We start from the raw sequence: 72,089 nt of genomic DNA on the forward strand, positions 1-72,089 counted from the left end.
TCCTCCCATGTCTTGAAGCTGTCCTGCAAGATAGTAGAGTCCAAAGTGAGGGAGGCACAGCCCTCCCTCTGCATATTCCCTACATAAGACGTTCAGAGCTACCCTTCTTCTGCCACCTTCCCATATGAAGCTGCCTATCAACGAGGTCAGGTCCTTAAAGAAGGCCCTGGGTATGAGGTATGGGATGTTTATAAAGTAGTACAGCAGGCGGGGAGGGCCACCATTTCTAAAAGTGCTATTCTGCCCATCACTGAGAGGGGCAGTTTTCCCCAGATTTCACCTTCAGTGTATTATATGTATGTGTGTCTCATGTGTTGTTGTAAATATCCACTCCTAGGTATCTGAAGGTGTGGACCTCCCACTATAACCCCAGGCATGGGAGTTGCATCTCCTCCACTCCCATCCATCCCACTTGTGGAAATAGGTAGGGATTTTATCTTGTAGATCTTGATCGCTGACAGTGCAGCAAAATTCTCCATCACCTTTAGATACAACATGAGGTTTTCCTCTGGGTGTTTTATGTATGACAACATATCGTCTGCGTATAGGGATATCACATGATGTACCCTATCTACATAGAGCCTAGTTTCTTTCAAAGTTTTCCTCATAAATATTGCTAGGGGTTCTAGTGCCAGAATATACAGCAAGGGAGATAAGGGACAACCCTATTTAGTGCCTCTGTGTATTGGGAACTATTTCAGAATAGGTATCTGCTAGTGGGTACTCTCGCCGTCGAGCTGCAATAGAGCGTTTGGACTCACTTCGTGAAGTTGTTCCCCATGCCAAAGGTTCATGGGGATGCAAAGAGTCATTCCCAGCTGACTGGGTCAAATGCCTTGGTGGCATCTAGTGCCACCACTGCACAGCCCTCTGGCCATTTCCATGTTCTATCTATAACAGCATGTAACCTCCTTAGCTTTTCCTTTGTTGCTCTGCCTGTGACATAACCCATTTGGTCCGGGTGTATCAGTGTTGTAATCACTCTTTTCAATCTCTCAGCTAGCACTGCTGCAAGGATTTTGATGTCTTGATTAATCAGTTATATCGGCCTGTAGGATTCGCAGAATTTCCCTTCTTTGTCGGGTTTCAAAATTGGAAGTATTACAGATTCTTCCATGCTATAAGGTAGTTTCCCTGTTTTACATGCCTCTTCCAAGGTCAGAAGTAATTTTGGGGCCACTATATCTGCAAATACTATATAAAACACTGCTGGCAGGCCATCTCCCCCTGGAGATTTGCCAGTTGGGAGCATGGTTATTATCTCCCTTAACTCCTCTGCTGTGAGTGGCGCATTCCAGCATTTCCCTTTGCTCTGTGTTCAATGTGGGCAGACCGATATCTGTCAGGGTCTCTGTTGATTCCCTGCCTTTGGTGTCTCCCGAATACCCATAGAGGTTTCAGTAAAAGGATCGAAAGTTCTCATTTATTTCTTTTTGTGACCTCCAGTTTTACCCACATTCATCTGTTATCTCAACGATCCCCTCTCAAGGTCCTGTGTCTCTGGTTAGCCATGCCAGCATCCTACCTGGTTAATCACCCTAACTGTGCAATTTTAAAGTGTACTTTGTGTAGCTGAATCCCCCCAGTCTTTCCCAGTGATCTAGGCATTCCTGTCTAAGTTCAATAAGTCTACTCTCTGATTCCGTCGTCTTGTTATTTGAACCTTCTAACTTTTTAATCTTTGCCTCTGTATCTGCTAGTTGTTGTTCCAGCTCTTTCCGGACCCCCCCCCGCCCCTATCTCGGTTATGGCTGTGCCCCTTATCATTACCTTGAAGGCGTCCCATACGATCCACATTCCCTTAACGCTGTCTATATTGAAGCTGAAGTATTTGTCTATCTGCGGACCTGGTTCTTCCCTGAAGGGGCTGTCTTTTAGGATTTCTGCTCTGAATTTCCACATGGGTATTCGGGCAGGATGGTTGCTTAACCCACTTAACCACTAGGGGTGAGTAATCTGAGGGAGTTCTTCCCTCATAGGAAGCATCAACAAAGTCAGACCAGCTGGTCTTCCCCTGTGAGAATGTAATCTATTCTCGTATATATTTTATGCACACTCAAATAGAATGAGAATTCTTTTTTGATCCATGTACCCATCTCCAGATCTCCTGCAGCTCTAGTTCTTCTGGAAGCGTTCTCAGAGCTCTGTTCGAGGTCGACAGGGATAGAGCCTTGTTATCTGAACTGTCTAGTTCAGGATCCAATGTGCAATTGAAGACCCCTCCCCGATTCATGTCATACCTCTAAAGGGAGCTAGTCTAACATATAGGGATTGAAAAAAGGTGACTGCGCTATGGTTGGGTCCATAAGTATTAATCAAACACACTTCCTTTCTGTCAGGGAACCTGTGTACCAGTACTATTCTCCCCTCAGTATCAGTTTAAACTCCTATCAGTTAGAAAGGTACATTGGGGGCCACCCCATGAGGACTCTCCTTGCATAATTAGAATACATCAATCTGTACCATTTCCCTCCCAATTTACTCAACACTTGTGATTGTTTCACTGGTGTAAAATGCATCTCTTGCAATAGGGCGATCTGAATCCCCTTACAACGCAGCTACGTATCCATCCTTATCCTCTTGACATAGTTGCTTAGCCCTCTTACATTCCAGGAGGAGATTTTAAGTGTCTCTTCCATCGACTGTCACCACATCCCCCACCACACGCTCCTCCTCACTGTAGAGCTCCCACCTGCTCTCCCCATACAACAAACATATGCGTTTCTGCCTTGTTTCCACCTATGTGAGTAATGATGCAGTGTTGTAAATTGAACAAAATTTCCTCAACATAAACTTTAACATACCATCCACCGGGTTTCCCAGTACAGACCCAGCTAACCTTTGTCCCCAGCACCCCTCGGGTTTGGTGATCGGGTAGTTAACTACTTCTTGGCAGAGGAGTACAACAGAACTCCCGAACCCATTGGGTGAGGGAACAAGACATGGAGTTGGAAATTCCAGTAACTGTACTTTTCCCAATGGTTCTCGCCTGGGTTTTATCTGCCTGGATAAAGTCTTGTGTCTCTAGTTCCTGAGTCCTCCACTATTGTCTACATAGCCGGGTCATGCATCCAATGTCAAGTATTTATCCTAATATTACCTTTCAACTGTTTGCAGCTCTGAGGTCTTCTTTTCTCTCCAGCATCTGTACCATGCGATGTTCGTCCATCCAGGCGTTCACTTCTTCCAGGGTTTCGAAAAAGAGGGATTTTCCTTTGTGAATTATTTTTAACTTTGCAAGGTACAGGAGCTTGTACTGTATGTCCTGGTGCCGGAGACTTTCTTTTGTTGGAACAAATTGGCCTCTTCTCCTCTGAACCTGAATGGTATAGTCTGGGTAGATCGCCAATAATGCTGATTTCCGGCGGATCTCTCCCCCAGCCCTGGAAAAGGCCAGGATCTTCTCCTTGTCCTGGTAATTTCGAATTTTTGATGTGATGGGCCATGGGGCTGCTCCTGGGTGGGGTCTCATTAGTGCTCTGTGGGCTCTTTCCACTGTGAACCCTTCTGACAGAGCCCCCAACCTATTTCCTGGAGGAGCATGTTTTCAATGTCGGTGGTGGGGTCTCTACATTCTGCCCCCTCAGGTAGCCCCAGGATTCAGACGTTGTTTCTCCTCAATCTCCCGTCTGAGTCCTCGGCCCTGTCTTGCAGCATCCAGACTCTTGCCTTCATATCTTGGACTGTTTCTTACAATACATTTGTGGAGACTGAGACATCCTGCAGTTTATTTTCCATTTCTCCCACTCTGCCGGCTAGGTTGCCTACACCTTGATGCAGGCGGCTCACACCACTTTTACTTCTCCTATGTGAGTCTCCATGGACGCTCACAGTACTCCTATTGCCTCCAGGATTTTGTTATCGGTGTTGTCTTGCTGAGGTTCCTGTTCCTTTCCTGAAGTTGTTCATCCGAGGCTTTGGAATCTAGTCTCTGGTCGCTTTTTTTGCAAATGTTTCTTTTGTGGTTTGTTTTGGCTGTGCTGCCATCTTTTTCCTCCCTCCTTCCGGCATCTGACTCCCTTGAGTTTTGTCAGTGCATTCTGTGATCAAATCATTTGGCAGTATTTCTTCCTTAACTTCCTGTGCCCCCTTTCCACTTATAGCAGGCCTATATGTCAGTTCTGCCACCAGGTTCTGCCATCTGCTCTTTTGTGTGGCTTACCGTCACACTGTATTTCCAGGTTGCCTCTTCCCTGAATCCGTGCCCTTACTGGCCGTTGTACTAGGGCACCCATTGTTGGGATGTGGAGGCAGCCTCTATGGCTCTGCCTTGGAGCGGCTTGGTGTTATACACTCACTGGTGCCGGCATGAGTGTTGGTCGTGGCCTTGCTGCCCTGCTGTTGTTCCCTCTTCTCGTACTTTTCTGACTTCCTCTCCTGATCAAGGCCTTATTTGAGAGTATTTTATATATATATGCTTAAGGGCGTCTTCCCCTGAAGGACCACCACTTGTGTTGCAGCTTTTGCCGGTCCCCTAATTCCTTGGATCTAGCTCCCAGGGCGCCCAGGGGGACGCTGGAGGCAGGCAACTCAAAACTGCTGCTCCCTGCAATCCATTCTCTGGAGCGCTGTTGGTGGCCAGGGGTGGTAAGTCTCCTGCAGCCGGGCTCGCTGCAGGCTACTCCCTCCCCACTGATCACTGAATCGTTATTGGAGCCTGGGCAGGGGTTATTGCTGTCTTATCTCTGCCGCCGTCTGGTTTTTACAAAGCTTCTCCTGGGCCGGCGTTTCCCTTCCTTCCTCATCAATGGCATCGACGATTGCCGTTGGGCTTTGATCCATCCCGCTGAGCACGAAAGGCTCTTCACGGGGGGCTTATTGTGCAGCTTTTCCTTCCTATGAAGTCGTGTCTGCCATTTTGGTGGTGGCTGTCTCTGTGTTGATTCTGCTGATTCCTCCTCTTCCCAACGGCTATTTCTACCCCAAAAAAAAAGATACAACGAGTGCTGCTGCTCAATATCGGTGTACAGTTTTAGAGTTTCTGGAGTATTTGGAGCACAAAATTATCTAGTTTGGCAGGATCAGGTGGAGAGCTCACACGGATCACGTCTTGTTCACATTGCGGCAAACCACACCCCCTTCCCCATATTACAGTTTCCAGGTGACCTGGTAAGTCTATTCTGAGCCCCTAGCACCAATGAAATACCACCAATAAAATACCACCAATGCAATACCACTAAGGTGGAGAAATTGTGCCCTAGTGCGCGCCAGGTCCGGTTTTTGGCTTGCCACTCATGATCACAATATAAGAATAACCCCAGGTAGTCCTATGTTTCTGGGGCTCACAAAATACCCCAACATAGCAAACGATTATGAGCAGGTGGTACTTTATTTTCAATGCGTGTTATCTTGGGGAAGACATGCTTGTGGTTCTTTATGAAAATGTCATTATTTTTTTATGCAAAATGAGGATAACATTCAATTTCGACCACCTGCCCAAAAAGGAAGATCATTTTAGTTTAGCCTATTACACCTATAAGCCCAAACAATTGCCTTTGAGTATGGCTTGGAGGGAGGGATGTGAGGAGTGAGGAGTGTGTTGTTTGGCTATTTACCCCCACATTGACTGCCCACAGCCATGCTAATCTCTATGGCCATTCCCACCCACCACGTGCCCCTCCTCCCTGCCCAAAATGCATCCAGTCTGGATATTTTGAGCTGCTATATAAAACAGAAACATCAAACTGTGTACTGTATAGCACCCCAGTGCTATTTTTAAGTAATCTTCTAAGAGTTAATTTCTTTATAATAATTGTTCTTTTATAATGCGCTTAAACCCAGCCCAGGATTCGAACCATTGTACACGTTGCCGCTCAGCAATGCTCCCAGCCTCTTGTGAATGAACTTCTGGGATAATAACTTGCCTTAACCAAGTGTGTCTTCAGCAACTTGATTTAAAATCAGGATGTTTATTTTGCATCAGTTATTTGCACTGAGGCCCAGTTAAAAATAAGCATTTGCAAAGCCAACCGTTTTAGCTCGTGTAGAGTTATTAGATTTTCCAGGCACTGACATATGCCCAGCTACTTGCACTATTTTCCATCTGTTGCCATCTTGCCAGGTAGTACCATTATGGAGGTGCCTGGAAAATAACCTTTGCCACGCCTCCACAATAAACAAAACTGTTGGCTTTGCAAATATTAGCTTTTCGTGCTTGGCTTGTTCCGTCTCGTGAACTCTGCTTATTACGAAACAAGCACCATCAAGGTGGTTGTTGGTTGCATTGCTAAACTACATGTTCTGGTGAGGTTAATCATTTGAGTCACTGAAAAGGATGGTGCTCCGGAGCTAATACAGGAAGTGACGACATTGCTGCTCTGGACTCCCTGTTCTGGCGGTTGATCAGTAACAGGGAAGGATGCACGCCTCAGACACTCACTTCCTGCTGCCTGCTTCTACAGACCCGCTAACTGCTGCTGTAATGTGTGGTGAAAGTGGAAGAGGGTGCTCACGCGTTCCACAATAAGCGACTGTTTACAGTTGTTTTCCACATTACCGTAACGACGCCATTACAAGAAATTAGCTGTGAACAAACCCAGTCTAATTCAGCACCCTCAGGCTGTGGTCGTTTTTGAAGGGGTGTTTGACTAAAAATGCTCCACTAGCCAAGACTTTACTTTGAAATGCATTAGTGATATGGTAGGTCACTTCCGGAAACACATGTTTATTCGCAACAGATATTTGCACTGAAGCCCTGTTAAAAATAAGCATTGGCAAAGCCAACCGTTGTTAGATTGGCATTTGCCAGGCATTGATGTCATATGCCCAGGTACTTAGCCTTTTTTCAGCTGTTGCCGCCTCGCCACAAGGTACCATTATGGCATAGCAAACAACCCTTGGCATGCCTGCACAAAAGCCAAAACTGTTGGCTTTGCAAATATTTGCTTTTATTTTTGGCAATGGATGTGTGACTTAACAAGCCAATTAAGGGATTTGTATTGTATTCTAACGCACACATACTGAGATTCCTCCCTCTGTCTTGGAGACGGTAAGCCAACACTTTTCAAAATCATGAAAGAAGTTTTGATTGTTGCGGCGGTGGACCGAGTGAGAAAATATGCGCACCGCCTCTTGGAATTAATTGGAAGATAAACAGAGGTTGCTTTCCTCCTTTTGAAGCCCTCATTCGTTGTGGGATGCAGGTAGGTATAGATAGTTTCTAAAGTGTTTTATGACTCTGTTTATGATCCCCCTTAGTCCCATATTCACACTCCACCATTATTTTTCTTTTAGAACATTCTCTATGTTTTTATCCCTTACTAACAGAGCAATGAAGATTTAATTTGCTTTACTTAATAAAGTGCCAATACTATTGTATCGACCTTTAGAGGGTCTCTACGAGAGTCTCTTAACCGAGTGGATTGTCCTCCGGGCTCTAAGCACTGGCAGCTGTGTCTGCCACAGCATCTGGACAGGTTGCCCCTATGATAGGAATGCTGCTATGATATAATGGGCCGCATTACGAGTCCGGCGGTAGCCGTGCTGCAAAAACCGGCAGGCTACCGCAGACCGGTAATACCATTCCGCCTCCGTGATTGCCGGAATCACTGGGGCATTACAACCCCGGTGACCCGGTAATTCTGGAGGCAGAATCATGTAAATCTCCATTCCCATGGAGTCCTAAAGGACTCCATGGGAATGGGGACCATGGAAACACTGGTTCCGTCTATGACTGAGACAGTGGTTCCATGTCCACCGGCAGGCGGGTGGTGTTACTTCCGCCAGGTCAGACCTAGCGGGAGAGACACCTCCCGCCTGCAGGACTCAGAATCAGCTGGTCCAGAAACAACGGTGGTGGCGGATTTACCGCCACCGTTGTTTCCGGACCAGCTGACTTGTAATGAGGCCCAATGTCTTTACCAGTGGGAACCTCACATGGCAGGATCGCTGGGTGCATGGCAGGATTGCAGATAACCCCCTCTAAAAGCCACCTCACCCCTATTCTATCACCTCCCTTCTCCCACACATCAGGAGACAGTGACTGAAGCTGAGGTCCTACTGGAAGAACATGGTGGGTGGAGGGAGGGTCGGAAATATAGTTGTTTTTCTGATTTCACCCCACCACCCACATCCACGTTCTTGCATTTTTCCATTTCTGGCGCATTCTTGCATGCTCATTTTCATAAGCAGTGCGGGTAGGGATCTTTCTATATTCAGAATGTGTATGGTCTCTAGCTTTACCACTGCTTATATAGCCCTACTGATCCCATGTCTTTCCCAGGATTTCGGTTACTCCTTCACTGTTTTGTCAATCTAGGAGTTGTTCGATTACTCCTGTACCTCTCCCACCTTCGCCTCAATATGCTTTGTATGACGCCCAGAATCTTTTAGTGGTCTTCCATTGGTTCATGCAGACTCCTGTAAGAAAGACATTAAAGGGCCAGATGTCTCTTTCATCTTGTGTGATATCATGTTGTGAAATGGCTTTGGAGGCATGCAAGTTAATCCCGACTTCTCGACTTGACTAGACGTGTGCTCCTATGCAAATGGCTTTACATCCCTGAGACTCAGTTTCCATTTCTGACAGCATTATGAGAGGGCCTAAACACCATTATGAAGTACTACATTAACACCAGGACAACGCAAAGCATGTCACTCACCACTCCCTCCACCGGTGTATATCAATGGTAAACACTCGAGCCCCTCTTCATATAACATGTGGTTTAAACCATGTGGCATGCTACACAATCCCTTTACCCCCCCACCCTCCTCATAAAGGCTAAAAAACCCTACCTACCTTAGCAGTTGGGCTAACCCAGGTTTCACTCTGTGCAACTTCGCAGCCTATAGTGCACAGCCCCTGAAGGACTGCAACGCCTGCAATCTCTCCAACATGGGGGGAGATTAACAATTCACTCCTTCGATGAGCTGGGGAACGGCCAGCAGTGCCATAGCCTGGGCCTTCAGGACACAGTGGCGTGCCCCCACTCTGTAAGCGCTGCGCCCTACCACCGCCACGTGAACATGGGGGTAGACTGGTATGCAAAGAGGCTTTTATAAATGGCTATGAATTTGGGGGTACTTTCTTTGCTCCCCTTTTGTACTCTTAATTGTTACAGTTCTGTATGCATTTATAATCACCCATTTATGTTCACTTAATTTTTAAAGCGCCAGGCATTTGACCTGCAGCCCTGTCCAATACATGCTGGAAAGTTTCCAGAACTGCAGAACCTTTTTTGTTTTCATGGTGCCACCATCTTCCCACTGGGATCTTTTGGTGCCTTCTAGAGAATGCTTCCACTCACACACAGTGTTGGCTGTCGCGCAGCATGGTTACGGATGGGGCTGATAGATAAAATGGTGAAGTCATATGGATCGATGTGATTACTGCGCTGCGTTTACTGCGACTCCCGAAAATGTTGACTTTTTTTATTTCAACCTCTTTACACCCTATATATATATATGTGCGCGAGAGACCCCTGGAGCCCCCTTTCTTCATTATATTCCAAACCCATCCCTCCACATATATATGGGGTGAAAAGGGGGTTGAAATAAAAGTGGAGCAGTAATTGTATGAAGCCTGTAATTTAAACCATGCTGAATAGCTGGGTAGTATGCATTGTTTTGCACTTCGGCTTGTGATGCAATTCTGTAAATCTATGCAGTGTGATTCATCAAAAGTGACAGTGTTCTGATTTTAGCACTGTGACTCTGTACGGACTAGCCTTGGCGGAGCCAACAGTTTTGGCTTTGGTGCATGCATAGGGTAGGTATTTGGTTTTACCATGGTGGTAATTCCACCCAAATTAAATCCACTCAATTTTGGAAGTAAAGTTGATGAGAGTTATGTCTAGCTATATGCTGGGGTTAAATCCTCCATTTTAGCCCCGTATTTGGGATTTGGTGGTGAGGGAAACTGTTAGTAAAGTGGCGATAAATCCATTACCAGCATTTTACAACCACTTTTTCCTGCAGCGCAGACCTCATAATGTTGCCCCATCAGGTGGGTATGCCACAGCCACTGGCGATAATTGCCATTTCGCTTGGAGGAATTAGCACCGCTAATACCGCCAAACATGTAATGGGGCCAATGACCTTTGCTCCTCAGGAAGGCAGCGCACAGTATTGCCCACATGCCAAAAGGAGCATGCCAACCAATCATTGATCGGCTGTACTCACTAGACCATTGTCCTTATGTCAAAAAGAAAAAAAAAAACATGATGAGACCTTTGAATGACCACACTCATTAGACCATTTTCTCTATGGTTATTAATGGAAAAACATATTGTGGTGATGTGTGTAGCTTTGAGTTCCATGTTACTCCGAGTTGCAGAGTGCTGCACGTCATCAAGAAGGGTTGTCTGTCATACAGAAAGTGAGTCCCTCAGGATTCCGCAGGTGGCAGTTGAAGAGGCTGCCAGGAGACGGGACCTAATCCCGTCCCTCGACCTCATATGATAGCAACCTCGTCTGTTTCCTCCACCCTCCCATTACTGTTTTTTTCCTCCCCACCACCCCTGCAGCACTATCTGAAATGTCGTCAGGCCTAGTATGATAGTCGCTTGTTTTTTTCCTCACCTCCCTTTCTGCACCTCTCTCCCTCACCTTTTGTTTTTCTCCGGCTCGACCAGAAATGTTGTCAGGCCTAGTACGGTAGTCGCCTGTCTGTTTCCATTTCCTTCCCACTCTCCCCCTCCCTTCCTTATCTATGTCTTAGCTCTTGCACTATCTGAAATGTCGTCAGGCCACATCCTTACTATTCATGGCCTGTACGAATGTGGTTGTATTTTCCCTTGTTCCCTCCCTTGCCTTGAAGCGCTTTGAAACACATTGTGTATAGGCGCTATATAAATAAACGATCATATCATATCATAGTGGAGCGCTCATTTGGCGGCAACCTTAATGTGAATAAAATAGCAGAACAAACTTAGTAGTGCGCAACACGTATGTCTCTATTTGTTGTTCTATGATAGTGTAGCGTTCACATATTGCTTTCTTATTTTAAAATGTGAAACAAGTAGATTAGGGATTGGGAATTACTAATTTTGTGATCCTTTTGAATTGTTTGATTTTCTGCATATTGTATTCTTCGTCCAGTATGGTGTTTTATATATTTGTCCTGTGTTTAGTTTTAAATATAAAACGGTCTATTTTGGGGGGTTTTCTAAGGGATTTCTATTTGAAAAAACAAACAGAAGATACATTTGCATGGAAACATGATATTCATCGTGAAGTCAATGAGTATGTGTTACTATAAAAGACTGCCAGCTGGATAACAATAGCACTATTTCCTATGCCCGTAGGACCACAATAAATTAAATTCATGAGTAAAATAGTATGTAAGAAAAGAGCAGTAGATATGATATCATATGATATGATAAGGCATTTGTAACGCGCCTATCCACAAGTGTTTCAAGGCGCGACGAGGCAGGGGGGGGGAACAAGGGGAGACAGACAACGATCTTACTAGGCCAGGTGTCATTCAGATCGCGCAAGTGCAAGGGTAGAGGGGAAGGGAAAAGTGCATGGGGGAAAGGGAGAGGGGAAAGTGCAATACAGGGTTATAAGCATACAGCATACAGGATAAATAACAAGGGCCAGCTGGTGGCAAGTGCGAGGTAAGTGCAGACAAGTGCTGGGAAGGGGGGCTGTATGGATACAGACACAGTCCCGTAGTGCAGGGGTTGCCATGGAGGCAGTGCAGGGGAGAGTGTCTGGGCCGAGAACGGTGAATGGCCCAGTTGCAGATTCAGTGCAGTTTCAGTAGTATTAGCAGGGGAGAGGGGGAGAGAAAGCGGAGGCAAAGAGGAAGGTTTTGAGGTGCTTCCGGAACCGGAGGTGGTTCTCCTCAAGTTTCAGGGAGGTAGGAAGGCTGTTCCAGAGAGAGGCCCCTGCAGTGGAAAGAGATCTGCCCCCAACTCGTTGTTTGGAGAAGCGGCTGACCCTGAGGGAGTTGGAGGCAGATGAGCGAAGAGCTCGAGAAGGAAGATATTTAGGAAGAGAGAGTTGAAGGTATTTTGGCCCAAGGCCCCAGACGGCCTTGTGGACAATGCAGAGGGTTTTGAACTTGATCCTCGCAGTCACTGGGAGCCAGTGTAGTGATTTCAGTCCTGGAGAGATACGGTCCCTGGGCTTGAGGCCAAGGACAAGTCTTGCAGTCCTGTTCTGGATGAGTTGCAAAGGGCGGAGAGTAGAGGCGGGCAGATTAAGATAGAGGCTGTTACAGTAGACCAGCTTAGAGAGAACCAGGGCTCTAGAGACAGTGAGCTTCTGGGGGAAGGAGAGGAAAGGAAGGATACCTCTGAGGAGGTGTAGCTGGTAGTGTGACTTCTTAGATAAGTCGGATATGTGAGGAGAGAAGGAGAGTGTGGAGTCGAAGATGACCCCAAGGTTTTTTGCCTTGCAGGTAGGAGTAGGAAGAGGGCCCAGAGAGGCCGGCCAGAGAGCAGCAGGGAAGGAGGGAGTGGGAGTGCCGATGAGTAGAATCTCAGTCTTGCTGGCATTAAGGCAGAGGTCGTTGGCGGCACACCATTCCTGGATAGCAGAAAGACAGTCAGAGATGAGGGAAGGAGAAGAGGAGGCCGAGGGTAGCCTGAAAATGAGTTGGGTATCATCCGCATAGCACTGAAAGTAGGGGCAGAGAGCGGCGATGTGGTGGGCGAGAAGTGCCAGATACTGGTTGAACAGCCAGGGAGAGAGGTTAGATCCCTGGGGGACACCACAGGTAGAGAAGAAGATGTCAGAGAGGAAAGACCCCAGTTGGACCTGGGAGGGTCGATTTGAGAGGAAAGAGGTCAGCCACGCCAGAGCCTGACCAGTGATACCGAGGTTATCACGGAGACGGTTGAGCAGGATGGTATGGTTGACAGTATCAAAGGCAGAAGAGAGATCAAGCAAAATGAGAACACATGGAATGTTAGAGTCAAGGTTCGAGAGCAGGTCCTCACGGATGTTCAGGAGAGCAGTTTCCGTGCTTCTGGCAGCTCTGAAGCCAGACTGATGGTCATGAAGACTACCAACACATTCAGCATGGAGATTAAGCTGGGAGATGGCCAGTTTCTCCAGGAGCTTGCCCAGGAAGGGAGTGATAGAGATTGGGCGATAGTTAGCTGGGCAGGAAGGGTCGGAAGAGGGTTTCTTAAGAATGGGGTGCACACGGGAGTGCTTGAGAGGGGATGGGAAGACTCCAGAGGCGAAGGAGTGATTGCAGAAGTCAGCAAGGGCAGGAGCCAAGGAGTCAATGTGGTCCTTGATAGTTTTGGAGGAACAGGGGTGGACCTGTTTTGATGAGACTTTCATAGATCGGACTTGTCTTGAAACCTCGTCAGCAGAAAAAAGGGGAAAGGAAGAGAAGGAGAGAGGAGGGGTGGCTGCAGAAGAGCCAGAGGAAGGGCAGGGAATAGAGAGGGGGAGGTTATAGGAGGAGAGTGAGGACAGGATGTCCTGAGTTTTTGAAATGAAGTGAGAGGCCAGTGCCGTGCAGAGGGCCTGGGAGGGGACAGGAGAGGTAGAGACTGCAGCAGGGTTGGCCAGCTCCTTGCAGATTTTAAAGAGTTCGGCCGAATTGTTAGATGCCGCAGAGATGCGGGCTTGGATAAGGGCTCTCTTCTTGGTGAGAACGGAGAGCCGGTATTGCCTTTGGAGCAGGCGACAGGCCAGTTTGTCAGAGGATGAACAGCACAATCTTTGGTTCATTGACACTTCCGCTCTACGGGCAGGACCAGCCATGATGAAGATTTGACCTGTGTGCTCCCATACCTCACTAATCAAAGTCAGGAAGTGACCTCTGCTGCATTAAGAGCCCGGAAGAACACACATAAGACACATTTGGATAGGCTGAAGACCTGCAACTGGAATGTCCAAACATGTCTAATTACCATATGTCAGTTTCCAGTTTTGTCCGCACCCCCGTGGAGCCCCTCAGTACTTCTGCATATGCAACTTGTTCGGCACCACCATCACCGCAGCGATGTCTTCCCTGAGCAAGAAGATTTGCACCATGCCCAGCCCTTTCTGAGCAGGACCATGCGTTGTTTTGTCCTGGCGAAAAGGAATCAGCCTGCATGAAGTAATGTACATTTTATCATTTTCCAGGCAGCCTTTTATTGTTATAGGTTGCGCCACAGAGACTACCAACAGGTGAGTGAAGTACAATGTACATATGCACGGGTCCCTTTTGCCTCTTTTGGGAGCCACGCTAAGCCTTTACCCTCAAGCATGAGGACAAATCCTGACTGGCTAGTTCTAGGGGTAGCTCACCTTCTCCTCTGCAGTTGCTGCCAATGTATCCATATATTCCATAGGACAAATGGAGGCATTTCCATTGGCCCACCCCCCTCGAGATGCCGCAGCCACACCTTGTGAATTGGAACGGTAGTCAGAGAGCCACCGGTCACTGCAGCCGCACCATCCTCTATGACCAGATTCAGATCCATTGTCCAAATGAATAGGCCTTTGAGGATTGGACCAAGTCTAAATAAGGACCTCCCTAATGCCATGGTCAAGGTTCTTGTGGTGTAGGTGCAGTGATATGGGGCGATGTGGTTATGATGTGTAGGGGCGGGTGGTGCTGTGAGGAAGGTGTGTTGTAGTGGTGGTGGGAGATTGTGTGGTGGTTGGATGGAGTAGGAAGGGTCAGGTGAGATAGCCTACAGAAAGACTACCTATAAAAAGAAGCAGAGTGGGCCTTGTGCCTCTGGTGGCTCCGGAACACGCTGCACTGTGCCTAGATTGAGAGAGATAAGTCTTGAGGTTAAGTTGGAACTTGGGAGGAGAAAGAGCAAAAATGAATACACCAATCCCTCCCTCCCTGCCCCACACTCACACTTCCTGCTGCACACTAGGAACTAACAAGCTTATCTGCCTCTCTTAGAAATGATGTGGTACTGAGGGGCAGGGTGGTCAGGCAGCGCCTTAGGGGGCGGGGGGTACAAAATCGAGAGGTTATTTCATGGGACATGGCCTGAATGTTGGGTCCAAATAGCAATGGGAGTGGCTGAAAGAGTTTGCTACCTGACATAACTGATACACTGGAAATGAATGTATCTGAGGTTTGGAAATGAATTACTCTCTCAGTATATAAGCAATTCTGTCAGTGAGTAAACACATTTTTCTCATTCTGTGAATAAATCCCATATGAAAAAGGGAGGGTCAAATATCAACTGTTTGGTTTAAAAGCGATTTATTTTATTTTATTTAAATTCAATTGTTTTTTTATAACGTGCCTAATTCCGTACCTGTGAGTTCGGATTCTATTGCACCGATCCAGGACTCGAACCTCTATTGCTCTGTGTGGTCTTGCTTCCAAGACAAGCACGTTGCCCCTGTTCTATCCTCCGATTTGCATAAACCAAAACCAAACGCCATTTTCAGAACATAAAACTGACCACATAATTGTATTTATTTTGTATTTTATATTGTAATTATGCCTGTGACTCAAGCTAGAAATCATTCGCATTCGTGTAATGCACACTTGCACTCTATGCTCATTTCACCTGCTGCAAAAATCCCCTGAATCTAAAATGTCTGCAAACCACATGCCATGCATGATCCTTTGGACAGCATCAACTGTTGGATGTGAAGCTTGGGCTGTTCTGCTTGAGCAGGAAAATGTAAATCAAGCACTCAGTCCCCCTCACTTACCACTGTCTCCGGCTACCACTGTTGCATACTTCTAGTACAAGAGGAAATACATGGGCTGTTTATGGGTGAAAGAGGGAGCCCAGTACGAATGGTGGTCAAGTCAAGGCTTTACTGACTATCAGGTTATATGCCCGTAGCATTTTGTTAACCTTGAGCCTAACACAGACTAGCACTTAGGAGTCCAATGTGCTGTTTGTCGAGGGAATGCCTATACTCTTCATTGGCATCATTGGGTGGCATGGACAGTGGCAGTGGAAGATAGGCATTGATAGAGCAGGCCTCCAGGCACACCATGTGGCAGGCTGTGACCTGTGCTTACTCACAGGTGGCTAGGAGAGGAGGAGGAATGTGGTACATTAAGGGAAACACTTAAGGTGGTAGTAATACGGGGCGAGACGATCACTAAAGCGGATGGTATTAAGACATCCCTGATGCCGGAATTGGGGGTCCTGGAAGGTGCTATACAGATACTGGAAGGGAATGGGGCACCTGACGAAATGACGGATTCTTAGACCGCAGTGTACTGCGGCATGGGAGCGACTCAGAAAATGTGTCCATGGTTTATACTTTGAAGGGGATAAGCCAGGCAGATTATTGTTGTGGCTCTGTAAAAACGAGCGACCGACACATGTGATCAGGATGGTTGCAGATGAATGTGGGGCAAGCCAGGGAACACACGGAGAAATAAATGAAACGTTCAGTAGAGATTACGAGGGCTTGTATGGAGATGGGATTGTAAATGTGGACATGGTTGACTACACACTTTCACAGATAGAACTACTGCAGCTTTCCATGGAACAGGCTGCAGCCTTAGATGAGCCACTGGTCGCAATGGAACTACAGGGAGTAATCGCATCCGTAAAGACCGGGAAGTCACGGGAGTGATGGCCTCCCATCAGAATTCTTTAAGGAATATGGTGACATCCTACTGCCTACCATGCTTAAGTTCTTCGAGGAAGCATATGAGATTGGTTGCCTAGCGGCCAGTATGCAAGAATTAGTGATTGCCCCAGTAATCAAACCAGGGAAGGAACATACCTTATGTGAATCGTATAGACCATTGTCTATGTTGAATCAAGATGTAAAGATCCTGATGCCACTACTGCTGCTACTATGGACAGCTTAAATATGTAATTGGCTCCCTAATACCCCAAGACCAGTTCGGATTTGTTCCGTGTAGCAATACATCCTTCAACCTACAATGGCTTCTATACATCATTGAGAGAACAAAGTCACATGAGGCTTCATATATTTTTGTTGCCTCACTCAACACCATCAAGGCTTTTGATTCGGTATACTGGAGCTGGATGCATGCAACATTGAGAGGATTCGACTTGGGGAGGGATTTATTAGATGGGTACAGCTGATTTAGACCAAACCTGTAGCCAGAGTCCGTACAGGTAAATGTATATCTACATTATGGGCTATACGGCGGGGTACAAGACAGGGGTGCCATTGTCACCCATGTTGTACATTTTGCACTGGAGCCGTAGCTGCATTCCTGCAAACTGAGTTTAGTGCAGCCCCAATAATGGTTGATAGGTCACAACATCTGATCTCCCTATATGCAGACGATGTTCTCTTATCCCTAAGGGAGCCCAGACATAACCTACCCATGGTCCTTGAGGTGTTGGACAACTTTGCTGAGCTCTCGGGTATTTCCTTCAGCAGAGAAAAGTCCTGTCTGTTCCCTCCGGTTAAACTGTGCAACCGTAAATTGGAGGAGCTGCCAGATCTAGGTTTTTGCTGAACTATCCATATGTCCCGATAATTGAGGATACATATTTGGCATATGGGGGAGCAAACACAGGAGCAGAATACTGTCAATGCCATGGACGGAATTGTAAAATCTATGAGTTTTTGGTGCAAACTGCCCCAGTCGTTTGTGGAGCGGGTGGCGCTGCTTAACATTATAATTCTGCCTTGCTTATTATATACTACTTTACTTATGTACAGTTTAATAACCCTGCGGCATTCTTTAAAACACTGGACTCTCTGATTAAGAGATTTGTCTGGGGCAGAGGGAGACAGAAAATCACGTTGACTGTGCCGGCATGAGAGATGAGAATGTGGACTCCCATGGTTTGAGTTGTTCTATTTGGTAGCCCAATTGCAGCACTTGACATGGTGGTTGCCTGGGGAGATGTTTACAAAGAACAGAGGTGTTGCGGATATGGTGGAAGACTATGGTTTACATAAGGAGCACTTCCTACTGTACATGAGGTTCACAGAAACCGCGAAAAGGAAATGGCCGCAGTAGCCTGAGGAGCCCAAGCATGACAAGCGACTGTTGCTGTTGTTTGAGCTGGGGGATGGCTGGAGGCCTGTGCCGAGGGGTCTGTTGTCTGATAAGAGCACCAGAGCGTCAACAATCAAACTAGCATGGGAAACTGGCTTGTGCCATGAGCTGGAGGACAACCAGGAGAAGGCAGCGCTAATATTTGCGAAAATCGTTTCTAGGCTGTGTAATTGAACATACACTATACAACATGCATGACGCCCATTAGACTTGCGAAATTCAACAAACAAGTGACGCCCTACAGCTCCTGGTGCAGTGGTGAACAGGAAGACATTACATATGTTTTGGAGGTGCCGGAGAGCTCTAGGCTTATGGCAGCAGATCAAACAGACACTTGAGAAGGCAGGTGTACGTAGATTTCAGTGGACCCCTGTAGAGTGTTTACTACTAGGCATCTATCCCCGGCCTGAAAAAGTTAAGCATGTGGTGAAAAGAATGGACATGACCTGTATTTTGCCAAAGAGGAGAATTACTATCGCGTGGAAACAAAGTGAGGGGCTGATATATTCGTTATGGTGGGGGATATGAAAAAGTGGTGCATGGCGGAGACTACTCCATGGCAGAGAGCTACGGAGAAGGGTGTTAGGGACGTTATGGTTCAGTTGCCCAAGAAAAACCTACCAAATTCAGTGCAAAAACATTTTTGAAGGGACACTATAATTACTTTGCACTAATAGCAACCTATCCATATTATGGTTACAAGTAAAACCAAAATAAAACATACATTCGCCAGTTATGGAAAGCTAAGCAACCATAACTCACGCTACCTCTGTGCACTGCAAGGACTAACACCCATGACATCAAAGATGACATCACAAATGTCATTGATGACATCACTGATGGCATCACATGTCTGGCTCCCTCTTTTTTTGTTCACTGACATATGTATGCCAGGTGCTTTTCTTCACTGGTAGTCAGGAACTAAAAATTCAAAAGGTACTATGTTTGTAGACTTTACCCTTCGCATGTGTTATTTCTCGCATACTTTCCTTAGGGTTCAGTGACATCTTATGATACATATAAATATGGGAAGGTCCAATCCTGAAACACAGCAATCATTTGTGTGCACAAAGATAATCAGTTAGGATAAGAACCCTTTTATGGTAATACTGCTGCTTTTTTGCTTTCTTCACTTTCCCTGTATATGCTCATATTTGTATGTGCTGTGGTCTCTTTATGTTGTGTGTGTAGTAGCACAATTATGTAGTAATTACGGCATTGTTAGCCACGTATTACATTGATATTGATGTTGATATTTTATTTCTATCTCGCTCGTACCACAAGTGTTTCAGAGCGCGACAAGGCAATGGAGGGGAACAGGGGGGAACAAAACAGCGATCTTACTAGGCCCAGTGAAATTGAGAACACGCAATTGCATGGGAGAGGCAGGGGAAAAGTGCATGGAAGGGGGGAGAAGTTGAAAGTGAGAAGCAGAGGAGAAACAGATAAATAACAATAAATAATTAATAAAGGCAACAAACAGTGGTAGTGCTGCCAGCAATTTGCAAGTGCTAGGTTTAAGGCAGAAGACAGGTTAGGTCTCATAAGTGCAGGAAGAAAAAGGGGGGGGCTGTATGGGTACAGATACAGACCCCAGTGCAAGGGGTGTCCCAGAGGCAGTGCAGGAAGGTGGCAGGGTGAGCAGGTACCTGGGTCCAGAGGACAGGGGGTGGCCAGGTGCACGGTGCCAAGAGAGAACAGATCAGCAGGGGAGAGGGGGAGCGAAGGCAGAAGAAAAGAGGAAGGTCTTGAGGTGCTTCCGGAACTGGAGATGGTTCTCCTCAAGTTTTAGAGTGACAGGGAGGTTGTTCCAGAGGGAGGCCCCAGCCGAAGACAGAGATCTACCCCCAGCTCGTTTCTTTGAAAAACGACGGACCCTGAGGGAGTTAGAGGTAGAGGAGCAAAGAGCTCGAGAGGGGAGGTATTTGCGGAGGGATAGCTGAAGGTATTTTGGACCCAGGTCCCAGAAAGCCTTGTGGACAATGGAGAGGGTTTTGAATTTAATCCTTGCATCCACTGGGAGCAAATGGAGAGATTTCAGAGCTGGAGAGGTAAGATCCCAGGGCTTGAGGCCAAGGGCAAGTCTTGCAGTCCTGTTCTGGATTAGTTGCAGAGGGCGGAGAGTAGAGGCAGGTAGATTTAGAAATAGGCTGTTGCAATAGTCCAACCTAGAGAGAACCAGAGCTTGGGATACCATGGGCTTCTGGGGGGAGGAGAGGAAAGGCAGAGTACCTCTGAGGAGGTGTAGTAGGAAATGTGACTTTTTGGAGACCTCAGAGATGTGGGCGGAGAAGGAAAGGGTGGAGTCAAAGATGACCCCAAGGTTCTTAGCCTCGCAGGTGGGGGTAGGAGGATGGCCAAGGAAAGACGGCCAGAGAGTGAGGGGAAAGGATGTGAAGGTGTGCCGACAAGGAGGATTTCCGTCTTGCTGGCATTCAGACAAAGATCATTGGCGGCACACCAACCTTGAATGGCAGTTAGGCAATCAGAGATGAGAGAAGGAGAGGAGGTGGCAGAGGGCAGCCTGAAAATGAGTTGAGTGTTGTCAGTGTAGCACTGGAAATTTGAGCAGAAAATGGCAATGCAGTGGGCGAGAGTTACCAGGTATTGGTTGAAAAGCCAGGGCGTGAGGTTAGACCCCTGGGGAACACCACAGGTAGAGAGGAAGATAGATGATAAGAAGGACCCAAGTTAGACCTGGTAGGGTTGATCTGAGAGAAAAGAGGTCAGCCAGGCCAGAGCCTGATCAGTGATACCCAGGTTTTCACGGAGACGGTTGAGAAGGATGGTATGTTTGACCATGTCGAAGGCAGAAGAGTTATCGAGGCGGATGTGGACAGAGGGAATGTTAGAGTCAAGGTTGGAGAGCAGATCTTCACGGATGTTCAGGAGAGCAGTTTCCGTGCTTCTGGCAGCTCTGAAGCCAGACTGGTGGTCTTGGAGACAGCCAACAGAATTGGAATCAAGGTTAAGCTGAGAGATGGCCAACTTTTCCAGGAGTTTGCCCAGAAAGTGAGTAATGGAAATTGGGCGATAGTTAGCTGGACAAGATGTGGGTTTCTTGAGAAGAGGATGCACAAGGAGTGCTTCAGAGGGGAGGGAAAGGATCCTGAAGCAAAGGAGTGGTTGCAAAAATCTGCAAGGACCAGAGCGAGGGTATCAATGTGGTCCTTGATGGTTTTAGAGGAACAGGGATGAACCTGTTTTGACGAGGCTTTCATCGATCGGTCTTGTCTAGCAACCTCGTCAGGGAAGAAAAGAGGAAAGGACGAGAAGGATGGTGGGGTGGTGGTCAAAGGAGGGTCAGCAAGCACAGATGGAGAGGAGGGAGGAGGAGTGGGGGTGGAGAGGGTGGACAGGATGTCATGGGTTTTTGAAATAAAGTGAGAGGCAAGGGCATTGCAAAGAGCCTGGGAGGCAACAGAAGGGGTAGAGACTGCAGCAGGGTTGGCCAGCTCCTTGAAGATTTTAAAGAGTTCGGCCGAGTTGTTAGATGCCGCAGAGACACAAGCTTGAATGTGGACTCTCTTCTTGGTGAGGACAAAGAGTCAATATTGCCTTTGTAGCAGGCGACAGGCCACTTTGTAAGAGGATGAACAGGAAGCCCTCTATTTCCTCTCAGCCGCCCTACACTTACATTTAAGTGTAGCTAGGTCAGAGTCATACCAGGAATTGCACTTGGCTTTGGACTTCAAACGGTTCTTCATGACAGGGGAAAGAGCATCAAGAGTATCAGAATTTGAAGAGTAGAGCAGAGACAGGGCTGTGTCAGGAAGTGAGACAGTCAAAGTTGGAGGGGGGTAGAGAAAGTGGCGGCAAAAACCTCAACTGACACACGCTTCATGGGCCAGATGTCAGAGAAGATAGGTGGCAGTGTTGGGGTAGGCTTGGCTTAGGGGGAAGAGAGGAAGAGATGGGAGGAGAGGAGGGAGGGATCGCTCCAGGAGAGAGTAGTGGGTAGAGGGATGGAGAGGGGGAGGTCAGAGGAGATCAAGACTTCAAGTGTGTGCCCTGCAGAGTGAGTCGGGCCAGAGGGGAGGATGGACAGGGAGAGGGAGTCGCAGAGGTCACAGAAGAGTACAGAGGAGGAACAAGGAGAGTCTAAATGCATATTGAGGTCACTGAGGAAGGAGGAGTTGAGTGGTAGAGGCAAGGAGGTAGGAGGAGAGGGCCACCCATTCAGAGAGAAATGAGCTGATTTGACCAGGAGGCCGGTAGATGGTAGCCACAGTACGAGAATGGGTAGGCAAGAGAGAAAGCCTACAGACAAGGCTTTCAAAAGAGGAGTAGGTCTGAGTGGGAATGATAGAGGCAGGAATCCACTCAGGAAAGATCACGGATACCCCCCCACCGGACCGGGAAGAACTGGGTGTGGAAAGGATCTTGTAGCCATCAAGGAGGAGGGTGTCAAAGCTTGTGACAGAGTTACATGTTCCACAGTACGCAAAACTCTGAAACAAAAGCATTCATCATTTCAGTATGCAACATGGAAAGATATTGAAGATTGCACGTCTATGGTGCATGCTGCAGACAATGCCCAAATATGCCAAATATTTCCTTGCCCAAAGACGGTAAACTGCTTAACATGGCTCTGCCACCCACATATGCTCAGCCGTCTCACAAACACTCTCCCAACATACACTGTTGATTCGTAAGACACTGAACATATAAATATTACATAGGGGCCATAACTGTGGAATTGCTTTTTTATCATCTGTCCATCATTGCACCATGTATAAGTTACCATCATCTCTCTATGTACCTCATACTAACTTCTACGTAACCACACTGCTCACATTGCAAAATGCCTGACAAAATTCGAACACTTTCCAGATTCAATGCATTTTTTGCCCACATTGTGCCCGGAAATCGAAACCAAAAATGTCTTTCTTTCAACAGGACAAACACTTATTGTAAAATAGACTTGACCGCTACTCATGAATTGCTGCAAGGACAGACATTGTACGAAATTAATAAAAAAAAGATAACTTACACTAAATTCACAGCAGACATTTTTGTTGGACGCGTCGTTACAGTGCCATCTCTCTGGGATTTAGCCTAAGTGACTGCTATGATTGTTGGTCGTTTGGTACATATCGATTTCCAGCCCATTCTAACCTATACCTAGAGCACAACGCTGCATGAACGCAACTCCTGCTCTCAAACAGGACACTTTGGCCCTCATTACGACCTTGGCGGAGAACCATGGTGCTATTAGCACCATGGTCCATGGCGCTAAGTTGCCAACTCCGCCATGGTGGTTGGCGGACTTACCGCCCCATTCCGACCTTGGCGGGGCGGTAAGTCCCCAATCCCCATTTACCCTTCCCCATTCCCATTTTTGCCCCATAGGGCATAATGGGAGTGGGGAAGGCGTTAATTACGCCACCGTAAATTACGGTGGCGTAATTAACAACAAGGTCCCTTAGCGCCATGGAATTTAACACCTGCTAAAAGCAGGTGTTAAATCCGCCATGGCGCTACGGGAACTCGTACTCAGGCGGTAAGGGTCGGCGAAGTTTACGCCGGCGTAAACCCCTTACCGCCTGGGTCGTAATGAGGGCCCGTGTGTTTAATTGTGCGCGTAAAGATTGCCAGTATTGTCCTTATAATTAATTTTTGAACACTTCAGAGTTACACGCTACCTTATTATATTTAAATAAATAACAGCCAGAGGCGCATATAAAACTCACCCGGCAGACAAACAGCGACAGTTGATGTTGTACTTTGGAAAATCTTGACAAAACAGCTCCTGCATTGTCCTGCAATTGCAGCGGTCCCCCAGGAATTTTTTTTTTGCTTTGGAAGTTTCTTTGGGCACACACAGAGGGGACGTGCCGTGGGTCTGACGACACTCGCTGGCATTGAAATCATTTGCAAAAAGCAAAAAAATCAAACGAGGGGGTGTTGGCAAAATTTGAAATACGAAGCACATGTGTGTAGCCATGTAAGGAGAGTGGCACTTATAAAACAGACAGCAAGCCTCTGGGTGAACACTCGACGCAAGTCAATAACAAGCATTAGCTGCGTGGAGACAACTAACTCCACTGTTCATGTATGCATGTGCAAAAAAATGCGCACCATCCACTTTACGTATAAAAGGAAAAATCTTTTGTAGTACTGCTTAGTGTCTACATTTCCGTATATATTGAAATGATAAGGAAGTCCCTTCAATATCAGAAACTACCTGCCACAGTTCAAAATGAAGGATACTGGGTACAAATAACTATAGCTGTTGTTGCCCTGGATTTACCTTTTTTTGATACTTTCATTAACATGTGCGTTGCTGCAGTTTGCAATTCAACTGGCATATTCATGTAAGAGCCCCACATAAAAGGTTTGTGGAAGCCACTGTCAGTTATGCTCCCCCAACCGTTCCACTCTCTCCTATAAGGGGGTGTTACTGGGACCATGTAAATAGCCGCCTGCATTCTATACACCCATCCTGGAAGGCGTTCTATGTGCCTAGTCTTGCTTTGATGCCCTGTGACCACCCTAGACCGCACTTTGTGTTCCCGGCCTTGTGTAGGCGCAAACTGCAGTACCTTCTATTTGGGCTCTGTATGCGCACTCTAGCTCATGTCCTTTATACCAAACCTGGCCATCGCTATGACTTGGGTTATGTGTGTTTGCCAAACCTCCACTGAGATCAGTCTTGTTTAACTTCTGGGAGTACATTTTATTTCATAGCAAAAGTTGAACACTGATTTGCTTTTATGGGCTTTCAAATTTGGTACATCAACCATATCAGATTGCATGATTTGCCCAGGATTACACACTTTCTTTAAATAGCAAAAGCAGGAGTTTGTCCCAGGTGGACATGTAAGAACGTGACCACATATCTTCACAGATATACTTTATATCAGTATGTGCTAATGGTTGGGAGGCAAACAGGTAAATAATTGATTTTCTAGCAAATCACATAATGCAATAATTTGACAGTATATACATTGTTGTATACATTAGTATAGAAACAGGTGAAACAAAACCATGTGGTTATGCATTCATTTTGGGCATGCTGGATAGAGGTTTTCCCATGTAAAGCAAGAGACTTCTGTAGTGTAGTATATGAATGGACACCCTATTATTAATATGTAACAACAGTATACTGTGTGCACACTCCTTTAATTGCATCTGTGATGTTTAATAATATTTCACGTGCGTGGGTAAAGACACTGGTGCCTGTAATAAAGTCAACTGTACATAAAAATGTTTTTGTCTGTAAAGGGCCCATTTGAGCACGTGACCGCACTTAACTCCACACACCCTAAGCTCCACCTTCATGCCCTGCCCACCTAGGGCCCTTTGTCACATGCTTCTCACTGCGCCTTTGGCCTTTAATCTGCCACTGATAACGGCTTCTTAAATGTATTGTTATTCCTCTTCGTTCGCAGATACCGTCTACCTTACTGCCCGTGTCACACCTTCCACATGCCAGCAGACGGATTCTGGAACAAGCACTTCAAGATTACCATAAACTGTGGGTTTTCAGTCATCGTTATCTGGGAAGATCGCTATGGCTCTATATGTCCATTTGCGTTTCCGGCAATAAGAAGCAACATGCAAACATTCATGATGTAAGAAACCACAGAAACAAGAACTTTCACCTTTTCAAATCCATACAAAACGTGTGTTCTGCCACACGAACCGCCAAAGACCATCAATGAAATCTTTTGCTAATTTGCCAGACGACAAAAAGAAGCACACAAAAGCACAGACAGCATTCTGCGCTCGAAGTTACCCACAAAAAAGAAAAATTGGTCATCTCATGCAGCTTACACTTTTTTGCGAACATTCTTTGAAAAATAAAAGAACTCGCAACATTAGACACTGTTGTTGATGAATTATTGAAATCTTCACTGAAAACTACTATGTATGACAAGACAGAGAGAGTACGCTCTGTGTAAGCATGTCTGTTTTATCTTGTCTTTATCTTCCTGTTTTGCACACCTGAGTCATAACATGGCATATTGGGCTATGCTGTCCACGAATGTAATGAAAATAGCAAAATAGCAGAAGCAAATCATTGGAGCAACTAATGTGAGCTTTGGTGCTGAGTGTTTTCCTATATTGCTGCGCCCTCACTTAAAGTTAGTACAATCGATGCATGCATAACAGTAGCACAAGATGGCCGCACCGAGTATGTTCTTTTCGCATCTGAAAAAGTGCAGAAAAATAAGGGAAGAGTAAGATGGCCAACCGTCCCGTATTTTGCAAAACTTACCCAAATTGATGGTTTTGTCCCACGATTCGCAAATACCGTCGGCGGGCCGCTAAAGATCCCAAATTTGCCAAATTTGCACAACTACAGCTCTCCGAGGATGTGTGGCATTTTACGATGTTGCTTTGTGTAAACAGAGCATTACAATGGCAGCAGTTACACATCAATAGGGACGGGGGGATATTAGCAGGGACTTTTGTCCCTTAACAAATGTGAACTCGGAGTGATTACAAGTGTCAGTGCAGCATGCTGTGTTCCAAAGAAGACTATAACTTTGAAAGTGAAGTACAAATATTTTAGCTCACAGTAGTGTGCCTAGTAGTACTGTGCCCTTCCATGCAGGATAGGGGAAAATAGTATAAATGCATACGCATGTTGCTCAACATAGTTGTATGACCAATTATGTAGTGTAAGGTTAGTCCATTGTCAGGTGCTCCTTTTTTTGATGTTGTACGTGTTATTTCCAAGGCATTTCTGTAAACCAAGCCTCAGTAAATATGTATTTCAAGTAAACCTTAAAATATATGGGGATCAACTGCTTAAATTACCCACATTGTAAATGTGTAATACTAAGCAAATCCTTTACTCTCTCAATATCGTATTTCACTCCCTAACCAAAGTGTCTGATCTAGAGGAAACCATGTTAATCCGAAATTGTGGCATGTCACTCCCTAATGTGGAAGGTGGGGAACAAATTACACCAGATGGAACTGCACACATTGCAGCTCACGTCTAGTGCACTACCAAGTCTACATTGTCCTTCAGATCCATTCTGTAAAGGTGACTACCCTAGGTAAAATGCATATGAAAAAGGGTTACAACCGAGCAAGGTATGGTTATAAAAACGTACCCAAACTAAGGTACAATAAAAATGCACTCTGTACACATATTTGTCAAATCCATATACCGGTAACAGTGTTTGCATACATGGCTGTATTACGTTGCAGTGGTTGTGGCCAGGGCCTAAACGCTTGGGTGTATCGCTGATGGCCTACGGCCTCTGGCCATGCAACCAAGTGTCTAGGCCCTGGCCACAACCACTGCAACGTAATACAGCCATTCATAAAAACATATGCCCAGTTACCACAACCCACAAACATAACATAGGCACCTCCGGCCCTACCCACTTCAGTTCACATACTATTGTATTACTTCCAACCAAACCACACAGAACATAGCCTCTGCACCCAAGACGCTATTAAGTGCTCACAACCAATACATCATAATACAGTGAACTACTCAGGAATCTGGCCAGTGGCCACAACCCAAACACATAAACCATCCACCCGAACCCTATCCACGTCTGTACACACAGTATTGGAACACTTCACCCAGTGGACACACTCCAGGCCTGTTGATTCCATCACCTCCAGCCATGCATCTTAAACTGTAGTATGTACTCACAATCACCAAACCATAACAGATCCATGCAACCAACACTCTGTACACAGTTCACAAACCATACAAACAAGCCAAAAAACCTGAAACCTACTTGCAGCCGGTGGGCAGACTCTTGGGTGCATGGCCTCCAGCAAATTACCCAAGGCGCTAGGGGCATACCACACAGAACACAGCATAATACACTATTACAAATATCCTCATATCATCTGCAATCCACTCCCCTTCCCCAATTAAACATGCCTGCAGTCACCACAGAAAGTGCTCACCTCAGCACCTATGCTACCTTAATGAACGCTGCCTGCAATCACCACAGAAGCTACTCGCCTGAGGAGCTATACGCGAACTGCCCTAGTATTTGCAGACACCGCCCACACATCACGTCTTCTTCCAACTACACAAAAAAAAACAAATGCACCATTTTTCACTCCCACATCCTTTCCAGCCTCTCTTCCCACCACCAGATTCCGCAAAGCATGTTTTCCAGCCCCTTTTGCCACTGCACTATCCTCGGATATAACATGGCGGGCGGTACCGAAAATGATGACGCACATCGCGCTTCCCTCCAGCTAACCACCGGGCGCATCCGTGAACATTACGCCGACCTCCGGGCCAATTGGAGTTATGATCGTGGAGCGAACAGGGAAATGGGACTGTGGAACGCAGCCAGATATCACTAATTTTGTGTGACCTACATTTTACCTGTTTTTAAAAAAATGACTGGATGGATATTCACCAAATGCATACTTTCGGGACCAAGCCGCTGCTCCTGCTGCAAATTTGGTGAAAATCCATCCAGTGGTTTCTCCTCTATACATGCGCAATATTTTTTCTCCATGCTTGGAATAACAATTTAGTGTAAGTCAATCAGTAGGATGTGATTCAAACAAATGTATTCAACGTATATTAAAGGTTGGGTATGCTATCAGTAACTATATCAGTAACTATCTTGATCTATAATAAAATAATGTCCCGTCTTCTGAGAAGTTAATATAATATTCACATGTACAACAACTTCAAAATGAATTTGTAGTGTAGTATTTCCAAATAGTGTAGAGTTTATATGATTTACCCATGTACAAAAGGTAAATAATTACTTAATCTCAATGTGTGTGGCATTTCACAGCAGTGCTTGAAGCAAAATATGCTCAATTTTAGCCACCCATAACATTCTACAATATGACTCTAACTATTAGTCTACTTGTTAGCGACAAAAACATGTTTTACAATACGTAATTCTCAATAATATATTTATAAGTAGTCATCAGTTCAGATTATCAAAATCAAGTTGGTGTAGTGTGATTATAAAATTATACAACAGGAAAATAAACAATATTCATTGCTAAATTGTATATTATACTAAGAGTCTAAATAAATATAGATCAGTATACAAGTCTTTTGATATCAATATATTTCGTTGATTGACTATATATTTTCAAATATAGAATTCAGATGTTAGAACACATCATTAGCAACATAAACTAATAAACACAGCTCATATTTACGGTCAAAATTGTAGCCAAAGTCTATTAAGAAGAAGTACAACTTTCATAATGTATGATCTCAAATAATGTCCATATGAAGAGACATAGAATTTTAGGATATCTATGGAATCATAATCTATTCATATAAAGACACTCAAATTAAATTCCTTGTTCATTCCAAGAGGATGCATGGAGTCTAGACTATGAATCTGTGAATCCAATAAAGTTCACATTATGACAGTTTCTTCAAAATATCCCCCCCCCCCTCTAGGGAGTCTATGTACCACTTCTAATATAACCACTTTTAATTGATAGATGTTATGTCTCTTTAAAATGACGAGCAACTGGAGATTTAGGGTTCAAAGTGTGCATGTTAGATTTATGTGCCGTCCATCTCTCTTTTGCTCTCCTGCTTGTCTGCGCCACATAATAAAGACCATATGGCCATCATAGTCCGTATATTACATTTCATCTATCACAGGTCACGAAATCATGCAGCTTTATTTTGCGTGCTGTACGGGTATGTCTAATATAATCTCCTTTCATTATATTGTTACAATTATTGCACCTTAGACATGGGAAGGTCTCCCAGCTCAGTGTCATTTGTTTTAGACCAGAACTTATCTCTTCTCGTGTTGGTTGTGAAAATTCGGTCACCTTCTATAGGCCATTTTTGGTTGTTAGGCAACACATTTTTAAATTGTGGATCAAGATAGATACACATTTTTTCTGATGATCCTCATTATATGTTAAATCTGTTTCAAGAATTTAGATACATGTATCAAAGGAATGTAATCTGATTTTGGCTTTCGCTTCAAAATCTCCTCCCTGTCTTGTGTCGAGGATTTTGTGAGTGCTTGGGTCAAAACCTCTTGTCGAAAACCTTTCATGCAAAAGCGTTCGAGCATTATTTTATTTTCCAATTCAAATGTTTCAGGATCAGATGTAACCCTGCAAGGTCACAAAAAATGACTGTATGGGAGACTATCCTTAAGGTGTTGTGGATGGAAACTATGATAACATAGTGTGTTATTTACATCTGTGGGTTTTCTATAGATACTTGTATGAGTGATGTCACCTATTAGCTTAATCTCTTTTTTTCTAAGAAATGTAAAATGGGACTACCAATCTCCAGTGTAAATTGTAATGTTATATGGACTTCATGTAGGTATTTTATAAGATCTAGTAACGTTCCTTCTATTCATGTGCATATTCTAAATATATCATTGATATATTGCTTCCATATTACTAATTTAGAACACCAGATATTATGTTTCAAGATATATGTTGTCTCTAGATGTTACATGAAAATGTTTGCATATACCGGGGCCATAGCAGGTATAAGCAGCATTGTGGTGCCTCACACCTGTAAAATGTATTTGCCTTCAAATCTAAAGTAGTTATTATACAAAATCATCTTTGTCAATTCTAAAACCAGTATTCTACTACCTGGAAAGATTTCCTCTTGGTTCAGCATCCATTCCAATGCAGTAATACTTCATTGTAAGAAATCGAGGTATAAAGACTGTGTGCATCTAATGAAGCGAATACTGTTCAATGGTATATTTTTTAAATTGCTCAATGGGCCTCATGACAAGTTTGCCGGTCCAGAAACAAAGGTGCCAGTAAGCTCACCGGCATACTTGTTTCCCGACCGGCAAACTGTGTGTTTTCCTGCCGGAGCTGCTGGGCCCAACAAGTCTGACCCTGCCGGGCGCATCGGTCATGGTAGGCAAACCCTTCATGGAAACACTGGCACTGTTAGCAGCGGTGCTGATGTTTCCGTGTCCCCACTCCCATAGAGTCCTCTGGGACTCTATGGCCTCTGGGACTCTATGGGAATGAGGATTAACACATTTACTGGCGCCTGACTTACCGGTCACTCGACTGGTAATGAGCCGGTGGCACCGGGAAGTCAGGCGGCGGTACATTTTTACAGGTACGTTTTTACGGGTCTGGCGGCCATCCGCCGGTAGCACCGCCAGGGTTACTGCAGGACCCGTAATGATGCCCAATGTCTCTAAAAAATGTGATTTCTCACGTGGATATGGTGTCGTCTATTGGATTAAAGGTTGCAGTAGCCGATCTAGATATATTGCTAGAGGGTCTAACATGCTCTCTGTGTCTGCAACAAAAGGCCTAAATGGTGGAGTGTTTGTGCATTTTTGGAAAAGCATAGAATACTGAGGTGATGGGAAACATTTGTGTCAAGAAATCTTTTGTTTTTTCTGTTATCCACTTGTGATGTTTTGCTTTAATAAAGACCACTTATATAAGTGACATGATGTCACCTACAGGATCTGCCTGTAATGCTATATATGTTGTGTTGTTTGTAAGTAAATCCATACAACCAATCTTACAAAATGTCACGTCCATGAAAACAATTGCACCACCTTTATCGACTGGCTTGATCGTAATTGTTGTGTCTTTATATAAATTCTCACTATTTCAATTTGTTTACTCTTAATATTGGTGTTTTCATGCTGTGTATAATTGACTTTCTGTAATTCCTGTAAAACTTCTGGTTTCAAACATATTGATTGCAGCGTTATTTATGTAACAATAAAACATACTCTTAGGTTTCATTTCAAGTCATAGATGGTTCTTCTATTTGATGTTCTTGGTAAAAAAAGATCTTTAATTCATTTAAATAGATTGATACTTTCTGAGAAGAGATCCTTATTCTGACTTGACATAAATGATAGACTGGCAAATTCAGTTGTGGGAGTGTGACGTTCCTACTTGAGATGTTTCTTACGATGGATGGACACTGTTGCCTTTTGGTCTTAGACTTCTTTTTACCTCTTCTGGTTTTCTTCTGTCTAAAAAAAGAGGATGTTTTTATTGGGCCTGGAGGTCCTGGTTATAAGGGAATCATTTCTGAAATCATGGCATCTTTTTCTGCTGAGGCATCCTTAGAAATCCTCACCATGGGTTCCCCACCACTACTTGTAGTGTCACTTCTGGGTTCAGTGCTGCCTTGTGGTGTTTTTTAGGTTGTAGTCTAGTAAAGCTATTGGGTTTATTTTGCTGGTAATAATCTTGCCATGTGTACACAATATCAAAGTATCCCTCCTCCATTTTCAGATCTTAGATGTTCAATTTCTCTTTTGTGTGACTCCAATGTCTGATTAACCTAATCTAGGATCTTTTGCAATTCCTTTCCTTAGATCATTGATTTTTTTTACTCATTTATATCTTTATCAATGTGTAGTATTTATTTTGAGAGTTCTTCAATGGTTAATAATATGAGATATAATATTGCCATATTTGTATTGATCTACTTTCAGCCAAAAGGCTTTGTCTATATACATACAAAATCAAACACATTGCAAATTGTAATATTAAAACTACATAAGCTAAAAGAGTTAAAATCACAATAAAACTGGGCCAACAAGGCCTTTAAGAATGTCCACAATTTTCAGATAAAAGGACACAATAAAATATATGAGGTTGATGTCATCCCCTAGCAAAAACTTGCACCATACATCAGCAATAATATTAAAATCAAACATGTTATTATACGATTTTAAAAACTTATGATGCAATTTAGCCAGGCTTTCACAATGAATTAACAAATGTTGTAATGTCTCTGTCTCATCATCTCCACTTAAACAACACTGGCGCATGTCCTTTGATATACCTAGCCTTGCACCCGACAATTCTAATGCCACAGAGGAGTTCAATTTCATTAGTAGGTATGCTCGAAAGTTATTTACACTAGGATATGCCAGGATGTATGTTGGTAGACTTGTTTGGGTAAGTCTGGCTTGACAATAAGGTCCACTATGCACTTTTGACGCAAGATCAATCATGTTATATTCATCTAATGAACATTTATTTAATATCTGTTCTCATCATTTCACAAAGGCAAGGTTTTCTTTATATAAAGTTGGTGTAGGAAGATTCTCATACCTGGGGCATAGAATGTAGCAGATGTGTACACATTGGACATTTTATCAAACTATGCAGGGCAGGTGCATCCACTGTGCCATCCAGATACCAGTCACAATGTCCAGTGTCCAGTGCACCGGCGGCAGGTTGACACCAAAGACATTCTTGAGCTAGAAGACTCGGGTGATGATCGCAATGTGCTCATCAGCTCAGTACTTGGGTGCAGGACGGTGGCAGCCACGCTGAAAGATCTTGATTGAAGGAGAGCCTGTGCCAGCCATCAATGACACAGGAGCTTCGGTCGATGTCATGAGCTCAGATGAATTCGAGGATCCGAGGAATCGGCGATCACTTGGTCCTACCAGAGTGAGGATTTTTGAGTATGGAAGTGACACACTGATACCATTATGAGGGGTCGAGTGGATGACGTTTCAGCATATGGCTAGTATGACACAATGCAAAGTCTATGTAACTGATATGGATACTGCCACGCAGTTGAGTTGTAACACCGCTGAGTAACTAGACCTAGTCAATTTGTATTCGCTATGCTCGTGAAAGACATTGAAGATTTGTTGGAAGAGTTTGCAGACATTGGGCCTCATTACACGGTAGGCGGTGAGCCATGGTGCTATTAGCGCCATGGCTCATGCCGGTAAAATACCGGCACCGCCTTGGCGGAAAGGGGATTTACCGCCCCATTCCAAGGTTGGAGGGGCGGTAAATCCCCTTTCCGCCATTGCCCTTCCCCATTCCCATTTCTGCCCCATAGGGCTCTATGGAAATGGGGAAGGCGCTAATTACGCCACCGCAATTTTGCTGTGCCGTAATTAGCTCGAGGTCCCTTAGCGGGTTGGATTTTAACGCCTGCAAGAAGCAGGCGTTAAATCCTCCAACCCGCAAAGGGACCTCGTAGTACGGCGGTAAGGGTTAACGGTCACCGTTGCCATTAACGGTGACCGTTAACCCTTACCGCCATCCGTGTAATGAGGCCCATTGTTGAGGGGATTAAGTGCCTTCGCTTGCATGAGATGCACCTCCACATCAATCCAACAGTTCAGCCGGTACTGCTCAAATATTGCTGAGGTACCTTTTCACCTTAGGCCAATGAATGACTGAACTTCGAAGTGGCAGGTGTCATCAAAAAGGCAGTCGGGCCCACACAATGGGTGTCTCCATTGTCATAGCTCTCAAGCTAAGGGCCTGCTTGAAGTATTCATTTGCATTGACATGCGCCTCCCCAACAAGGCCATAAAGAGGGTAAGGCACCCCACCTCTTCCATTGATGATCTGCTGGCTGACATTCAAGTATCACAATACTTTTCCAAACAAGATATACGAGCGGGCTACAATGAGCTCCCGCTCCATGAGGAGTCACATTAGATCACCACATTTTCATCTCATGTTGTCCTGCACAAGTACAAGTGACTCAGTTTACATCAACGTCAACGACGATATACTGATTTTCCTTCCCACATACAGCAAGCAGGAGTCACAACTATGCGCTGTCCTATTAAAAATTTGCAAGAACAGCATCACACTAAACAGGAAAAAGTGTGAATCCCTGAAGGATGGCCTAGAATTATTTGTGTTTGTCTTCCACAAACATGGTATGTCGCCGGATCTTCAGAAAGTGAAAGACATTATAACCATGGTTGACCCCATAGTACATTCAGTGATGCAGAGCTTCCTGGGCCTAGTGAACTATTGTGGACGTTTCATCCCTCACTTGGACTCTACCTCTGAACAGCTCAGGAGGTTGACAAAGGCTTTGATTCCCAGGGCAGGGAGTAGGGATCACCAGGCGGGGTGCAAACTGACGAAAGATAGTTTGGCAGACAATGCCACCATGTCCTACTTTGATCCAGAGCTGGTAACTGATGTGAGTCCACATGGTCTAGAAGCTGTGCTGACTCAATGGGCAACTAAAGGAGAAGTCCTGCCAATTGCATATGCCAGCAGAGCTCTGACGCAACCTGAATCCAGGTATTCTCAAATTGAGAAAGAGGTGATCGCTGCCATTTCCACCTTTACCTGTATGGGTGTTTCTCAGACACCTCCCCCTGCCCATCGCCTTGGATTGAAAAATGTACTATCCAACTGCAAGAATATGACTTTGTGATTGAACACTGGCCATGGACAGAAAATCCGGCTGATTATATATAGCATCACCTGAGGGCCGGCACCGAGAAAGAGTCCAAAACAGCAGATTGCCTGGAGGAAAATGTTCTCCAGGTGGCATCAGATCCCATGCCTATCACCCTGATGCTTGAGGAAGTGTGAGAGGCCTCCCTGCAGGATGAATGTTCTGGTACCATCAAAGAAGCTCTCAGGTCAAAGCGCTGGAAGAACATCTGCACAAGTAGCAGCATCATAGGACAGTCGGCCCGTAGAATGTTGCTGATCTGTTCAGGAGGCAGGAAGAGCTCTCACTTTCCCCAGATGGATTGCTACTCAGCGGTTCTCGATTGGTGATCACAGTGGTATTGACCGACATGGTAGTGAGACTGGCATACGTTGGGCACAAGGGGGTATGGAAGACAAAGTCACGAATAAGAAAGAAAGTGTGGTTACTGGGGTTGGAGTCCCCCGAGGAGACAATTGTATTCAGATGTATTGCATGCCAGTCAATGGCAGTCGCCCAGCCCCCAGTCCCCTTCCTATCGATGCCCATAGGTGAACAGTGAACACTTGTGGGAGTCGATGATTGCTGATTTCGGGTATCTCCAGGATGGAAGATATAGCATGGTCGTTGTGGATGAATACTCTCACTGCCCAGAGGTGGAGATTGTTGATTCAATGGCGCTGTCAGCTGTCATTCCGAAGCTGGAGAAGATTTTCGCTATGCATGGCCTGTCGGCAGTCCCGAAGTCCGACAATGGGCCCCTATTCCAAGGATCAGATATGAGAGAATTCCTGCCGAGGCTTGACTTTCATCATAGGAGAGTTGCTCCCTTCTGGCCTCAGGATAATGGGGATGGAGAGCGGTTCTATTGGATATTTTGTGTAAATTTGGGGCCTGGCAGTATTTTCTTACCGCCAAAAATAATGGTAATTTGGTGATGACTACTCCTTGCATTTAGATTGGGTTTGGCCTTACTTTCTTTCAGTGACCATTCCTTATTACATTATATAGGAACATTTAGTGGTATACATTATTGTTGGTGGTTTAGTAATGAGCATAATTTTTCTGTTTTCTTTGTGGCCCCAATATACAGAAAACCCTTCCTATTCTTAGACTGTTCGTGTGATCTAAAGAGGCCTCGGACCTACATTCAGAAACACCACAGTTTCACATTTAGCATTCTCAATAACCTGTGGTATTATCATTAATTTATATACATTAGTGAACTATGTTTCCATATGCCTCTTTGCTGATTCATGTACGCCCAGCAACATCTATTGTATTAGATTCCACTCAGACACCACACACTGAGTGGAAACACGCACACAGCTATTTATCACTGCTAGTGCTATTATTCCATCTGCATGGGAAACATGTATTACCTAAAAATATACCCCCTCTCCAGAAATATTATTCTAAATGCACCAAAAAAAGACAAAAGCAAAAACACTCTACACGGTTTGTGTAAATTACATTTGTATTATGAAACAGTTGCATTTCAAAATAACATTTTACCTTTTTTTTTATTACAGTATTCTCTGAAACAAACAGAAGAGAAAAAAATACAGCAATAGGACGAAATTCACTTTGCATCATCTGTAACAATCAGAAGAGGAAAAAAACACAGCGATACAAGAACATTCACTTTGCAACATTATAGCGTGGCAATTAAACACATGGGATTCCCTTCTGCTACTCTCCCTGCCTGATATTTATAGAAGGACATTCATACAGCACGCGATAACCTCAATTTACTTTGGATATTTACCAGCTATCTGTAGCTCTCCCACACGCGACCTCCCTTCGCTCGCCTCCGAGGAATGGGCCCAGGGTTGTCCTCGTAATCTTGAAGTTTGAAGTGCACAGCGAGTATATGCAGTTCAGTTATCTGCAGTTCTCAAGCCAGTGCTAATTGAGACTGGGAATGCCTCCTCACAGCCCAGTCTCAGATGATCAGTGTCAGCAGCTCAGCAAAAAGCAATCTGAACTTTTTTTTTGCCAGACTCTCCCAGCAAACCTCTGTCTCGTCCCCATCTGCTGATGTGGAATCACTGCAGATACTCTGCCCCAATCAAATTCAAAAGACCGTATCTCCCTACCCTTCCTTCCACAATAGCTCAATTTTTACAGTAGAAAACTGTAGCTAAACTCATTTCCTGGCATGCAGATTCTACTTTCTACAACCACAGTGAACAAAGAGAGAAGAAAAAAAAAATCCAAATGCACGTTTGAAAACGAATTTCATAACATGTATTCCTGCCGCTTTTCCACATAGAGATTACATTATAGTGTTTTTGAGTTAGTACTAGTATTAGTATTTGTTAATTAAATCCGTCAATTAGACAGCTAATGTAGTCTCCTGTGAATGAGGCATTTCAAGTAAGAGAAAAAGAGAAAAAAATATATATTCTGGTTACTTTTAAACCTGCAGCCTTTCTCCATTTGCATGCCCATATGTTATGCTAACAACAAAGGGCTGGCTATATGTGCCACGTTATTGCTGGCAATAATGTTATCACATTCAGTGGAGCGCTGTACTCCAAAATATAATAAATTATACTACAGTTCATGAAGCCTTTGCACAAGACTTTGCGCATTGCCACAGAGGATCACAATGACACTGAAAGAGCCATCAACCAATTTCTTAGGGAATACCAGTTGTTGCCGCATACGTTAACAGGGGTCACTCCATGGATGGCTTTGATGGGGAGATGCACCCACACTAATTCCCTCCGTCCTGCAATGGCAGCCAGCAAACTTAGACAATAAACAGTATTTAACCAAGAGGCGACGCATCAACTAAAATGAGAGCAGAAGGAGAGGGGCTCTGCTGGAGGTTGGGGATGTAGTGCTTGTGAAAAATAGCTGAACCCTGAGAAAGTTTTCTTTGTCGTACGACCCCTCTCCTCTGAGAGTAGTTGCCCGGGATGGATGCATGGTCAATGTGGGAAGAGGTTTGACATCAATCATCAGAAAGATCTCCCAATTTAAACAGCTGCCAAGTAAGCCAAAAGAACCAACAAGGGCGACGCCACAGCCAGTGGTGTCAAGGGAAGAGGATTATGCAAACGGAAGCCAGGAGGTTGAAAACTATGAAGGTTAGGATCCAAAAGCCATACAACTGGGGGAAGAAGTCCATATGACACCAGCGAGAGATGCCACCACGTCTGGCCGGCCCGAGAGAGTGGTGAGAGTGCCTGAATAATTGAAAGACTATATATGTGACTGATGAACTGGCATGCTGCCGGGGTTTGGAACCAGAGGCTATTGTACTATGAGAACAGAAGGGATGTGAGAGCACATGTTAGCGCTTTAGTTGGTCAGCGTGGCTCAGTGTATGCAATGGATGCCGCACACAGACATGCACACACATAGGCACTCATGTGGTGACGCAGGAAAGCATCACTGGGTGAAATGAAGGCAGAGCACTGAGCGCACAAGTTCAGAGGCACTGGAGACTGTCTCTGTTGTGTGGAGATCTTTTGTATGGTCTGGTGAATCTGCCAAGGCCTGACCTATGGCACTTTAGGTGGCATCTGTGAGGAGTGCTGTGTCCTGCAGATATACCTGGGTGCCAGGTCACCTGAAGACCTCACAGTAATGACTCTATGCAGCATACATCACGAGGTTACACTTTAACACTCCACTGAACGTTTCCTATATGTCCCTTTTCTGACATTTGAACATTTCATTTGCGCAGTAATGCAGAGGGATAGGGACTTCTCATGAAGCTCAGCCTAGTAAAGATGGCAAGTGACCGAGACTATTGAACGTTGACACAGACCAACTTCTTCTGAACATAAGGTTGCCCACTATCATACACTGCAGAGAATGTATGAGAGACCTATTGCTGCAACAAGGTCAGTTTGAAAAATGGCAGCACATTTCCAGGCCTGGACTTTGTGTCCCTGCTGCTAGACAGCAGATACAGCAGCACTGGGTTCAGAGCCTCTCGGTGTAAGCTTCTGTCTCGGGATACACAAGCACAGTCTAAGCCCAGCTATAAGAGAGCTCCTTACATTCTTCAGCCACCTTCTTCCTGGCCTCCCTGAAATCCAACTGCATTGCCTCAGACACCAGGTTGGCTTTATGGGCCTGGCTGAACTTCATCACAGCTTTCTTGTGCTCTCTTCAATTTGCAACAACTTTTTGCTGGCTGCCATTTATCACCTGAATCCTAAAATTCAGAAACTTAAAAACCTCCATCACAGGTTCAGCATCTGGCATGGCAGAAGATGTCATTGCTGTGTATGTCAATCGGCGAGGGTGGGGGGGGCATACAATGGGGATAATTCAGACAGATATTGGACAGAGAATACACTACTTACAACTTTATAAAAACTAATACTAGGTTAGGGGAGGGATACCACTGTTCGTCGTTTGTGCTCCCTCATTGGTAAGAAGGTGATTTTAAAGACCAATTTAAAAGGCTTAATGGATGGTGGCATTTTATATTTTAGGTGATACAGGGATCTAGTTTTATGGAGCAAAGAGAGTAAGCGAGCAGGAGACAGTTCAGAGGATTAGGGGATTGACCGAGTGAGCAGGGCTTGGGATCACAGATCTCAAATCTGTGTTGCACATATGGCAGCTGAGCTCGAATTGATTACTGCCCCCACAAAGAATTAATTGATGACTTGGCAATGCAATGATTGTTATGTCCGTTTGGAGATGAGGATCCTGGTCCAACTGGGATTAATGCTTGTGGATTTTACTGGTAGAATTGATTGTGGTTGGAGTTGGGTGCTGTGGCGGGCATCAGAGTGGGATGGCATGTGGTGGTGCAGGAGGCACAGTTCGTGAAGAATTTACCAGTCACTGTTGCCATTTTGATCTGGTAGTATTCCAGCCTGAGAGACTTGACCAATGAAGGTGGTCATGCCTGTTTGTCATCAGTCATACTGTTCTTTGGTGGTCTAGTAGCCCAAAGTGCTTTTGAGAGACCACGTTGCTCATTTTTCTTGTGGGTGGCAAAGTGGTTCATTCTAAGACTGCAAGTAATTTCTTGCCATTTGCTGTAATTTTGCTTGAATGATTTTAGATTTTCCTGTGTTTCTTGGATCAGCCTTTCGATTGTATGTATTTACAGTGAGGATTGTGCCTTTAGCAACTGCAGATGTAATAGCAAGTTTATATCTGACTGCTATCTTTGTTAAAACGGGAAACAGGTATGTTGTCTAAATGATGGGTCACAGGATAAATTATAACTTGTATAACAAATGAGGTGTCTGTTTGCAGTACCTTTGGTCATGCAGAAGTAGCAACTCATTATTAGAGTTTCAGGGTGTTTTATGGATGAGTGTGCTTGTCTGTAAACTCATCTAGTCAAGGATGAACAAAATTAGTTGGCTGGACCGGTCCCAGACTTGAAACCTCATGACCTTATCACACCTTTGAAGAACGCATTGCACTGGATATTACTGTGTGAGTCCGGCAGAAAACATGGCGGTAAAACCGGCAGGTAACTGCCAGACCTGTAATGATTTACCACCGCCTGACTTGCGTAATCACCAGGGGATTAGGACCCCAGCATTCCAGGAAGTCAGGCAGCGGTAAATGTTAATCCCCATTCCCTTTTAGTCCCATAGGACTCAAAGGGAATGGGGATCACGGAAGCACAGGCACTGTTTCCAACAGTGCCTGTGCTTCCGTGTATGTCTGTGGCCGTGTGCTGTTCTGCCCGCCAGGCTTGTCCTGGCGGGGGTACGGCAACCGGCCGCAGACTCGTAGTTTACCGGTCTGGTAACAACAGTGCCGGTAAGCTTCACAGTACCATTGTTTCTGGACCGGCAAGCTTGTAATGAGGGCCCTGCGTATCATACCCAGAGGCTCTTAGCACACTGTCCATGTCCAGACCACACACACAGTGACAAATCACTATCTAATCAGGATCTATTGGTCCTCCAATTCCAAGACATGTGCAGTTTCGACACAGGGTGAAATAACACTAGACGTAGTAGGGCCACTGCCTAAAGTGAACTATCAATAGCCCTCAAGAGCTGAAGATAAACATCTATAACTCAAAAAAATTGAAATTGTACACTCTTTTTTTTTCCTTTTGATGCTCCTTAGTCGGTGGTACCCTCTCCACTCACGCTGCTGGTATGTCCCTTACCATGTTCCACTTTCCCGGTATTAGCTGGTATTCCACTCATTGTTTTTCTGTTGATTTCACTTGTTCTGCCCTTATTATAACATGCAATGCTGCTCTTCGCTTCATTACCCTTCAACCTCATACTTGCATGAACTGAAAATGTTTCCAAATCTTTTTAAACAATCAGTTTACCTCTTCTTTGAGGGCAACACAAAAGGACTCTGTGTGCAGCTGGCGCCATACAGGTCATCAATACATTAAGTGAAATAACATTTGTATGCTTACATTTTTCATTAATGAAGGATTTGGGTAATTGATGGTGCCTACTTTGGTGGAGTAATCAGCATATAGAATGGTCTGAGACATGATGAATTGTGATTCTCCACCTAATAATGGCTAGAAAACATTCAGGAGGTTACTGAAGTTGGGTAAACTAATTGTCATAATCAAAGTGTCAACCTTGGATAGATCTTGGGAAGTAATTAGGTTGAAAGGTGTTGGAAATACTGGAAATGTTCGCTGTGCCTGCCTGGTTGCTTACACCTGTTTGTGACCCCCACAGGATATCTGTTTGCCATGCAAGCCAAGTGAGTCTGTGGGTGCGTCTGCATTACAGACACAAACCAAATGTGATGCCTCATGGAACCATTATTGAATCTGATATAATCTGGAAACAGGACTCAAGATTGCTTAGTTAGGAACAAGTGGAATTTCAGTGTGGGCCACTCATATATAAATCTCAATTTGTATCAAAAAACTTTTTTTTATAAAATACTTGTTTTCTTTTTTTAAAATTAGATATACATATATATCACAATTATCAATACAATAATACATAATTAAACAACATTCTTCATTGCAATTAGCATTAAAATGGTGCATGTGGTGTCAAACAGGCCTACAATCAATTTAATGTATTCACTGCATCCTTATTCAATGCAAGTGATTTTGTGCTAATGGTAGGGCCTGGTGGAACACAACCACCTGAATCTATTGACCTAACATTGAGTCATTCTACTGAAAGAAACGCCATACAAGTAATGTCCAACTACAGGTGTTTATAGGAGGACAGCAATAACCATGCAACTCCTCCTTAGTGTCATTACTAAACAACCCTATAATGTAGTTTCAACACTCTGCTGTCTAAAAACCCTTTGGGGGGTGTTAGTCTGAAGGCTAAAGTCTTCTAAATTAGAATAATTGTTTCTCGCTCTTAGAAATTGACCGTATGTTATATTGGAACATAAGGTCTATGAGTGAAAGCTGTTATAATGGGGTATGGTATTTCTATCTGATTCTTTGCAATATAGATCCACTATCAAACGACCCCAAGGAGGTCCAAAAAATGTAATTGCTTACGATCTGATTGCATGGTGGTTCTTAGATTTGGATTCAATGTGTTGATCCATTGTAAGAATAAAGTATAACTGAGTAAAGAACTCCCAGAGATCTGCGCCAATCTGTTTTACCAATCTTTAATTTGCATTTATCTAAATGCCACTTATCATAGTAAGATGCCCCTCATAACACGTTTCGGCAATGTGCCTTTTTCAAAATGGGCATTTACTGGATATTTACAAAGTTATTTGCGCATAGTTATACATTTGAATGAATATATGATCACAAGCAAAGAAAATATAACAACCGATTGGTTTGTATGAAATTAAATATTGTTGTTTATACACATAAAAGTCCAACCAATTCGTCAATCATTCATTTTTCCATAGAGTAATTAAAAAAAGACAGAGATTTCGGGTAGGTAAAGGGGAGGATTCAATGGGGTTGGAGAGAGGGAAAAAGAATGAATCGTCCATAAAATCATTGGCTACTTGCACGTTGTTGTAGGTTAAGTAAGTTAATATAATATTAATTGCACACCTATGTGTGTAGAGTAAGTTAAGTACTCCTTACCATGTTTATTGTTCATAAAGAAAACCCACGAGAGGAGGACCACCTTGGCCCGACACTTGTACCGGTACAAGGCCGAAATCCGGAAAGCTAAAAAAGCCCACTACAACACCCGAATCCTAAACTGCAAAAACCCGAGCAAAGAACTCCACAAAATCATCTCCGAATTCACCAATCCAATTTGTAATACAACCGTCCCGACCCCATCACAATCACTGTGTAACTCACTCTCCCTCCACTTTTACACCACAGCTATTGAAAGGACAAAAACTCTAAACACCAAACTGGCTCTCTTACAGCCAATTGACAATCCTCCACCAGTACCGGCCAGCCCGTCAACTGCAACCTCTACTCAACCAACGTTCGAATCCTTTAGTCCAATATCACCAGAACAATGTCTCAAACTCCTATCTGCCCGCAAACCATCTGGATCCCCTCTAGACCCCTGCCCAGCCACAACCCTTAAAGAAATGTTTGCTTCCACCTGCGCAGGAGAACATGCAAGGTCTATCATAAATTCCTCCCTTTCCTCCGGTATTTTTCCCGAAGCATTCAAAATGGTACACGTCAAACCTCTAATTAAAAAACCTTCGCTCGACCCTCTCCAGCCCAAAAACTACCGCCCAATCTCAAACACCAGATTCCTTGCCAAACTCATTGACCGAACCGCCTACTCCCAACTAAACGCCTTTGTCGAAGCCAACAATCTCCTTGACCCCGCCCAATCAGGTTTCAGAACACGTCACGGAACTGAAACCACCATAACCTTGATCTGGGACGACCTTAAAATGACAGCAGACTCCGCGGGATGTGCCGCTCTAATCCTCCTCGACCTATCCGCTGCCTTTGACACGATCAATCACTCAATCCTCCTAGACCGCCTCCACTCCCTAGGAATTCGTGGAACCACTCTTAAATGGATAGCCTCATACCTCAGAGACAGGCACCAAATAATGACACTCTCCAGCTTTACCTCCCAAGCTCGACCAGTCGACTCGGGAGTCCATCAAGCAGCATGTCTATCCGCCCTCCTGTTCAATCTCTACCTGATCACCCTCCCACCAATAATTCGTTCACACAACATCCTATGTTACAACTACGCCGACGACACTCAACTAATTCTAAAATTCCTGAACTCGAAACCCAACTCCCAACCCGACCTGGCATCCTGCCTCCTTAACATAGAGCGCTGGATGACCCAAAGCCACCTCTTGTTAAACCCCTCCAAAACAGAAATCATGGTCTGCGGCAACTCCAACCTTCTTCCGCACCCACTACCCTGGCCACCCGCCATGGGCAACTCACCGACACCCTCCAAAACAGTGAAAAATCTTGGATGCACCCTCGACTCCGACCTAACACTCTCGTGCCAAGTCAACAATGTCTCAAAGTCCTGCCACTACCACCTTAAAACCCTTAGGCGCGTCTTTCCATACCTCTCATTTCCCAACAGAGTCTCCGCTGTCCAATCAATCGTTATATCCAGACTGGACTAGGGAAAACCCCTATACCTCGGAATCCATGCCTACTGTTAAGACGGATTTCTGAACTCTGTCCTGGCGGCGCAGAAGTTCAGAAGGCCAACTTATTACTTGGAACAGGGTAACCTCTGGACAAGCTAGACCAATCAGGGTAGCGATCGCGGCGGTCAAGACTAGGTCTCAAGAGGGGTGAGGGTGACTGAAAGCCCGCAATGAGCACACAAAGCAAGGACACTTACAAACTACTCCAAACAGGTGTTATATTCAAAATATATACACATTTATTCCAAGGCCTTTAAAACAATGACTGTAGCGAGAAATCACAATACAACTCTAGTAAACCAACACATACCATACCAATACAATATATATACAAATACAAATAAGTCTCAAGCGTTAGATGCACGAAATGTGTAGTCCACCTAAAAGGGAAGGAAAACAGGCAATGCGAAATCATGCTTAGACCCAGTCCGCCTTCAGAGGCACCTAACTAAAAGGAAGTCCGAGCCCTACGAAGAGTGGAGCCTTGTGCTCAAAAGTACCTGCACACGCTGGTGCCAACGGGCAAAAGGGGAGTCTCTTCAAGGGAAATCAGGCAGTTCAGTTTAGTGCACAAATGAAGAAGAACAGTGTTCCGCGACTCAAGCGCAGCCTCCACTGTGGGCAGAAGCAGAGCGCGAGTACGGAAAGGCGTGCTGTTTTGACACAGCGGGGAAAAGCTATGGGCTCCTGCAGGAGGGCGACCAGTTCCTAGCTATGCTACTCACCGGTCCCCAATGCAAGCAGACCCAGGCTTCTCCGCGTCAGTTTCAGTCGCTGGCAGGTTCAGAAGAGCAGAGGACATCTCGTCGTCGTGTTGAGTCTGCAGCAGCAGAGTTGAGTAAAAGACGTCCCAAACAAAGGAACCCGCACAGTTTGTTACCACAGCAGGGCAATGGAGTGGCCGTGTGTATCTGAGCCAAATGTACACTACTCACTTCAGACCTGGGAACGCCAAGTGTACGAATCGTGTGAGAGTGACAAGGACTTGAAATACTACACAACCTGGCGGCAGTTACAGAGCAAGACTCCTGTGTAGGCTGGTGAGTCTGCTGGATGGCCCAGAGACTCTTCCGAAGGCTTACTAGCAGGAGATGGTAAAGATGCCGAGAATAGCTGTCCCCGCTATTCCAAGGGTCGAAGTACCAGTACAGGCCTTCTGGTTCGATCAAAGGTGAAAAGGGTTTCACAAGGCGACAGCAGTGCAGAGGAGCAGTCCTTCAGCGGGTCACCAGCGATTCCTCGGTCCAGCCTCTTGGTTGCAGGATACTTGGCTCCTGTATTCCTTCGTTCGTGAGAACTCAGGAGATCGACATGGTAGTGGTGTTTCCATCCCCCTCTTATCCACGGTTCCCTTCGCGCCAAAACGGAGGGGACCCAATGGGTGATCCGCTCATCAACACTCACACCATTCGTGGACCTATCACGGACCACGGTGGTCCCAGGCATTCACACCACCCTAGACTCTCTGGCACCCAGGATGTGTATTGGGACCAGACATCCCAGCCCACATCCTTGAGGCACACACCAGGCATGTAGAAGCCCGCAAAAGCATCAGTGTTTCGCGGGAAAGTACATGCCCAAATAAGGAAGGCCCCGGGTCGGCTCGACCTGGGGAAGGTGAAGGGAGCAAGACGGTCAGCGGACAGGACAAAGGAGCCTCGTGGTCTGGTCATTTTGGGAGCCACGCCACCATTTTGGGCTAAGCGCGAGAAACGCACTTAAAACGCCAAAAGGAGCTCAAAACACAAGAAACGATCGCTGCCACCATTCCCGTCCGTTAATCACTTGCACCGATCAGTTACAATCCTGAAAGAGTATCTAGGGCCTGTAGAAGGCTAGAGACCCAAGAGAGCAGTAACTTAGCTTACAATGCCCTCTTGTGTCATGTTGCACGAAAGCCGCAACATGATAAAAGAAACTATGGAAAACAGCGTTTCCCGGTACTGACTGTCTTAAGGGCATGTCAGTTTCCCAGTAAGAAAGGAGCGAAAGCCCAGAGGAGTGCGGCAGAAGGCTGCACTTCTCTGGCAACGTCGAGAACAAGGTGAAAAACAACAGCAAAAAGTTTAGGGGTTGCCACATGGAAGGAAAATTACCTACAATTATGAAATCTTTCCTAACACCTACCAACTGAATAAACTCCAAAGAGCACAAACTGCGGCGGCCAAAATGCTACTTGCGCTCAGTCCAAGAGACCACATATCCCCAGCGCTTAAAACACTGCACTGGCTTCCAGTAGCCCGTAGGGTGGCTTTCAAAACCTTATGCCTCTCCCATCGAGCACTACATAAAACTGGACCGCAATATCTGCAAGACAAACTAATACCGTATCATCCCACTCGCACCCTAAGATCAAGCTCAGCCGGCCTCCTAGTAATTCCCAAGACAAACTCAGTCAGGCTAGGCGGATCATCATTCTCTGCCCTGGCTCCAACCCTGTGGAACTCACTCCCACCCCACATCCGCCTAACTGAGGACCTAACGTCCTTCCGCAAACTACTGAAAACCTGGCTCTTCCCATAAAACCAATCTAGCATCATCACAATAATACCGACCCATCAAACTACCTGAAGCGAGAAATGACAGCTAAATAAACTCGAATGTAAACTAGAAAGACAAACAGGCCTAAACGAGTAAAGTAGATCAAAACAGTGAAACAGAAAATAGGAATAAGTCATTGAGAAACTTAGGAGATCTGAACCGATGAAAGGGACATAATGAATGAGAAGGGAATACAGTGAATGACATAAATGAAATAGTTAGAATGAATGAAGCGTACAGAACAGACGAATACACTAAGTGGAAGCGTGCATGAGTGGAAGAACTGATGACTAGAAAGATCAAATAAGTATGATGACCGGATGAATCAGTTGAGCATAATAATGCCAATCAGTATGAAGAATGGTTGGGTGTATAGAGCGGCCGAGCGTATTGAGTTGATGAGTATGTGTAGAATTAACGACCACGCAAATAAAGAGAAGCAAACAAAACGCAAAAGCGCATAGAACTCAACCGGAAAGAGCAAGAGGGCGAGGGCGTAGAACTATATTGAACGGACAAACGTATAGACTTGATGAACATTCGGCCAGTCGAACGTGTGAGAGCGAACAAACAAGTAGAGAGGACGAGCATGGTGACCGGATGAGCATGAAGAGCGGATGAGCGTGGAGAACGGATGAGCGTAAAGAACGGACGAACATTGAGAGCGGATGATCGTAGAGTGCGGATGAGCGCGAAGATCGAATGTGGGCTGAGATCGGATGAGCATGGAGAGCGAATGGGCATGGAGAGCGGGTGAGCGGATGAGACTGGAGAGCGGATGAGACTGGAGAGGGGATGAGACTGGAAAGCAGATGAGTGTGGAGAGCGGATGAGTGTGCAGAGCGAATGAATGTGCAGAGCGGATGAGTGTGGAGAGTGGATGAGTGTGCAGAGCGGATGAGTGTGGAGAGCGGATGAGTGTGGAGAGCGGATGAGTCTGGAGAGCGGATGAGTGGGGAGAGCGGATGAGTGGGGAGAGCGGATGAGTGGGGAGAGCGGATGAGTGTGGAGAGCGGAGGAGCATGGAGAGCAGTTGATAGTCAACAACGTCTGAATGTGGAAAACGCAGAAGCGAGTGTGGAGAGCGACTGAATGCGAAGTACGCAGAGATGTATGATGCAGTTGAGTGTGGATAGCGACCGAGTGTGGAGAGCGACTGAGTGTGGAGAGCGACTGAGTTTGGAGAGCGGATGAGTGTGGGGAGCCGATAAGAGCGGATGACTGTGGAGAGCGGAGGAGTGTAGAGAGCAGAGGAGTGTGGGGAGCGGATGAGTGTGGGGAGCGGATGAGCGTGGGGAGCGGATGAGCGTGGGGAGCGGATGAGCGTGGAGAGCGGATGAGCGTGGGGAGCGGATGAGCGTGGAGAGCAGATGAATGTGGAGAGCGGTTGAGTGCGGAGAGCGGTTGAGTGCGGAGAGCGGTTGAGTGCGGAGAGCGGTTGAATGTGGGGATGCGGAAGAGAGCGGAGGAGTGTGGAGAGCGGAGGAAGGTGGAGAATGGATGAGTGTCGAGAGCGGATGAGTGTGGAGAGCAGATGAGCGAGGAGCGGATGAGTGGGGAGCGGATGAGTGTGGAGAGCAGATGAGTGTGGAGAGCGGATGAGTGTCGAGAGCGGATGAGTGTCGAGAGCGGATGAGTGTCGAGAGCGGATGAATGAGGAGAGCGAAAAAGTGAATGTGTAGTGTGGATGAGCGTATGGAGCGGATGTGTATATGGAGCGAATGAGTGTTTGAGCAGATGAGCGCGTAAGCAGACAAAAGTACAAGCGTGGGGTAGACTGGTGTACATGCGCAAGAAGGACAGGATTGCATTCGGATGGAACACATGAGAGCATGCGTGAAGCACACTGGAGAATGAAGGTCAGACTTGAGCTCGCAACGTGAACCAGAGCACATGAATAAGACGTGAATGTGTAGGACAATCGAACACCTGAAATGAACAAAAATGCATAGACGGACCTGCCCACACGTAACAGCGTGACATACTTAATATGCTTTGGAATGAAGGAAACACTTGAAAACATACATCATACCACACCCCACGCTTACTCTCTACCTTACACCACCACTCATCTAGAACACAGAGATACTATGACACCATTCGGTATAACTGTTCTCATATCTACATCTCCCGCTTACTCCACATCACTCTAAGTAAACATTGCTGGTTTCACACCCCCAGCCAGGCGTTCTCCTCAGGCCTAACGCAGCCAGACTCGTTCTGGATAAAGCCGACCAGAGCGAACACATACTCCTGATCTCTCAACCACCACACCTACAGCTAAGAAGCAGCTACCACTTGAATTCCGCACCAGCTGCACACATACCTGGTGCGTACACGCACTTTTGGACTCTCTCTACTCTCTCTACTGACCTGAACTTCGGTTCCCAAGGGCATTCAACCTACCAGCGCCTTTAGACCATACCAATGGTATATAAGGGTCTATACAAGTGCAAAATAACATAACATAACATTAAAATTATTCACAAACTGTTCACTAATCATGGGTCACATCCCTATGTTAATGGAAGAAAGACATAATGGTATCTGTCTTAAAAATGTGTTCAGTATTGCATCCAAAAGCTCATCTATTTTGGAGTATTTCTCTTTATGTGAACATATAGTCCCTCCTTGTAAGTGCTGATCCACCTCCCTTTATGCATGTCTCAAATTTGTGGTTCAATTAGAAAGATACCCTCATTAAATTGTTGGGACCTTAAACAAAGGTTGTAACATGAACCGCTGCATTTTATCTCCACGTGCGTCTTACATAATATTAACTGTTGTTCTCTTTGTCACGAAAGACAAAAACTGATTTCAACATATAAAATAAAGGTATTTTCTGACCACATTGCTACCGTTTGATTATCCCGTTCCCTTAATTCCTGTCATTGATTTACTGCGAATGTGATCACTTGCGTAATGTGATTCCTACTGAAACTTCACAGTATAATAAAATAATTAATGCTTCTTACCCTGCACGCTTTAATTGTCCGGCGCATCAGCTGTTCTCTCATGGACGGCCGGCGCTCTGCGCTTGTTCTTCTTCTTGCTGATAGATATTTATCCACCAGCGGTGATTTTTGGATACCGAGGCTTGAGCCTCATTACTCCATCTTCTCAGGTTGAGTGTGTAGTCGTGGGTTTGTATTCTTCTTGGTCTGTGTGGTCTTGTCACAGTAGGGCTGGTTTCACAGGGTCTTCGCAGTGATGGGCCGCGGGTAGCGGTCGAAGGGTTTTGCAGTGGTGGCAGTGAGTCTTCTGATCAGAGGGTTCGGGTTCTGATCCAGTTCTTGGCAGAAGTTCTTACTCAGCTTCGCTAGATGTTCATCCAACATCTCAATGTCCAGGTCTCTGTGAAGGTCTGCTATCCTTGTGAAGATTGGAGCTCCAGACGATATCCGCAGGGCCTTGTTCTGGACTATCTGAAGACTCTTCCGGTGTCGCTCATGGCAGGTCATCCATGCTGGTGAGGCATAAGTCAGGGTTGGTCTGATGATCGCCTTGTAGACGTTGATCTTTGTCCGGAGGGGCATGGACTTGCTCTTCAGGAGTGGGTACAGCGCTGCCATCTTTCCTGTTGCCTTCTGCTGAGTATTCTCGATGTGGCTTTCCCAGTTGAGTTTGCTGTCCAGGGTCACACCGAGGTAGCGGCTGCTGCTCTCCCATTTGATGGTCTCCCCGTTGAGGCTGATGTGTGGGTGCTCCTTGATCTTCTTTCTGGTGAACAGCGTTGCAGTTGTCTTGCTGGTGTTGAGTTCTATCCGCCAGTCGCTGTACCACTTTGCGATGGTATCCAATGAAGCTTGCAGGTTCTTCGCACTTCCTTTTCGCTGAATGACTGGGAGATGACTGCAACATCGTCTGCATACAGCGCCAGGTTCGTCTTGTGGAGATCTGTAGGGATGTCGTTGGTGAAGAGGTTGAACAGGAAGGGTCCGAGGTTCGATCCCTGTGGCACGCCTGCTCGGATGGGATGTGAAGAGGACATCTCAGACCGCATGGCGACATGGAAGGTGCGGCCTCCCAGGTAGCTTGCCATCGTCTTCACCAGGTAGTTCGGAATATTTCCTATATTTATATCTGTCGTCAAGGGCGACCAGCTTGTGTTAGCGCTAGTCGCCACGGTAACGAGACGAACTTCTCGCCGTCTGCAGTTACTGTTGTTGAAAACAGGGCCGCCATTTTGGAATGTCCTGAGTCTATATACTGATGATACTATTGGCTTAGTTGATATTAGTATTTGTATTTAAAGTAAATGTGCCAGAATACTTGAGATATGCATTCATGCAGTATGTGTTGTATGCGTTTCTCCATGCTTTTTCTCCATTCTTATTATGACGTGATGTCCTAACCAATCATAATGTGTGAATCTGTTGCCTTATTTTATTTTAGTGAGTTTAATAGCTCAACTGTTTGCCACTAAGCCGATGTTATTATTTGAGTCACTATTTAGAATACCTGCAAATATGGAAATAAACAAATATATGTATCATGTTCGTGTCGCCATATTCTTTCTTGCATTTCCTTTACAACTCAATTTCTTAAAATAACATAATGTTAATACAGTTGCCTAGTTTTTTAGAGGACTTAATCCCTTGGCTTTTCCATATTCAACTCATATTGATATTTCGCTCATTATTAACATTATATCCATTATTTCAATTTACAAAGTTATTATGCACATGTTGCATATCCTTGATTAGGTCGCTGCCTGCCGAATCAATAATGCTTATTCCATTCTCAAGCCTAATATATAACCAATCATGATTGATATTATGTGTCCTGATGTCAGATCATGAAGTTCATATTTCTCCCAATGATAATATTCATATGCATTAATATGTTCAACTTTGCCGTCTCCTATACTTGCGAGTTCATAGGAAGGATGCCATTTCATTATCCGAATTGAGACCATTGGCTGTAGTGTTTAGTTGGCAAATTAGTCTTGCCTCTGCTTGTCTCCACATCTTGATTCTGTCACTGCCTCTTCTGCCGCGTCTACTCTTTGTAGTCCTGTGAATTTAATGGAGGATTTATTATCTTTTATTAATTAACTTGCCAATGATGGGCAATTGGAAACTCGGGGTCCTAGCTTCCAATTTTCGCTAAATGTTCTCTAATACTGACTTTTAGGTCCCTCTTGGTGCTCCTAATGTAAAGTTTTTTACATTTACAAATGATACACTACATGATAAATGTAGTCCCACAAGTGATTGCTTCCTTGATCATTACTGTCTTTCGATTGATATCAATAATATATTGTTTTTTTGTGTGCATAGTGACACATTGTGCACATTCCGCACTTCCTGAAGCCACTCTGATCTGATTTGAGCCATGTGGCATCCATTGGGTTTGACACATTGGGTAATAATGATGGACTTACTTTTGTCTTTAAAGTTTTCACCCGTTTAAAAATCATCTTTGGTTTATCACCTATTCTCATCCAATTTTAATAGGTGCCAGTGTTTCCTTAGCACCCTTGTTATGATATGATGGTTGTTAGTATATTTTGTTACGAAGCAAATCTTCATTTGTTCCATTGACTCATGCCTGTTGGTGGGTTGTGGTGCTCCAGTCCCATCTCAAGTCCCAGCAGTGAAACAGAACACAGAGGCCTTCACAAATGTAATGCCCATCCCGAAGGATGAGCTCATGGGAGAAAGGGTAAAGGTCTTCAGCTGCCAAAAAGCCCAGCCTAGATTTAGAGCATTGGTGCCCCGCAGGATAATGGCCATCCCGTTTGAACTGCTACATGCCCACAAACAGGGCCCCTAAATCTATTCTAATCGGACTGATTAGTGTGGTCCTTGAGAGGGCCAGGAGAAGCCTCCAGGAGGGGCAGCTGATAAGTGGGGAGCAAGGAGTGAAGCATCCTGTGATTTGTAGTACAAGGAGCAAGAGGTGATGCCACCAAATTCAGTCCCACAATGTGGAGGCATAGTGGGGGCGCCTGCATGTCTGAGATAAAGAGAAGTACTCCATTATTCTAGAGGGCCAATTTGACCTCAGTGGTATCCATTGAGCTCATGGTAACACCAAAGTGCACACCAGGTAACTAGGCTCATGGGGAAGGCAGCGTTCTGCGAGGTCTCCCAATCAGGTAACGGCAGCCCAAGGTGACAGAGCACGACACCATATGTTAGGGTGTAAGGGTACATTAGAATGTTCTCTTCATCTCGTGGCGTGATGAGGCCGGCTTGATGCTCTTCCGAAATTACTGAAATTGCAATATAAAATCAGGTGAGCTCTGTTGAGCCTGCATGAGGTGCCTTTATTTCAACATGGGCATCTTTCTCCTCATAGATGGCCGCCGCCATCCCCAGGCACAGGAGTGCCTTGTGACCCCCATCAGAGCCCACCCTGCATTATTTTGATTGGCCTGTCTCCACTAATTGTGGCCAATCCAGGTGCCGGCAGGCTGAGCTGACCCCCTTTGCAAAGGCGCACAACAAAGGCCCCTGTCTGGCCTGTTCGGTTGTGGCTGCAGTGCCGCCAGGAATCCCTGCTGCCCCATAAATATTGTTTGAATTTCCTGCACATCTATAGCCCCATGGGTGACAACCATCGGCTCCTGCAATGATCCAATAGTTAGGCACCTGGTAATGTTGTTAATCCTCTGCTCAGCGATATCATTCCTTGGGAGTCCTTGCCCAACTTCCCCACATGCCACATTCACACCTCAACTAGCTCTCCTTCTGAGTTTTGTGCTCCCTTCCATCGTTTTGCGGCAGTCACTGGGTCCAAGCCTCCTTGACTCCAGGCACATTTTGGCCATCCCAATCTTCTCCCTCCTACTAAATTGCACACATGTCTCCCCTGCTTCACCCTCAGAATCTAGCATCTCTACATAGCTACTTCACCATTGTGAGCGCTCTGACTTCATGCCCCCACACACCCTATATGCCTACTGTCCAGCACTGATCTCTTCTAACATTATGCAATCGTCATCCTCTGGTGCATTCTTCGGCAAATTCTTCACTTCTTGACAAACTGTGGGTCATTGCTTCTTGCCTCTGTTGACTATATGGACTCCTCCCATGTAATTGCCTGAATGGTTGTTTTCAAATACCATCTGGATGTCCTAATTCTTCTGCCTTGCTTGGGTATTCTGAATGATCGCATTTCATGCCTTTTTGAGTCTCAAATCTAGGCCATTTCATATCCTGTTGGCCGTGTTGAACTGCTGTATTCTTCATGTTTGCTTGGATCTCAAACCTAGGTATTTGTATATGCTGTTGCCGTGTTGAACTGGGCGTTCTTCATGTTTGTTTGAATTTCAAATCTAGACATTTGGCTGTGTTCTAATGTTGGATGTTTACCATATGTTGAGAGTCAAATCTAGGGGCTTCTAAATTGCACTGGCTGCATTTAAATGACAGAATTGTTACCTTGGTTTGAAAGTCTCATACTCACGCTGAATTTGGTCATGTTGTTTCCTGCCTCTGTTGTTTAAACTTAGGCCTTTCACCTGATTTCTAAAGCTCTGATTTTGGCATGTTGATCCCCATTTCTGTTTTCCTCTCATGCCTGTGAATTCTAATCCAACTACTACTTAAACACTGCTATGGCAATTCCAGACCTTCCTTTACCACATCATTCCTGGTTGCTCCTACTAGCTGTGCTTCCATACCTATGAATGTAATGCCCCTTACTGTCTGTTGTAAGCTCCGACTTTACACTCTTACCCTGTATTTTTATTTTTTTAACTTTGCTGCATTGACTCCTCTGCCCTGTTGAGTTTGGCATGTATTGTGCGTTTCACTTTCCTGCACTCCAACCCCACTTCAACTATGGTGCTCACCATCTTATCTATCTACTCTAATTACTATTCTATCACCTTTCCTACCCCTCTCTCGAAATTTGGAAGAGAAACATTTAAAAAAGCACTCCTTGTCTCCAACCCAGGAATTCCCATTGCTGACGCGTATGTCAACACCTCCTCTAGACAAACTGTAACTGACATCCTCTTTTCTGTCGACTCTCCTGACCTTTGTATGGTCTCCATCCTCTCCCCTTTTTCCATGTCACCCCTTAATGTTGGTACCAGATGGGAAGTGCTTTTGGCACACTTCTCATCATCCAGATGCATCATTAATGTATATATGAATGGCACTGTCATGTCCCAGGACTCCCAGGTCAACCTACTCCTTAATGACAGGTGTCTTCCCTCTTTCATTAACTTCCTGTCTCCTCCTTTTCACCCCCATCAATGTATGTACCCCATCCCTGTACCTCACCTTGGGAGACCTTTAAAGGTGGCAACCTTGCTTCACCTCACTACCCTCAACTCTTGCTCTGCTGTCAAAACGCTCCTCTGACATCTGTCACCTCCTTGAAGACTTTGACACTGATGTCCTCACTCTCATTGAGATGTGGTTCAATGCCAGCTCTGTCACTGCTTTTGACATTCTCCTTCCTGAGAGCTACAAGATCCAGGCTTAAGCCGCCTGGAGGCAGAGTGGCTCTTGTCTTCCATGAATGGGTTTCCTGCGTCTCTCATACCCACTCAATCCTACTACTCCTTTGAATGTCTTTTCTGTAAGCTCTGCATCTCCCCTTCCCTCGTGCTGACTCTCGGTACCATCTAAAGGACCCCGGGGCTGACCTCCCTTTTTGTCTCTGAGTGGGCCGACCTTGCCTCTTCTCTTCTGACCTCTACCTCTAAGCATCACTTGCTTGGAGACTTCAATATTCACATTAACTCTTCTGGTGCAGCCACTCTACCTTTCTGCAACCTCTGCAACTCTCCATTCTTCCCTCTGGTCCACCCAGACGGGCACGCCCTGAATGTGATCATCACTACTGATGTACCCCTCTCTAACCCTCTCACTACCCCTCTCTCCTGGTCTGACCATGCTTTCCTCTTCTCCCATCTTGAGCTCCCTGGCTCCCTGGCAAAGCCTCTGCCTTCCCTGCCAGTCTCCTTCTCCATCATTCGACTGATAAAGCGAGCATCAGTAGCTGCTTTTTCCCTCCTTCATTCCTCCCCCCACTTCTGCTATCGGATCCCACACTGACTCTTCCCTTGCTAACCTACACCTTTCCATCTCCAACACTCTTGATATCCTTGCCCCTGCCATGAGGACCCGCATGAAGCCTGCCTCTAAGTGCAATAACTGGTATGATTCTGGCCTAGCCTCGCTTAAACGCAAGTGCAAAGTCGCTGAATGAAAATGGTTGACTTCTAGCACATTCTCGGAAAAACTGGCCTGTCGCCTGCTCCAAAGGCAATACAGACTCTCCATCCACTCCAAGAAGTGGGCCCACATCTAAGCCTGAATCTCTAAGGCCACAAACAACATGGCTGACATTTTCAAAACGTGTAAGAAACTTGCTTATCCTACATCTGTGTCTACCTCTCCTCTTCCTTCCTAGGCCCTCTGCATGGTTTGGCCACCCACTTCACCACCAAAACTCAGGACATCCTGTCCTCTCTCTCTCTTCTACCCCCAACTCCCCTCTGTACCCAGGCCTCCTATGGCCCCTTGCTCTCCTTCTTCATTTCTCTCCTCCTTCACACCCATAGCTCTGGAAGAGGTCATCAAGACAGTCTGCTCTATGAAAGTCTCATCCAAGCAGGTGCTTCCCTGCTCCTCTAGAACTATCAAGGACAATATTGCCTCTCATGCTCCCTCCCTGGCAGAGTTTTGTAATAATTCCTTTGCCACTGGCTCCTTTACATCACCCCTCATGCACTCTCTTGTGCACCCCCTCCTAAGAAAGCCATCTGTGGACCCTTCCTGCCCAGCTTACTACTGCCTTATCTCCACTACCCCTTTCTTAGGCAAACTCTTGAAGAAGCTGGTAATCTCCCAACTAAACCATCACACTGAATCTGTTGGCTGTCTTCACAACCACCAGTCAGGCTTCAGAGCAGTTGAACACCCGTGATGATATACTCTCAAATACTGATTCCAACTATCCCTCTGTTCTTATCCTCCTTGACCTACCCTCAGCCTTTGACACAGTCAATCATTCAACTCTCATAAATCGGCTTTGTGAAACCCTACGCATCATTGACCGGGTACTGGATTCGTTGAGCTCCTTCCTCTCGAATAGGCCCTCCCAAGTTCAAGTGGGCCTGATCCTCACCTCTTTCTCACTCTCCACCTGTGGCGTCCCTCATGGTTCTATCCTCTCGCTGTGGCTCTTCAACATTTACCTTGCCCCTCTCACCCACTTGACCTCCACGTTCTATATTCATTTTCAATGCTATGCTGACGACACTCAGCTCTCCTTTAAGCTTCCCTCTTCATCCTCCTCCTCTCCTTCCTCTCTCATTCCAGACGGTCTGACTGCTATTCAGGCATGGTGTGCTTCAAACAATCTCTGCCTTAATGCCAGTAAGACTGAGATCCTTCTCATTGTGACTTATGCACCCTATTTACCCACTACTCTCTGGCTGACCTCCCCTCATCCTCTCGCAAGGCAAAAAATTGGGGTATCATCTTTGATTTCTCTCTCTCTTCCCTTTTCACCCCACATCGCTGACCTTGTCAAGAAATCTCACTTTCAGCTTCACCTCCTCAGAGGCATTCTCCCTTTCCTCACCTTCCCCACTGTCTTTGCAGACGCGGGGTTGACATCGACGGGGCAATCGGTGGTCTATATGGCTGAGGGCCCCTGTCGCCTTGACGGGGGGGCAGTATGGCGGCCACGAATTCCCCTGAGTCCACTTTCGCGTTGTTGGAATGGCCCATGGCTGAGGCCTGCGCATCCACCCTCTCGTGGATGCGGGCGAGTTCACTGACCTCGGGCATGGTGAGCGGTTTCTTGAGGAGCTGTTTCTTGAGTGCGGGGGAGAGGCATCCCTCGATCACCCTCAGCCGGATAGCTTCCTCTAACGAGAACGCATCAAATTGGCAGTTCGCCCCTTTCACCCGTAGACGTGTGATGAATTCGTCGACGGTCTCTTGCGGGAGTTGGGTGCATTGATTGAACAGGTATCTTTCATAGTCCCGATTGACTTCGATGATAAGCAGTTTGTCCAAAGCGCCGATCAGCTTGGGAAAAGTGTCCTGGTCTGTGGGCGGAATGGCCTTGACGACCGTTTTGATCTCTCCCCCTACCAGGTTAAGGAAAATGTCTCTCATATTGGGGGAGTCCCCGTCGCCGGAACCTCTCACGAAGTGTCGAAAATCGTCCATCCAGTCGGTCCATCTGGGGCCTTTGGTGGCCTGAGGAGTCATAGTGAACGGCGGGGGCAGTCGTAGTTGAATCGACTTCGCCACCCGTGGCAGTTGAGGCGAGCCCTGGCTGGACCCCGGGTTGGAGGTGCTCATGGCGCCTGGGAGAGAAGGCCCACGGGTGCGCGGGCGGGGTCGCTTCCGCGGAGGTTCGACGGAGGAGGTCCGGCAAGGCGGATTCGGCGGAGTGCCGTGTTGCGCGGAGGTGGAGCAGGAGGAGGGGGCTCGCTGGATCGGCCACCACAGGCGGACTGCCGTAGGAGGAGGACTCCGGTGCGCGGGAGAGATCCTCGTCGCCAAATGTTGCCTAGGGATCTAGGCCCAAATGAAGGACGCACACACGGAGAGATAAGAGGAACTTCTTTATTCTTTCACAACCAAACTGGAACTGGCACTCGCAGCGCACGTGCCCCATAACCCCCTTGCCCAGTCAAACTCCGCCTTTCCAACGGAGGGGGCTCACGAGCGTTAACCCCTTGAGTCCCGGGTAACAGTTCTCTCTAGGGTTGACTACTTCAACAGCCTCTTCCTTAACCTTCCTCCGCCCTCTTCAAATAATCCAGAATAGGACTGCAAGACTTATCCTAAGACTCAAGCCCAGGGACTGCATTTCTCCAGCCCTAAAATTGCTCCACTGTCTCCCTGTGGCTGCAAGGATAAAATTCAAGACCCTCTGCATCATCCACAAGACTTTCTATGGCTTGCGACCACACTACATCCAACCCACTCTCCCTAAATACTTGCTGCTAGAGTTTTTCAGTCTTCTAGCTCTAAGTCTCTGCAAGTCAGACTCTTCTCTAAGCAGAGAGTGGGGGTAGATCTCTTTCTTCGGCAGGAGCCTCCCTCTGGAATGGCATTCCTACCCTCTCCTTCTTGAGCTGGATCTCCTTACATTCCTGAAGCTTCTCAAGACTTTCCTTTACTCCTCCTCCACCCCCTCCCCTGCTACTTCCACCTGCCTCTATGACAGGTGGCCTGTACTCCTCATGAGCCTTACTGGTGAAAGCCCTCCTTTCACCAATCTCTCCCTTACCCCTTACCAGCACTTGTCCCCAGGCACCATTCCCCGACTAGCGTGCTGAGTCTGGTCTACTTCCCCTCCCTTGCATTAGTTGACCCCTATCCACTTCCTGAGCACTTGCCCTCCTGGGCCTCCATTGGCACTTGCCCAGCCCCTTGAACCCCCTCCCCCTTGCACTTCTCCCTTTCCCTCTACCCTCACTTCCTGTTATTGCACAATCTGAATGTCACAAGGACTAGTAGGACCATCACTTTTATTTTCTCGCCTGTAGCCGTCCTTGTCTTGTGGCACCTAGAACCACTTTTTGATGACTGGACACCATACAAATGCTCAATACATTAAATAAATAAATAAATAAATCAGTCAAGGTACTAGAGAGGACTGGTAGTATGTATATTGATGGTAGCCAATGAGGATGGGGGATGAACATTGTGTAGTGTGTGTCACAAGTTACAATGCCTTGCCTTGCCTCATAATGGCATGTCTGCATTGAACTGAGAGATCCCTATTAGTTGGGTTCTCCCACACTCTCTGTCACCTTTTTCTTTTCTGTACACAAAATAAAACGTGTGTCCCTTGTAAAGAGGTGCTCAGAGAAGTTTTCCTTAGAGGATTGTTTTTTCGCTCCCTGGTTGTGTGGAGGTCTGCTTCACAGGACCAAGCCCAGATAAAGCTCCCATCCCACTGTAAACATGTTATGTTTAGCACATCTTCTCTGTGGAATGATTTTCTCTTAGTTTTTCCCCAACACAATTTCCCTCTGGATGTGAAACACATTTTCAGTTGGGCTTAATGAGGGGGCTTTCCTGGAGGGAATGACTGCAGGGTACACAATGATGGGTCTCTGCATGGTGACTAGCGAAGCTCAAGGGGGTTCCCCATATACCGCCTCCAATGGTTGCTTCACAAAGCTGGAGGTTTCATCTGGCCAGTGGCAGGTAGTGGCTGAGGTCAGGGGGTGCTGCCACCTGTAATTGGTAGGCACAGGCTACAGACATCCTGAAGCAGTGGCAGCACACTGACAGGCAGGTGGAGACTAAAGCAAGCAACAGCAGTCTGCGATGCAGCAGAATTATTTATGTATTGATTTTAAGTGAATACATACATCATTAATTCTGGAATGGAGTCTGTGGTTGTGACAGCGTGTCCACATGTTTTCTTGTGGTCTGCGCAGTTCCCTTTGGACTCCGCTCACCTGGTGTAAGGTGTGTAATTAGGAGGCCGACAGGGCACCAGAGGTGTGAGCCCATCAGTATGCTTTCTTGCACAAACACTGCCACTAAACTGTGTCAGCAAGTCCCACACATCATGAAAATTGGCTATTTGAAAGCCAATGATGTGCATTTAAGGCTTGGCTTGTGAGCAGTGAGGCGCAGCCTGCGGGCAGGGTCAGATAATTCTGACTGAGGGCGAGGGCGAGGAGCCACGCTAAGCCACCGACGTAGCACCAATGAGAAGGAGCCGTAGCCTGCCCCCCTGCCCCACAGGTAAGAAGTTGCTATCTGGATTCTAGAGCACAATTGCTGGCAAACTCTTTTCAAGAATATAGGTCGTTGTGTTGTGCTCCCGCTCCCTACTCGCTGGCGACGACAAATACGAAAGCATGTCATGGCCCGTAACATGGTTGTATGTGTGTCATCGCAAGTCAGTAGCGAGATACAACACACCATTATATATTTCAAAATGTATAGCAGTCCAATATAAAATTACTGTTTAATACAGTACTCTAATTGTCAGAGCTATGTGCATGAGGGCCTTCTCTGCTTTCTGCTCCTAGGAGAGCCTTTCCTAAGTCACCACGACCTGTAACTTCCCAGACTATTAGCCAGTGAATTTCTGTGCCTCCTGGCACCTCCGGATTATCCTTTGCCCTTTACATACCCCCGTAGGGTGACTCTACCACATATCTCTACCACTTCGGAGTCCCTCCCTGAAGTTTTCATGAAGGGATAAAGGATGCCTACATCATAGGGGTATAGGCCCAACAGCTAGTGCAAAATCTGAGGATTACTACCTTTGTTCTGGCCTAACCATATTAAGGGAGCATGGTCTTTGATAAGATGGAACTGTCCGCCAGTCAGGTAGTATTTTGGTATTTTGCAGCCCACGTAATAGCTGGAAATTGTTCAAAATTATCTTTTTTTTTGCAGGGGCAAAGTGCCAGCTTCAAAGAGAGCAGGCCAGAGACACTTGCAGATTTCTACCAACTGTGGTTCAATCGCCTGCAGCCATATTTGGGTTTGGCAAGTTCCAGGCCAATCCAGGGAGAGGATCTGTATGTATATGTGTAATAACATGTAGTGGGAGAACAGAGTCAGTAGCTTGCCTTTGCACCATTTGCAGAGCATAAAAAAGAATGGTCCATGAGGAATTGTCGAAAAGCTGACTATAGTTTCTAAGACAGTGGGCAGTGGGCCTCATTACAAATATGCCAGTCTGAAAAAATGGTGGAAAAAAATGACAGTAATCCCGGCTCTGGCATTTTTTCTAGACCGGCACACTTCAAGTTTGCCGGTGGGTGTCACGGATCTCTCGGCAGGCCTGACCTGTCGGTAGATCTGGCCCCTGCTGGCAAAGAAATGCCTGAATTGCCAGCACCATTAATACCAGTTCCAGCAATTCAATCAATCCCATCCCATGGAGTCCTATAAAATTCCTTGGGATAACGAACTTGCCAGCTCTCCACTGCCCATAATATTGCGGTAATACAGGGAGAACGGGCAGCAGAGATGTTAAGGGCAGTTTTCTGGTACCAATGTGATACTGGCAAACTGTTAATGAGGGCCAGTATGTTTTCCATAACTATATAAAGTCTAAAAGGAAGGATAGAAGAGGTGGGGCTAGGATTAGGGCCACATGTGAGACTAAAATGCAGAATGACATGATCAGACCATGCTAAGACATGAGTGTCTGTCAGGGAAATGGCGATATTTGCGGAGCCGACTGTATCCAGGCAATACCTTTCTCTTGAGAGGGAGAATGTGTTGTCATGAGCTGAGCTTGAGTCTGGAAAGACAGTTTGCACTACCATAGCTGCCTTACGCATCCTCGTTGCGTTGCCGTTTCCATCCATTCACGTGACCCAGAGTCTCGGTCACGTGATGCGTTCTCACGTCACGTGACCAGGAAGCGTTCAGTACAAAAGCCGTAATTCGCTTTCGTACCGCGCTTCACAGCTGTTTTTCTTTCGGAAACTCTGTTTGGCTCAGGTGCTTCCTGCATTTGCTCTTGGAACTTGTACCCGGCTTCGTCTCATGGATTGTGTTTGGATTACCCTTGGCTTTGAATTGGAACTTCGAAATTGTTACTTTGCCTGCCGACCTCGGACCATTTTATGGACTTGCTTATGGATTGCCCCTGGCCTTCGTCCTACTGACTCGGAATTCTACAGACTCTCCTGCTATTACGTGCTCTTGCCAAGTACTAAGGAACCCGCTCCAGGAAAGAGCCCAGGTGGGGTTTCTTGGATCTGCAGTTGGCTTTCCTGCTTCTTCCGTGGCATCTTGAACCTGTCGCGTGAGACCTGGAACCCTTCCACACCCCTAGGTTTCCCTCAGTTCTTCTGACAACACTTGGTAAGGTCTCTTGTTTTAACTACCTTTGCACGAGTTATTCCTGCTCGCCTGGTATTTAACCTACGTTTCTTTTCAGCTTCCTTGGGGTTTCCAGCACTCGGCGGCGTCTGACTTCTCCACCTGTGGCCTCAAGGGTTGTACAGGGAGTAGATTTATATCTCCCTGTGTGACAGTTGGGGACGGAGGTCTCACATATCTACACGACGGTCAAGGTCTAACAGACTGTGAAGCCATTGTCGTGCCGGATATGGAGGGCGTCGCAGAGGACCCCATGGCTGTTGTAATCCAGGCAATCACGGTGCTTCGGGCAGACATGGTTGCTGCTAATTCAGCAATCCACCAACGTCTTAATCTATTACAAAGTGCCCAGCATCCCCTGCCCTCTGATCCGGAGCTCGGGGACGCTGCCCTACCACCCCCACTGCCCGTAGTCCCGAACCCAAACATCCTGAATCCCGTTCCTGTAGTGCTACCTTCCCCCTTTCCCCTGGCAGCCCCCGAAAGGTTCCAGGGAGACCCTGGTAAGTTCAGAACGTTCCTTAATCAATGTAAGTTGCACTTCCTATGTAGACCCCTTGCTTTCCCCGATCCCAATATAAAGGCGGCATTTATCCTTTCACACTTGTCCGGCATAGCTGCTACATGGGCTAACCCTCTGTTAGAAACCGACCACCCCGCCCTTTATGATTTCGATCTCTTGATAACTGAAATGTCACGTGTGTTCTATACCAGACACAAAGCACAGTCTCATGACTTAGAACTATTAGAACTCACTCAAGGTAGAGGGTCCCTTATCGAATACATTACTCGATTTAATCAACTAGTGTCAGAAACATCATGGCCGGAAAATAAGAAATCAGTGGTCTTCTACCGGGGCTTAAGTAATCCGATGAAAGACGCCCTATCAGTGGTCCCATCCTTGCCTACCCAATTTCCTGATCTTGTTGATTTGGCCCTCCAAGTGGACACCTGACGTTCTGAACGGAGGGCCCAGGCCGGGTCCCCCTTCCCCTCAGGTACACCCACACCCGCATCCTCTTCTGATGCCTCCGGGGAACCCATGCAGATCGGAGGGGTTAGGTCCCCTATTACTTCAAGGGAAAGAGAGAGGAGGAGAACAGATAATGCCTGTTTCAATTGTGGCTTGAACGGTCACTTCGTTAAAGAATGTCCCCGTCGACCTAAACCAAGGACTCAGGTTTTTCGCACAGCTCGACCCTAGAACTGGGGCCTGGATCGAGCGCTCTCTGTCAGATCCCAGACCCTGTTCCCCCATTTGGCCGTGTTAGGCCCATTCAGGTACAGGCTACCCTTCAGGCTACCCCTGGCACCATCCATCCAGTCACTATCATTATCGATTCAGGAGCCACGGGGAATTACATCGATATCACCCTAGCCCGAACACTGAGCCTACCTTTAGTTAATAAAATCCGACCAGAACCTGTACAAGCAGTCGATGGAACTGCATTGACCTCTGGTCCCATCAAACAACAAACAGCACCACTCATGTTAACAATCCAGTCCGTGCACAGTGAAACCATTCATTTCGATTTGATCAACATGCCCCAGTTCGGGTTGATACTAGGGATACCCTGGTTACGGGACCATAACCCTCATATCAATTGGGGAACGGGTCAGGTGCACTTCGAGTCGGAGCTATGCCAAAACTACTGCCTCCATATGGTCAGAGAGGAAGGAACACCTGCGTCAGTGTCGGGGGCTATTGCCCATCTCAGGGTGTCAGACGACCTTGAGTCTCCACATATAGTGGGCATGGTTGCCGCTAATGTCCCTGCAGTATACCATGATTATGCTGAAGTCTTTGACCAGGGTTCTTCCGAGGTACTTCCCCCGCATCGCCCCTATGATTGTCCCATTGATCTAACCCCTGGGATACCAGTACCTGTGGCTCGTATCTATTCTCTGTCCCCATCCGAGGATCAAGCCCTTAAGGACTATATTACAAAATCCCTACGTTTGGGCCATATTAGACTCTCCAAGTCATCAGCTGCCAGTCCAATCTTCTTCATCCCGAAGAAGGAGGGCGATCTTCGTCCCTGTGTGGACTACCGACGTCTCAATGCCATTACGGTTAAGAGTCGGTATCCCGTACCGCTTATCTCTCCCTTATTGGACCGCCTAACCAATGCTTCCGTTTTCTCCAAACTGGATCTACGGGGGGGTGTATAACCTTGTCCAAATGCGCAAAGGGGACGAGTGGAAAACCGCCTTCTGTACACGGTATGGTCTTTACGAATACACCGTCATGCCTTTCGGGCTCTGCAATGCCCCGGCCACTTTCCAGCATTTCATGAATGATGTTTTTTGTGATATACTGGACGTGTTCGTGGTAGTGTATTTAGATGATATTCTTATCTTTTCGCGTAGTCTGGAAGAACACGTACAACACGTCTGAGAAGTGCTCTCTCGCTTGAGGGAACACTCCTTATTCGCTGAACCCGAGAAATGCCAGTTTCATGTAGATAACATCGAATTCCTAGGGTTCAACATCACACCTGGTGGCCTGGCGATGAATTATTCCAAGGTACGAGCGGTCTTAGAATGGCCAACTCCGAAGACCCTAAAGGCCCTACAATCTTTCTTGGGTTTCTCCAACTTCTATCGCCGCTTTATCTCTGGGTTCTCTTCCATAGTGTCACCTCTTACGTCTCTTACGAGCCCTTTCATCTGGACAGAGGTACACCAAAAGGCCTTTGAGGATCTAAAAACAGCCTTTACTACCGCTCCCATATTGCAACATCCCGATCCCGAACGTCCATTCATTGTCGAGGCAGATGCCTCCTCATTTTCTATAGGGGCGGTTTTGTCACAAACCTGTGCCTCCACTGGTCGCTTGCATCCCGTGGCCCACCACTCCCATAAGTTTTACTCCACGGAGGCCCATTACACCGTCACCGAGAAGGAGCTCCTGGCGGTTATGGACGCCTTTCGGGTTTGGCGACACCACCTCTTGGGGGCGAAGCATAAGACCACTGTGTTTACCGACCATCAGAATCTGCAAGACCTAGCCTCCCTTAAGTGTGTAAATAGCAGGCAGGTCAGGTGGCATCAGTTTTTTGCGGCCTTCGACTTCCAAATCAGGCATCGCTCTGGCATGGCTCATGGCAAGGCTAACGCGCTGTCTCGTTCTCCTGGGGGGGTTGCACTACCTGTCTTCCCCGAGACTCTCCTACACCAAGGAAACGTTATCTGTACCTGTACACCCCCACTGGCGCTACTTGACACGATCCGTACTTGGGTACTGCAGCATCCCGATCAGGCATCAGAATGGGACCCTGTATACTATGATGGATTACCTTATGTACAAAACCGTCTAGTCCTACCCACCAGCAAAACCAGAAATATAGTCCTGGAGTGGTCCCACGACTCCCCTGTCAACGGCCACCCGGGTCAGGACCGTACTCTGGACCTCTTGAAATGCTGGTGCTGTTGGCCCTCCATGAAGCGGGACGTTGTACAGTACGTACAGACATGCTAAGTGTGTATCCAGTGTAAACACCGCAGGAGCCGACCGGTGGGCCTCCTATGACCGCTACCCATTCCACCGAGACCTTGGCACACTCTGACCATGGATTTTGTTACCGACCTTCCTAGGGTCCGGGGATTCGACACTATCTGGGTGGTGATTGATACCTTCACCAAAATGGACCGTTTTCTTCCCTGCCAGGGCATTCCATCAGCCCCTAAATTAGCGAACCTGTTTTTTGAGTCCGTTTTTTGTTTTTTTGGCCTGCCATCGGTACTCATTTCGCATAAGGGTTCCCAGTTTACGTCCCGTTTTTGGCGTGCCCTGACCGGCCTTCTCGGTATTGACACAAGCTACTCCTCTGCCTACCACCCAGAAACCGATGGTCAGACCGAAAGGACGAACCAGTCAATGGAACAGTACCTGCGTTGTTTGACTCTGCAACTACAAACAAACTGGTTGTAGGCCCTCCGGTTCGCAGAGTTTACCTACAACAATGCTGTCCATTCTTCCACCGGTTCCTCACCCTTTTATGCTTTGTATGGCCAGAATCCACGTGTTTGTCCCGTCCCTGATATCTCTTTGGCGGTCAATCCGGCCGCTGCTGCCTGCATTCGGGATATGTCCTCTGTTCATGCGCAAACCATCACTCACCTCAAAGAGGCGCAGGCATCAATGAAGTCCCGGGCAGACGCTAAACGCGACCCATCCCCGGTATATTCTATGGGGTCCCGGGTATGGTTGTCCACCCGACACCTTCGCTTGACGGGTTGTCGGAAGCTGCTGCCCCGTTTCATTGGTCCCTACGTGGTTTCCCGGGTCATCAATCCAGTGACTTACCGTTTGGTGCTCCCGTCCTCTTGGCGCACACATCCCTGCTCAAGCCTTATCCGGACACTTCCCGTCTTCGTTCCTCTCCTGCCCCGGTGTCCCTAGGTTCCCCTGATGTTTTTGAGGTTTCTGATATCCTGGGTTCCCGTCTCCTTAGGGGTGGCTTGCAGTATTTAGTGGACTGGAAGGGTTATGGTCCTGAAGAGAGGTCCTGGGTTTCCGCTACAGACGTCCAAGCCCCCCGTTTGGTGGCCCGGTTCCATCGGGAACATCATTCCTGCCCACGTGGTCATGGGCCTTTGGGGGGGGCTCTGTCATACCCTCTGCTCATTCCACTAGTGTACCCAGGTTCCCTTCAGCCCGACTGACCCCACAACCCCCACAACTCACTTCACGCAACTCTCACGGTTTCCGGGGCTCACATTGGCAATCCAGTTTGGCCCGCGGACGGGCGCAACATCGGCCCAAGGTTTGCACCCTGCATTCACGCCTATGACCTTTTCTTCATTGGCAGTTGCCCTGGAGACTAGGAAGCAGCACGCTTCGAGGAACGCATCCTCGTCGCGTTGCCGTTTCCATCCATTCACGTGACCCACAGTCTCGGTCATGTGACGCGTTCTCACGTCACGTGACCAGGAAGCGTTCAGTACAAAAGCCGTAATTCGCTTTCGTACCGCGCTTCACAGCTGTTTTTCTTTAGGAAACTCTCTTTGGCTCTGGAGCTTCCTGCATTTGCTCTTGGAACTTGTACCCGGCTTCGTCTCACAGATTGTGCTTAGATTACCCTTGGCTTTGAATTGGAACTTCGAAATTGTTACTTTGCCAGCCGACCTCGGACCGTTTTATGGACTTGCTTTTGGATTGCCCCTGGCCTTCGTCCTACTGACTCGGAATTCTACGGACTCTCCTGCTATTACGTGCTCTTGCCAAGTACTAAGGAACCCGCTCCAGTAACGAGCCCAGGTGGGGTTTCTTGGATCTGCAGTTGGCTTTCCTGCTGCTTCCGTGGCATCTTGAACCTGTCCGCGTGAGTCCTGGAACTCTTCCACACCCCTAGGTTTCCATCAGTTCTTCTGACAACACTTGGTAAGGTCTCTTGTTTTACCTACCTTTGCACGAGTTATTCCTGCTTGCCTGGTATTTAACCTACGTTTCTTTTCAGCGTCCTTGGGGTTTCCAGCACTCGGCGGCGTCGGACTTCTCCACCTGTGGCCTCAAGGGCTATACAGGGAGTAGATTTATATCTCCCTGTGTGACAGTTGGGGACGGAGGTCTCACATATCTACACAACGGTCAAGGTCTAACAACCTCAGAGACTATAGCAAGGTGAGGTCAACGGAGGCTGTAAGGCATTACAGCCACCAATGACCACCAGTGCCTTTCTAGGTTTACATATTTGTCTCGAGAATTTACACCGGCAGAAGGTTCCCTGGGTTATGTGCATCCTAACTGCTGATCAACAACCATAAAATGTCAACAACAGTAATGCCTTGCACAAAGTAAGGCTCACCATCTGATTTGAATGCACCCGACTACAATTTGGCTTTAGCAAGTGCTTTTTAAATGAATAAAAAAGACATTGGGCCTCATTCCAAGTTTGTGGAGCCATAGAACTGTGGTGGTAATTCCGTTACCAACACTTTTTTGGGTGATAATGAAATTACCTGTGTTTATACAGCCCCGCCAAATACCTGAGTTTGCCTCTAAAGTGGAGGAATTTCCTACAGCAACATGGTAAATCCTCCAAATTAAAGCCAAAAATATGTGGAATTACTGTGGCGGAATTACCACTTGCGGTATTTCTGCAAAGAAAAACAAGGAGTCCCATGGGCTAACACCGCCCTACCACCACTTGTAATGCTGTGGTAAACCCAAGGATCATGAATCAGTAACTGATTTTGTCAGTAATTCAGAATTATCACTGAATTACCGCCACACACAGAATGAGACCTATCAAGCTAGTCCTTAGAGCCCATTAAGACATCCCTCCGGTAAAACATGCCAAATATAAGCTTGAGATGCTCCATGGGGAAGCACATCCCTCACTCCTTTCTACTCCATTTGAAACATCAGCTGCAGGGAAACACCTACCCTTCCCTGTGGCCAGGGCCAACTCATCAAATTGATACTGTGAAATGCAGTTTTACAATGGGAAGGACCAGGAGCAAGGATCTGCAACATTTCTCTCCATTTATTTTGCACTATGTCTATGAGTCCTCACCATTGACTATGCTGACAAGAGCTAATGGGATTTGGACTGCAAAATATCTAGAGAGCCAAAGCTTGAAGACCCCTGTCCAAGAGTAATCTTCTCATTGAGAAGATATGTCTGCCCAGGTAGCCTCACGCAGTTGCTTTGATGCTCAACCTCTTTACTGACCAGATCATGGTCATCCACACCATATGCAAACACTATATACTTGGGGCCTCATTACGACCCAGGCGGTAAGTTACCGCCTGGGCCGTGACTTTACCACCATGGCGTAAACTACGTTTATGCCATGGTGGTTGGCGGACTTACCGCCCCATTCCGAGGTTGGCGGGGCGGTAAGTCCCCAATCCCCATTTACCCTTCCCCATTCCCATTTTTGCCCCATAGGGCATAATGGGAGTGGGGAAGGCGTTAATTACGCCACCGTAAATTACGGTGGCGTAATTAACTCCATGGTCCCTTAGCGCCATGGATTTTAACACCTGCTAAAAGCAGGTGTTAAAAGCACCATGGCGCTAGGGGACCTCGTACTCAGGCGGTAAGGGTCGGCGCTGTTAACGCTGCCGTAAACCCCTTACCGCCTGAGTTGTAATGAGGCCCTTGGACTGCTTAGTAGTCAGCACAGCACTTGCGGAAGAATTTCCTCGGGAGGATAGCTCAGGGGCAACATGCTCGCCTTGGAAGCAATGCGACACAGAGCACCACAGGTTCAATACCAGAGTCCGCACCTAGACATCTCTGGGTATTAAGCGCATTATAAACAACCTATCATATCATATCACAGCAGAAAAATGTTTAAATATCCTGCATGGTTATTGTAAGTGGATGGGAATAACAAGAAGGAGACAAAAGGCTCGACAGAGGATCATGATGCAGAGAATGTCTGTCTCTATCTCGCAACACAACTGGGTTAACAAATATTTCTATGTGGACGTGATGAAGTATCAGGATTTGGTGCTTCCAGCATACATTATGGGGCTGGCACACTCTCTGCTGGAACTGAGGCAGTGGTCTAGGTGTAATGCTCTGTCAAGCGTCGACATCATCAAAATGGCACAGAGTAAGATTGGGAAGCTTTGCGTCACAAAGTTCAGGTACGCTGCTCCAACACCTATTCCTCATTCTGTCCGAGTTTATCTAGCCACTGCCTACGTAGTGCTCTAGTTTGCTCTTCCTTTTCAGCCATCCCCTCTGGTATTCGTTCTGATCCTTAAGGTGTCCCATTCTCTGTGCTTCTGGTTCTTCCCCGCTCCTCTTACTGCTGAATACTGGAGCAGCCACTATGTCTCAGCCTGCTTCTCATTTTGGATTCTCCGCATTGGATTTGCGGATCTCTTGCTCCTATTTACGTGGAATGTCTGCAGCACATAAGGAGGGGTTTCTTCCCCAGACGGTTCCCCGCTTTATGATTTGAGATCTGTACTTGGAGAGGCAAACTGACCATCTCATAATTTGTTGAGGTGGAAGGCTGGCCTCGTCCAGAGACAGACCGTATCGTTCTGAGTCCAGGCAACGACAAAGAACCATGGTGAGTCCATCTACTTACACGAAATGTCACAGTTTGCGACACCCCCCTAATCCTACTACTGAGATGGATCAGTTACAAGGTCTTATGGATGATGTTCAGTTGTTAACAACTGAAGTTCCGACATTACATTTGGAAAATCAAACCCTTAGACAAGCAGTTGCAGTCCAAGATGGGGTACCTATGGACACATCTACCAGTCACAGTATGTCCATGAAGTTTTATGGATCACCGAAGCAGATTAATGAGTTCCTGGATCATTGCTTGATTCAGTATGCCTTCCACACACACAGGATCCTGTCATATAGGGCTAAAGTTGGCTACATGGTTACTAATATAGCGGGTGGTGCCCTGGCTTAGCTGAAATCAAAACCATGTTTGAAAGACCAGAAATTGCTTACGTGGCACAGGAAGAACTGTTGAATTTCAACCAAGGTGCAGCAGACGTCCTCTCTTATGTGACCCATTTTAAGCAGCTTGCTGATGTCATGGTTGCTGCCGGTATTTTACCGATTGGGCCATGGTGAATGGCAGAATTAATGCCCCATTCCAAGGTTGGCAGGGCGGTAATTCCCCATTCACCATTGGCCCTTCCCCATTCCCATTTTTGCCCCCATAGGGCTCAATGGAAATGGGGAAGGCAGTAGTTACGGTACTGCAAATTGCAGTACCGTGAATACCTCCAAGGTCCCTTTGCGGTTCCAATGTTTAACAGCTGCTAAAAACCAGCCGTTAAGGTCGGGACCCGCAAAGGCACTTCGTAATTAGGCGGTAAGGGGTTAACGGCGCCACCACCTTTTACGGCACCGTTAACCCCTTACTGCCTGGGTCGTAATGAGGCCCATTAAGTAGTTCATGATAGGTCCCACAATCGCCCCTGACATCTTGTTACCAACATAATAAACACAACCCCTTGTAGGGACCTTTCATCAAAATTAATTTCACATGTGATGTCATCAGTGATGTCATCAATGGCATTTGTGATGTCATCTTTGATGTCCTGGATGTTAGTCTTAGCAGTGCACAGTGGTCGCGTGAGTTATGGTTGCTTAGCTTACCATAACTGGCGAATTTCTGAGGTTTTTCAGTTTTGCTTGTAACCATAACATACCTTTAACAAAGTTTTTTCAATGAATTTCATAGGTTTTTATTAGTGCAACTTAACCATAAAGTCCCTTTAGCA

This window comes from Ambystoma mexicanum, chromosome 7p (genome assembly GCF_040938575.1).
Source record: "Ambystoma mexicanum isolate Mex_15411 chromosome 7p, UKY_AmexF1_1, whole genome shotgun sequence".
NCBI classification, from domain to species: Eukaryota; Metazoa; Chordata; class Amphibia; order Caudata; family Ambystomatidae; genus Ambystoma; species Ambystoma mexicanum.